This window comes from Stegodyphus dumicola, chromosome 1 (assembly GCF_044657685.1).
Source record: "Stegodyphus dumicola isolate Sdum_Otavi_A_Nest chromosome 1, ASM4465768v1".
Classification (NCBI taxonomy): Eukaryota; Metazoa; Arthropoda; class Arachnida; order Araneae; family Eresidae; genus Stegodyphus; species Stegodyphus dumicola.
In genome coordinates, this window is record NC_140768.1 from 242,484,577 (window position 1) to 242,556,665 (window position 72,089).

Genomic DNA, 72,089 nt, shown 5'->3' on the forward strand with positions numbered 1-72,089 from the left:
TTTTTCCTAAAGCTGGAATGCAACTTTTAAATTATTTTATAAATTATTAAGTATTAAAAAATTGTTTTGTATTGTTTTTGCCCAATCAAAATTAACTTTTTGCAAATATTCATTTAAAAATTAGAAGGAACGTAACTGTTTGAATCAGTCCATAAACTCAGGTTTCCTTAAATAAGGCCAAGAAAGAGAATGAGTATTCTTTAATCATTAAATTCAAAATTTCGAAAAAGATAAATAAATTAACAAAACACCTTTCTGAAGTAAAAGCAAACGACTGTTAATTAATTGCACTGCTTGCACAACAGATGGCATTGGAAAAAAAGAAAAAAAAACGAAACTAGTCTCCATGTTTCTGTATTGTGTGTGATATTTCGGAGACCTTGATTTGCTCGGCTCATCGAAATACCGAGCGAAACTACTTCCCCCCTCCCTTACCATTTTGAAAACCTGTTTGTCTCCGCATGTGAAAGAGAAGTCTTCATTTTATTCTCTCATACTAGTTTAAAGAAAATAGCATCTGAGATTTCTCAAAATGGATTCCGAAATTTTCGACTTTATACGAAACTAGTACCTCTTTTGTTCCATGTATTTGGGATGTCTCTTTTCATTTGTTTATTTTTTTAATTCTTGCTCCTTGTCTAACAGTCACTCCTTCTCCCTTCTCCCCCTCCCTACCCATATGGTTTATTCCATTTCAGCAAGCGTCGATCCGGGAGCTAGTTCTGACGTCACTAGCTGATCTTTAGGGAGGTGTTAATCGAGGCGTTTACTCAAATTTTCGATTGAAAAATTTATTTTTGTGCCTTATTTTTTGTTTTTAACTTGTATATTCATCTTCAAATCTGCAACTTCAGCCTGCTAAGTTTACATGATAAAAGCATCAAATCATCGATTGTCTGCGCCATTACTTAAAGCAGAATTAAAGAGAAGTTGAGCTAAGAAATGAAATCAGCTGACAGATATCACTCTTGATAGTACGTATGATTTTGAAATGTATTTCTATTTAAGTACTAAAATCTTTGTAAGATCTTGATTAACAATTCTCTTAAAAGTAGAGATATTACTTCTGATCATATTGTTTCATAGCTAGAATTGACCCCTCCCCCTGCATAGTTACGGAGGGTATCCTAATCATGTTGTTGTCTCTTCGTGCAAGTTCCTAATTTTAATTTCCAGTTGTGGGGTTTGCTTTGATAAATCTTTTTTCAAAGTTATTTTAATTTGACAAGTAGTAAATATTTAAATACCGTACAAGATTGTCATTAACAGCGCCATCTTGCGAGTCTGGTTATTTCTTTAATCTTTGTCTGAGTAGTTTAATAATCCGTCAAAAATCCAGAAATGATAAAGCACTTAACAACTCTCTCCTATTTTTTAAAAAAAAATTCCATGGAATGAGATTTTCGTTGCTTTTCTGACTATTCAATGTGACATAATTATCGAAATAGAAAATGCGTAACATTTATTATTTATTTTTTTTCTGTATTGATTATTTCTTTTAATTTTCCTCTATTTGATTTGTATTTAGTTGTTTATTGTGTAGCCTCCTTATGAAAATTTTTGTGTCTGTTAGTGAAGATTGGTATCTTCTAATCTTCTCACTAAATAATCGGTCTTTTGCAATCTCTTGTGAGGGAGATTGCGTAAAAATATTACTATCGATCTTTGAAGGCTGAAGCAGATGTGGTGATAAATTATAGATCGGGACATCATTGCCACGTTTAAAACACTTGTCCTTCCTTTTCATATTAAAATGTTCTTAAGCTAAATTTCTAAATATGGTTTTCAAGTTTGGGGTTTTATACACATTACTGTTATATATCATATTTTCGTGTATTCACAAGTTTTGGACTTGGACATCAATTTGTGTAAAGAATGTTTCCACAACTAAAAAGTTTTACTATCATTTTTAATAAATAAAAACTGGAATTTTCGGTAATAATTAATTTTTTCATGCACACTTATTATTTCTGGTAGTAAACGAAGTAAATATCTTAATATAAATTGTACCTATATGAATAATCTTTGGTAACAGTGGTTAAGTAATGAAACATTTGTATATGCTTTTGTGTAAACAAATTTTCAGCGAGCCTCTAAAATAACCATTTTATAAGAAAGGGCCTACAGAAAGATAAAATAGCAGTTGAAGCAAAATAATAATCATAATCTGGTTTTTATTAAAAAATAGTTAAAATTGTTACTGTAACTTAAAAAATATGTTATATGCCATCTTTATAATACAGATTTGCCTGTGAAATTGATTTCTTGCCTCATTTTTTAATTTTCCTGTTAAGGGAAATTATACACTGAATGTTTGGTATTTTAATCAGTATGTAATTCACCCAAAAGAGGTTAAATGCTGGGCTCTATTTTAATGATTCCTCCCCCCCCCCTCTTAAGGAAAAGCAGAATCCACCTCAGCATTAAGAGTACAGTTTTTATTTATAACCTTTTCACAGACTAGCAAGTTAAATAGCAATTAATTAATATTTGTGTTGCTAAAATGAATATTAACAGTTTTTCAAAATAATGCTTACTTTTTATCAAAAACACCATATTAATTAGCCCCATTAAAAAAATATTCATAAATGCTGATCTAATGAAGATTGTTTAGAAATTTATGGCAGCTGTTGGAATAGGAAATCAAAAGGCTGGCTGATTGATATGGTGGTTTTGCTAAAGAATATTTAGTGAAAGCATGCACTGACAACCTGTACTAAACTTACACTGCACATGAATATAAAAATTATTTAATGATAGATGAGGCAACTTTTATCCATTGTATTTTTTACAGTATTCCATATTCTTATGCAGCTTTGTCAATTTTTAGCATATTTGCATATTCCGTTTTTAAAGAATAACAAATAATAATTATCTTCTTTTTAATTAGTTACTTTTTTATAATATTTATATTTATATTTTAATAGCAGAGATGTGTAACAGTTTAAAATGTGTGCATGTTTTCCTTCAGTTAAATTAAGCCAAAAAAAATGCAATATTTCAGTGCTGTAATCTTGCTTATTGCATGGAAAGAATTTTCAACCTTTGTCTCCTATTATTATTTTAGAAGTTTTCATTTGCTTGCAGCTTTTGCTATAATTTTGCAATGATGTTCAGGTAATGCAGCAGTTTATCAACAGATTAATAAATGACTGAGAATGCAGTATGACAATTGCTCTATGCTATATATTGCAGAAAGTCAAAAAAGTAGTAGTAAACCAACCAGAGGCTTAGTGCCAGATTGATTCAGGAAAGACTAAATTGCCAATTTTGCACCATACAGTGGCGGATAAAATGTTCGCATAGTTCTAAATTTGCTACCAAAAAAAAAAAAAAAAATTACCAAATTTGAGCCTGATGAGGCTTAATTTAAAAATAATGTCTCCTCTTGAAATAAAATGAGAATGTCACTTTTTCACAGACACTGAGTTAAAACAAAGGTTTGCTATTCAGTAGTGTTGGGAAAAAATATAAAGATTACCCCAGAATTAAAGCAAAAACGATTTCAGATTGTTTTGTTTTTATAATCTGTCATTTAGCTTCGTATGTATTTAAAATGTATGTTTAGCATAAATCACTAAACTGATAGTCCCTTGAACAATTTTTCATGGTCTGCAAATATGTTTCCTGTAAATTAATTAGCAGTATTATAATGTTAATTACTGTGGCAAGGCAATAAAAAGAAAGTTCAAGATTTTAATAAAGATTTATGCTTTAGTTATGCATTATTTTCATCAGCATTTGTAACACCCAAGAAAATCTACAAATGGAGTTAATTAATTTTTATGGTAATATAAATCTTATTCAAAGATTTGAAAGATACAAGATAATTTTTTTATTTTATTTTTATTTAAATCTTTTTAATCAATTTTGATGTATGTATTTTATTAAGCAATCAACATCATAAATTTCACATATCTCTTTGTGAGCCTCAGCAGCATTCTTGACTTTATGAAAATAAAAAAGTTAGATATGTCAAATGTTTATTTTTTCACCCCATGTTAAAACTGACTGAATTAACATTTGAAAACAAAAATGCATGGAATTAATTTGTATAGCAACCTGAAAGTGTCAGCTGCCAAATCTCAAAAGGAAAAAAATATATGAGATTGACCTAAGAATAACAAAATGAACAATGCTATCCATTTGTGTAACCAAACAGTTTTTTTGCAGTAGGAATGATTGCTTCATGTGAGAGTATATTTACATATGACAGTCTTTTCCGCAGTTAAAAATAGAAGGAAAAAAAGTTTGACCAGTGAGTATTTGCAATTATTGATGAAAATGGTTTTTAGTAATTTTTCTCCAAGGTTAAAAATTTTATCCAAATAGACAAACAATAAAATATAATTGTAAGAAGTTTATAATTATTTACACATGTATTTTTGTCTGTATACATCAAAGAAAAATTTAATAAAATAAATTACCATCTGACTATTTCATATTTAGCTGTCAATTTAGTTGTCTGAATTATAAAGTGTAATTAACACAATCTCTTGCAGACACTAACCTCTAGATTTCGAACAGAATTTTTTTTTTCCATCCTTATTATTGCTGTTTGTGTATGCTTTAGTAAATAAAACTAAAAATTTTGTTAAAAAAAAAACCTTTTGTTTTGTTGTTTTAAAAAAATCTGTATTTGGCCCACCTGCAGTTTGAATTGGAAACCACTGGTGTAAATAATTTTTTTTTAAATTTATATATAAATAATTTCGTTTAGGTAGACTAGTAAAAAGAAATAAGTTAACTATAATTGAAAAATTGGTACTTCATTTCTAGAGTGTCGACTGCATAAGCCTTTTTTTAAAAAAGTTTGACCAGTGAGTATTTGCAATTATTGATGAAAATGGTTTTTAGTAATTTTTCTCCAAGGTTAAAAATTTTATCCAAATAGACAAACAATAAAATATAATTGTAAGAAGTTTATAATTATTTACACATGTATTTTTGTCTGTATACATCAAAGAAAAATTTAATAAAATAAATTACCATCTGACTATTTCATATTTAGCTGTCAATTTAGTTGTCTGAATTATAAAGTGTAATTAACACAATCTCTTGCAGACACTAACCTCTAGATTTCGAACAGAATTTTTTTTTCCATCCTTATTATTGCTGTTTGTGTATGCTTTAGTAAATAAAACTAAAAATTTTGTTAAAAAAAAAACCTTTTGTTTTGTTGTTTTAAAAAAATCTGTATTTGGCCCACCTGCAGTTTGAATTGGAAACCACTGGTGTAAATAATTTTTTTTTAAATTTATATATAAATAATTTCGTTTAGGTAGACTAGTAAAAAGAAATAAGTTAACTATAATTGAAAAATTGGTACTTCATTTCTAGAGTGTCGACTGCATAAGCCTTTTTTTAAAAAAGTTTGACCAGTGAGTATTTGCAATTATTGATGAAAATGGTTTTTAGTAATTTTTCTCCAAGGTTAAAAATTTTATCCAAATAGACAAACAATAAAATATAATTGTAAGAAGTTTATAATTATTTACACATGTATTTTTGTCTGTATACATCAAAGAAAAATTTAATAAAATAAATTACCATCTGACTATTTCATATTTAGCTGTCAATTTAGTTGTCTGAATTATAAAGTGTAATTAACACAATCTCTTGCAGACACTAACCTCTAGATTTCGAACAGAATTTTTTTTTCCATCCTTATTATTGCTGTTTGTGTATGCTTTAGTAAATAAAACTAAAAATTTTGTTAAAAAAAAAACTTTTTGTTTTGTTGTTTTAAAAAAATCTGTATTTGGCCCGCCTGCAGTTTGAATTGGAAACCACTGGTGTAAATAATTTTTTTTTAAATTTATATATAAATAATTTCGTTTAGGTAGACTAGTAAAAAGAAATAAGTTAACTATAATTGAAAAATTGGTACTTCATTTCTAGAGTGTCGACTGCATAAGCCTTTTTTTAAAAAAGTTTGACCAGTGAGTATTTGCAATTATTGATGAAAATGGTTTTTAGTAATTTTTCTCCAAGGTTAAAAATTTTATCCAAATAGACAAACAATAAAATATAATTGTAAGAAGTTTATAATTATTTACACATGTATTTTTGTCTGTATACATCAAAGAAAAATTTAATAAAATAAATTACCATCTGACTATTTCATATTTAGCTGTCAATTTAGTTGTCTGAATTATAAAGTGTAATTAACACAATCTCTTGCAGACACTAACCTCTAGATTTCGAACAGAATTTTTTTTTCCATCCTTATTATTGCTGTTTGTGTATGCTTTAGTAAATAAAACTAAAAATTTTGTTAAAAAAAAAACCTTTTGTTTTGTTGTTTTAAAAAAATCTGTATTTGGCCCACCTGCAGTTTGAATTGGAAACCACTGGTGTAAATAATTTTTTTTTAAATTTATATATAAATAATTTCGTTTAGGTAGACTAGTAAAAAGAAATAAGTTAACTATAATTGAAAAATTGGTACTTCATTTCTAGAGTGTCGACTGCATAAGCCTTTTTTTAAAAAAGTTTGACCAGTGAGTATTTGCAATTATTGATGAAAATGGTTTTTAGTAATTTTTCTCCAAGGTTAAAAATTTTATCCAAATAGACAAACAATAAAATATAATTGTAAGAAGTTTATAATTATTTACACATGTATTTTTGTCTGTATACATCAAAGAAAAATTTAATAAAATAAATTACCATCTGACTATTTCATATTTAGCTGTCAATTTAGTTGTCTGAATTATAAAGTGTAATTAACACAATCTCTTGCAGACACTAACCTCTAGATTTCGAACAGAATTTTTTTTTCCATCCTTATTATTGCTGTTTGTGTATGCTTTAGTAAATAAAACTAAAAATTTTGTTAAAAAAAAAACCTTTTGTTTTGTTGTTTTAAAAAAATCTGTATTTGGCCCACCTGCAGTTTGAATTGGAAACCACTGGTGTAAATAATTTTTTTTTAAATTTATATATAAATAATTTCGTTTAGGTAGACTAGTAAAAAGAAATAAGTTAACTATAATTGAAAAATTGGTACTTCATTTCTAGAGTGTCGACTGCATAAGCCTTTTTTTAAAAAAGTTTGACCAGTGAGTATTTGCAATTATTGATGAAAATGGTTTTTAGTAATTTTTCTCCAAGGTTAAAAATTTTATCCAAATAGACAAACAATAAAATATAATTGTAAGAAGTTTATAATTATTTACACATGTATTTTTGTCTGTATACATCAAAGAAAAATTTAATAAAATAAATTACCATCGGACTATTTCATATTTAGCTGTCAATTTAGTTGTCTGAATTATAAAGTGTAATTAACACAATCTCTTGCAGACACTAACCTCTAGATTTCGAACAGAATTTTTTTTTCCATCCTTATTATTGCTGTTTGTGTATGCTTTAGTAAATAAAACTAAAAATTTTGTTAAAAAAAAAACCTTTTGTTTTGTTGTTTTAAAAAAATCTGTATTTGGCCCACCTGCAGTTTGAATTGGAAACCACTGGTGTAAATAATTTTTTTTTAAATTTATATATAAATAATTTCGTTTAGGTAGACTAGTAAAAAGAAATAAGTTAACTATAATTGAAAAATTGGTACTTCATTTCTAGAGTGTCGACTGCATAAGCCTTTTTTTAAAAAAGTTTGACCAGTGAGTATTTGCAATTATTGATGAAAATGGTTTTTAGTAATTTTTCTCCAAGGTTAAAAATTTTATCCAAATAGACAAACAATAAAATATAATTGTAAGAAGTTTATAATTATTTACACATGTATTTTTGTCTGTATACATCAAAGAAAAATTTAATAAAATAAATTACCATCTGACTATTTCATATTTAGCTGTCAATTTAGTTGTCTGAATTATAAAGTGTAATTAACACAATCTCTTGCAGACACTAACCTCTAGATTTCGAACAGAATTTTTTTTCCATCCTTATTATTGCTGTTTGTGTATGCTTTAGTAAATAAAACTAAAAATTTTGTTAAAAAAAAAAACCTTTTTTTTTGTTGTTTTAAAAAAATCTGTATTTGGCCCACCTGCAGTTTGAATTGGAAACCACTGGTGTAAATAATTTTTTTTTAAATTTATATATAAATAATTTCGTTTAGGTAGACTAGTAAAAAGAAATAAGTTAACTATAATTGAAAAATTGGTACTTCATTTCTAGAGTGTCGACTGCATAAGCCTTTGGCAACTAAGCACAATAGCTGCTTCGAGGGATTTTGGGAAAAATCAGATTTTTTAAATTCCTCGTCAATCACTTGTGTGTTTCTGATTGTACAAATTTCTTCATTTCAATTATGTTCTCTTTCCTTTGTTAAGTAATGAAGAATTCTGAAATTTGTTTTAAGTATCACTAGTAATTCTTAAGTATTGGTGTAGGCTCTGTGTAGAACACAAAGGCTGCATAATCATTGATTAATTATTAAATGATGACGATGCAAAATTTCAAATTCAAATATTGTTTTATTTATAATACTATTCCAAACTGCTACAGTTTACAAATAAAATAAAATACTTAACAGTGTTTAAATACTGCATGTATTTTTGGTACTTTTTTTTATAGCAGTCCCCAAGATGGAATCGCTAATGAACTAGAATATCTCATGTGTTCTTATATCTCAGTTGATTAGCGATTAAATTTTAGGGGGCCACTGTAGTAAGGAAATAACTTTTTTTTTTATTTGACAGTACAATGCTATACTTAAAACAGTATTTGTTTTAGCCTTTTATCTTAAGGACAGTGACAAAATAATTGTAATTTTATTTCATTTATTTATTTATTTGTGCAATATGGCCTATTATCTATTTGGGGGGGGGAGTAGCTTTTTCCTGTCCATTGAACTTTTTGTAGTAAACAACAGGCAACAGAAAATTACTATTAAAATTTCGGGGAATCGAAGGTCCGCTCTTCATTTAAGTATTCGCTCTACATAAAGTTTTTATTTTTTAATATCCCTTTAAATTCATTTTACTAATTATTTGCTCCTACAGATTGCTAAGTTTTTAAAAAAATACTGTTTGCTAAGTTTTTAAAAAAATACTGTGATGCAGTAGTTGAGCTAGAAGTACACTGCACACAAAAAAGGGGGGACAGTTCTATATCCCCCGTTCTACTGGGCCGATTGACGAAATTCAAATTGAGTTTTTCATGTCTCAAAAACACGACTTGGGATACATATTAGATTTATATATATCATTGTTCTAATATAGGTATTTTTACACAAAATCAGACTTTTTCTGAAATGACATGCCAATTTATTCTATATTTCAATTCTGTGGCTCAAATTATGCCAAACTGCCAAGTTTTGCAAAAGTCGCATGAGTAGTTTTTAAAAAATTAGCTCTTCAGTGTTAATTAAATTTGATATGTATTTATTAAACTTATTTGAATCTTCCTTTCATATTTCGAAATTTAGGTTCATTCCAAAAAACATTTGTATGATTTATTTTCATAGATTTTTCGAAAAAAGTGTGAATTAAAACCTATAAAATTTTTGCCATCATCTTAAAGTAGATGTATTTCTAAGCATACCTGCAAAAAAAAAAAAATTAGGTTTTTTTTTTATTCCAAATTTCCTAAGATATACCTAATTTACATTTTGGCACGTTTCGAAATTTGGCGTATTTATTATAAGCGATGATGATGAAAATGTGGTGTACACGCTTAGTTAAAATTATTTGAAGGTATGAATGATGACTTTTTTCTGCCTGTTGACAATAAAAAAAGAAAATAGGTTGCTATAAACTAAGAAGTTCGCCAAGTGAATTATTCTTGTCTCAAACTGAAAAAAAATGTGCCAAGATAATTTTTTTAATTTCTCACCAAAAATTACAAAATTTAATATATAAGCATAATTTGAATCATAGAATCGAAATATGAGAAGAAAAATTGGTATGCTATTTCAGAAAAAGTCTGATTTTGTGTAAAAAGACCTGTGTTATAACTATGCTATATATAAATCGAATATATATCTTAAGTCACGCTTTAGAGACATGCAAATACAAATTTGAACTTTGTCAATCAGCCCAGTAGAATGAGAGATATAAAACCGCCCCTCCCCTTCTGGGGGGGCAGAGTATTCATTTTATAATTTTTAAGAGAAAATAATTTAATCATAAATAAATCATTACAAAAGTAACAGAAATTTTATCTGGCATCTTTAAATTTAAATATCAATATTTTCAATTAAAATGCTAATTACATCTTGCATGATATATTGATAATCAGAGTGGCACTGATCATTTGCATATTTTATATTTTCAGTTACATCATTTTTTTATTTTACAGATGGCAGATTTTGCTAATTTTATCTTAACCTTGAAATATTTGTAATGACTGTGAAGCACAGAGTAGTTCAAAATAGATCATACATTTTCATTGGAATATTTGGTATGTGTTGATTTCCCCGGTAACTAGCACTTAATTGATAAGTTTGGTGCTGTCTATTGCCAAACAGTATAGTCAACTTAAAACCAAGTAGTAATCAGAATTTTAAAATTGTCCCCACTTCCCCTAGTATTTATTTTATGGCATTTCAGCAATAAAAGGTGAAACTTATTTAATGCCAAATCTGCCAATTTATGGCCACCTGAAAAATAAATTTTTAAGGAGAAATTTGCATTTTTCGTAATAAAGTAAGGGCTGTTGCCTACACTTAGATCTTTAATTGCCTGTAAAACTGTATAATTAGGTGATGTATTTGTCTAATTATACAGTCATGGAGTAAGTTTTGGTAGTCTTTTTATCCTAGTAACTGAGGGAGAGAAGATGGTATTAGCATAATTCAGGCTTTATAAAATACTCTTTGTTGCTGTATGTTGTTTTTCTCTTAGATTATAATTAGAAATCGTAGTTTATAATATATATTCTAGTGCTTTTTTATATGTGTGTGTATAATCAATTTATCATCATATCTCTTGTAAATTTTAATAGTTATTTAAATGTTGAATGACTAGCCTGTGTCTTGATTTTATAAAAGATATTATTTAATGAATCACTATGTTAATTTTACAAAGTTTCATTTTAAAGGACTAAATTCAAAAAATATACCAGAGTAGCAAATTTACTAAGATCTTTATATTCTAACTTTAGAAATTGGTAGTAACTCCAATACTGTTAGAGGGCAGTAACATAGTTGGATTGGTGGATATTAATGTATGAGATTGGTTAGTTGTTTGATAAAAGGAATTTTAATAATACTGACTGTAATTAAAACTACTCTAATAATTATGTTTGTTCTCTGAATACCTTATATTCATTCTACTGCGGGTGAGTGAAATTTTATTGGTTAGTTGTTTGATAAAAGGAATTTTAATAATACTGACTGTAATTAAAACTACTCTAATAATTAGTTTGTTCTCTGAATACCTTATATTAATTCTACTGCGGGTGAGTGAAATTTTCAGAAGTAACACAAATTTATTTTTGAAATTAAAACTTGCAATGAAGAATAAAGCAATGAATGATTTTACAATCAAAAGTCGTTAATTCGGACACCCATAATCCGGAATAATCTATAATCCGGACTTCAAAGCTACAAAATTTCTGCGCATGCGTCACGTTGATGCATGCGCATAAGACCTTTACGGCTGCGAATATGCATGTGTGCGTGCGCAAAATATGTTTACAAATGCGCGTTTAATGTGTAACGGACGGTATAAGCAAAGCTAAAATTATCTAATTCAGTTAATGTTGCAAATTGCGTTGTTCCTTAATCTTCGAATTAGATTCGGCTTATTATTTTTTGCAGACTGTTAGAGCAATTTTATAAAAATAAGCTTGAACTTTTGATTATGTCAAATAGAATTTCTGATATATATTTACTAATATGTAAAGGATCTACAAAGCGAAAGTATATTTTGCAGTGCATTAAACAAAAAGTGGAATTGCTGCAAAAAATGGATAAAGGCATATCCTTTGTTTATCTAAACTTTAACATTTGTTTATCTTTAACGCTGGGGCGCCCAATGAATTAGAAGTTGATCTGTCAGCACTATCCTTATCTTCAGGGCAGATCTATAATCTGGAATCGCCGAAGTCCCAACGAGTCCGGATTAACGACTTTTGACTGTATTTTATTAGGAGAGGAATAGTAGGATAAAAATCAGTATTTTATAATACTATTACATATGAATACTATTTATTTTATTGAAATAATTGATGTTTTTTCCTTCTTCATTTAAACCACTTTTTTATCGCCAAAAATTTTAAATGAAAAAAAAAAAAAAAAAAGAACAGTATTGAGCAAAGTAAAAAAAGGCATCAGCGAGTTTCTCACTTCCAAAGTGCATATGATGCTAAGTTAATGAATTTTCTCTAAAAGTGGCTCTTTATTTTATATTCAGATTTGAAATGCCATTAAGTCTTACTTACATTTTGCATGCAAGTGTCTTGGTTAGTAATTATCTTTTTTCTTTCTCTTAATAGGTGGTTGCCGCTATCAAGTACTTTGCAGCATTTGTTCGTATTGTGAGGTGCTGTTACTGCAATTACTGTGACAAAATAAATATAGGCTTTTATGTTATTCTCTCATAACTAAAGTTTGCTTCTTAATCTGGATTAGAGGTTAGTTTTGAAATCGCAACACCATGTTCATATTGAAATTTTCGTACTATGTTTTTAATCCATTGAATCATTTATTTAAATATGTATATGGATGTTTTTTGATCAAATAAGAACACTTCAAAGTTATGTTCTTCAGGTAGCTTCAAGTATATGTATATTAAGTTTTTCAAAATTGCATATTTTATGAGATGCATTCCTGTTTTTGTAAATAACATATGCAATTGCATATGATTTGTGGTAATTTATGCATATGTTAGAAAACTGAAAATTTATTCTGTATTTTGTTAGCGTATTTTGTAATCAAAATTTTCAATTTAAGAATATTGAATTGAAGTATGATTTTTAATGCATTTTATTTAGGGAAAATTTAAGAGGGGAAAGAAAAAAAAACGACTTTTAATTTTCATTTTATTATATGATTTTTTAAAGCATTGCTTAAATTTTAGCAAATACATTATGGCTTCAACTGCAAATTTAAATAATGTTCCTGGTGCAAAACCATGCAATATTTGTGAACACTGCCGGAAATATTACCTTGGACTAAAGCCGCATGAATTATATGCACAGTGTGTGGAACGTCCATTTATGTGCACGTACTGTGACAAGACATTTACTCGCAAGGACAAACTCAGTGACCATATAAAAATGCACACAGGCGAGCGTCCTCATGTATGCACTCATTGTGGGAAAAGTTTCACTCGTAAGGATAAGCTTACTGTTCATATCCGCATCCACACTGGCGAGAGACCTTATATATGCCCACACTGTAGCAAAGGTTTTGCACGGAAAGAGAAATTAGGTGCCCACATGTGTATACATACTGGCCAACATCCTTATCATTGTCCTCATTGTGGGAAAGGCTTTGCATGGAGAGATAAATTGGTGAATCACATACGTATTCACACTGGCGAACGACCATTTGTTTGTAAACAATGTGGAAAAGCTTTTGCACAAAATGATAAGTTGACAACACATATACGTATACATACTGGTGAACGCCCATTCGTTTGTAAGCACTGTGGTAAAGCTTTTGCTAGAAATGACAAATTAACTGTTCATGTGAGGATTCACACTGGCGAGCGTCCATTTGTGTGTAAGCATTGTGGTAAGGCCTTTGCTAGAAAAGATAAATTAACAGCCCATATACGAATGCATACTGGTGAACGTCCTTTTGTGTGCAATCATTGTGGTAAGGCATTTGATTTAAAAGGAAAGTTGAATGCTCACGTGAATATCCATACGGGTAAACATCCATTTGTGTGCAATCATTGTGGTATAGGCTTTGACCGCAAAGAAAAGTTAAATTCTCATCTATTATTGCACTTAGGAAGTAATCCCTGTGAAACACTTATTGTTAATCCTCTCATTGCGAAACCATTGTAAAGAAATGATTTTTAGTTTGTCAGTATATAAATTTATTGTATTTCCCCCTTCCTTGTGGTTGAGAACTCTTGTTATTCAAATGCAGTGTGCATTTTGCCATGTTCTTTTAGCTGTGATCAAAATAGATTCGCTTTGGTTGGTAGTTACGTTTGTGTGAGCTTCTTTGGAGTTTATCTGTAAACAAAATGTAAATAATTATTAAGATCAAAAGCTGATTCTTGCATTTTTATGTAGATAAATGCAATAAAGTTCAGTAAAATTTTGAAATTTGTCTAATTTATTTTGTAATTTATAACACAGACATGAGTAATCATTTACACTCATATGTACACATTAATTTAAAACATTAACAGTTGCATTTAAATTATTTAATGCTGCAGTTTTTAAAAAACTTAGTTTTATTACCGTTGAGAGCAATAGTTAGTGACAATATAAGAAAGCTCCAACCAAATCGTTTCTATGATTGGAACTTGTCAAGAAAAATTTATTAGAATTTTAAAAGGTAAACTATATTGTCTAATTTGACATGGGTACTCAACCACAAACAGCAAATAACCTAATATTTCTTGTCAACCTATCTAGGAAAATTTTGAGTTTTTTTTTTTTTTTTTTTTTTTTTTTTTATATTAGCTCAATTGCATTATTTTTTTCCAGGATTTATGAAATTGGGGTTCCAGAAAAAAAAATGAAGTAAGAATCTTCTCTTTTTTTAAATATGTAATTGGGTTGTTTTATAATGGATGGGAGTTTTATTTGCATTACATTCAACACTTCTAAGAAATCTATTTACAAAGGCAAAAGAACATCTAAATGTGCCTTAAAACATAAATACATCAGTTATTACCTTTTTTAATTAAATTCTGATCAAATTTACTGAAATTACTATTTTCATGTTATATAAGCTAGATTCTTCTTCTTCTTTTTTTTTTTTTTTTTTTTTTTTTTTTTTTTTTTTAAATCTTAAATTGACTTGATGAAATGTTCTTAAGAGTCTGATTTTTCATTTCTGTTTTAAAATATTTCATTACTGCTGCTGCTGCTAAGTTAATTGTTACAAATAAATACTTAACAATGAATTATTTAGGTGGTATCATTAGGATTCATAAGCGCATAAATTGCGGTAGTATAAACTTGAACCAGAAATATAATTAATTTTGTTTAAAAACTTTGCAAATAATAATAATCAGCAGGCAATTTAAAGACTTGATCTTAAAAAAGGTTATGCAATTTGTACGGTAATTCAAAATATTTTATGACTTAATGAATATATATTTTATTATGCATCATAGTTATATTAAATATTAATGAAATAGTTTTTAAATCAACGGCTAATTCTCTAGTTAACTTTGTAGATTTTTATTGTTTTTGGAAATGTAATGAAATTTCACATTCAAATCATCTTTCAAAATGATTAGTGTACTGTATTTAATATTAGCATCAGAATTTAAATAAACATTGAAATTTCACAAAAAACTAAAATTAATCTACTAAACTCTGAGTGTTCATTTTCTAAAGCTATCTTAAATTATATCTGTGAAATAAACAGAGTCTAGTAAATACAGGAATTCCTCTATGATAATTAATTCAGATCAAGTGATTAATAATATAACCTTCAGGTTTAAGCCGTCAGTAAGCATTTAAAAATTATCTTGCAACAAGTTGTTGCTTCACTATTTATTTGATGAATTCAGTTAGCTGTCTTGAGAGTTCTTATAAGTGTCATTCTAACTTCCCACCTCAATTAAAAAGGCAAAATAAGGTATTTTAAATTAGGCTTAAGCTGAATATAATATGCTATGTTTGAAAGAACATGCAGTTTGTTGTATAATTAAACAAAATAAATATTTGTTTTTCAAAAACATGTTATTTATGGAGGGGGAGGGTAGTCAAAGCCTCAATCCTGTAATATTAGTATCGTAATGTTAAATAATCAATAATATAATGTGCAGTAATAAAACTCTGGAGAAGCATTTGTAGATGCATTCAACCTAACATCTAGCCCTGGTGCTGTGCCTCTACTTTGTCCTGCCTTACCGTTGTTAACTCAATATTTAGCTCTTCTAGAACATGCAGCCATATTCACTATCACATATTAAGTGTTTTGTGACCAAACAGCAACTATCTTCAATCCTCATCATTATTTGTATTATGCATGCTAGGTTTTGTAAACATAGCTGCTAGTTTTTTTTTTTTTTTTTTTTTTTAAGAGCTTGCAGTTTAGCAACTTGTCTAAAAACAGTTCATTTATAAAATGAGTTGGCTCCTTCTTATATTTAATTATATCTTTGGGTGTACGGGGAGAGAGAGAGAAGATTACAAGGCCTGTTTTTTCTGTCAGAAATTCAAACGAAAAAACTACTAGTAGTGAGGGCTTTTAATTCAATTACTACCATTCAATTACTGTTAGCACTTTTATTAAAGTGAATTTTAACAAAGGATCATTTGTATATATTTTTTCAATAGCTACTCAAGTTAAGCATTTTTTTATTTAGTTTTTACATTTACAATGCTGAAAATGTTGCTTTTAAATCCTGCCCCTTGGTAAATATTTGTTAGTCAAATTTACAGATAAAAATTTAAATATCAGAAAAAGAATATCCAAATCAAAGACCACCTGGAGCATTTTTAAGTAAATTTGAACATCAGTGTAAAAATCCCTCCAAATAATTTTAAAGGGCTATACAATAAAAGTAAATATATATTATTGTTAGTTATACTTCCATATTCTTGACTTATTTCTTGATTTTGTAAATATTTTAAATAGCAAATATCCATTGTGCATTTAACGTTGCATTTTAATATAGTGTGTATTTCCTGTAAATATTACTAACATCTTTTAAGTGGATGCTGTTTAAATCTTGTTTCGAGTAAAAATAAAAATGCTTAAAAATATTGAGAATTGCTGATAAAAGAAATTTAGGAATTTTTTTTCTAAATAAGTAGATTGAAAAAATGAGTTATAAGTTGTTTTTTTACAAATAAATTAGCACAGATGCTATCTCATTGTTATTTCAAACATGAGAGGGGTCACTGAATGATAGAAAGTGAATAAAATTTTGAAATTGTGTACTTTTGATATCAAAAAAACTCAATTACATATAATTGATATATTACAACATTATAATTTTTTAGTTAGAATAAATGTGCGCAGAATTATTTTGTATCAGGAATATCTAAAACATTATTGACTCAATTTCTTTAACCTCGTAGTCAAGTTATAAAGAAATTATATTAAATTTTTGAATTCTTGTTGAGTATATTTTTAACACATGAACTCGGAACTTTTTTCATAAAATGATCTCCAAGAATCAGACTTTTTATTCTATTTATACTGAAAAATAAGCCTAGTGATGAGATTTAGAAGCTGAGAAACACAATTTCCCTTATAACATATATATTATGGACTGTTTAGAAAATTCTTGATACTACAAACTGATGAAACACATGTAAACAGAATTTAGTCACTGTTTAAAAGAGTACGCTAGATCAGGAATTAGGATAAATCTTAAATTTTTTCAAATTTGAATCATAAAAGATCTTTCATATTGTCATATAAAAATGAGAAATAGGCCTAATTTTTTTAAGTTAAGAAATGAATAAAAGTATATTTTTTCTAAAGATTCAATGAAATTTAGTAGATGAAACTGTTAATGTTAGGTTTATTTACTGAAAAAATATATGAGTTACAGTTAAATTTTTTAAATTATTCTGGAATCTTCTAAATCAAAGTAAGTGAAGCGAGGGGGCTTATTTTAAGAGTTAATGTCGATAAACACTAAATATGGTATACTAAATTTTTTCTGGAAGATTAAGTAAAATCTAATATTTATTTTAGAAACTGCAACAGCTTTTTAAATGAATACATTGCTATGCATGAATAAAAACTAATGTTTTCAGGTTCTGAGTGAAAATTTGTACAGTTTTTAACATAAAATTTGAAAGATTCAAATAATGGAAAGATTATAAATGATTCAAGCTTTCAAATGTCAGTTTGCAAAATTTGAATGTCCTGTTTATTTTAAAAAGAAATTTCAATGAATTCTTTCATTTTGGAAAGATTTTTAAATCATTTAGTGGAACTTATCATAAATGTAATATAGAACTGTAATTTTTTTAATTTAATCTTTATAATGAGATTGAATTTCATCTATTGGATTATGGCTTAACATTTTAGGACTATCCGACTAAGGAGAGAAATGGTCTTAATGGAAAACTTTCTAATGTTTACTATGTTACAGAATACGATTACTTTGGAATTAACGCTGATCATTGATTATAATTTGTAGGTTTCAAAACATATTTTGTATTAATTTAAGACATTGTCTTGTCTTATTATCAGGATAAGTAATTTTGTCCATTAATATTCATATAAATTCTATTTTTTAATTTTAGGCTTTTATATGGCTTGCATACAAGTTTTAGTGTTGACAGTAGAATTTGTATTAACCAGATTACTGATACTGCAACCCATCTGAATAAATGAGTTGCTTCTTTTCTTTATACCTAATATGTAACACTTGGTTGCAAAATTAAGAGAATTTGCACATTATGTTGAATTTCTGGAGAACTCGTGGACAGATTTTAATGAAATCTGGTATGAATATACATTTATAACAAAAAAAAGAGAGATACCATTCACAAGTCATTTTATGTGCCCATGATTATCAGTAAAGCTCATTGTGCAGGAATTCCAAAATCTGCATTATGATATCAAACTGAAAATGAGTCTAATATGAGATATGGTCGCGTCTTGCAGCCAGGCATGTTGCGCAGCGGGACGAACAGAAGGTAGTGGATTTCGCTTCTGCAGCAAGACAGTTTTTAACTCTGGGATAGTTGAACGAGTGTTGTTGTTGTTAATTAACAGGGACCCAGGCCAAACTGCGTTTCTGATTAGTCAAACAAAACAATTTGAAAATATTAGGGTTCTAAGATATGTCCTAGCAGTCAGGAAACCTTTGTCGAATACTTGCAGGGGTGTGTAGCCGTCCAACATAATGCCTGCCCAAACCATTACATTTCTATTATCGTAATGATCTTTTACCCTGATTGGGGGTTGTCCAATCTGAATCTCAATTCATCTGTAAAAAGCAAGGTGCTGCAATGAAGTTTGGTTGAAGGCTATGTTGTCTGCACCTTGCTAAATATCCTGTCTTATATGCTGCAGTGAGCAGGATACGAACAGCAGGTCTTTTGGCATAAAGCCCTATCTCATATCAAGGCTGAGGGCAACTGTAGACTGTGAAATTCGAGTTCGAGTGGCAGCATACAACTTGCATGAAAGCTGTGAAGCTGTAGCAGACCTCTATCTCCGTGCTAAACATGCCAAATAACGATATTCATTTGTCATTGTGGACCTTGGTTGACCTTATACAAGTCTTCTCAGTATGGATATAGAGTACTGAAACTGTTACTACAAATTGCAGACACTTGCATTGATCTCTGTAACCAACTGTGCTTGTGATTGGCCTACCTCCAATCTCCTGACAGTTCTCCATCTCATTCCATCATCAAGTTCGTGACTATTCATTTTACTTGATACCTTCTATAATATATAAACTTGCAAGAATTTCATGAAGGAGGAGTACAAGCACATTAAATCACCAAAAACCCCTCGTGCGCTTATCCCCTGCACATTTGCAGCTTCCTCAACACGCACTTGCAAAAGTACATATTGGACTCATAATATTTGCACAATTTTTCGTTAGCATATTGGTTCAATACTTTTCATAAAAATAGACAGTTTGCAAATTCTCTTAATTTTGCCTGTGGTAGTATATTTATCATAGTGCAAGATAGATATGTATGTGTACTAAACTCAACAAGGTTACTCAGTTAAATGAAATATTCTGTTTTCCATCAAAGAGAATATAAAATATCTAAAAAAAATAAATGGTTTTGGCTGGGTGACATGTTTTAAAAATTAATGGAAAATAAACTGTATGCACAAGCATTATTACAAACATAAATTTCTTGCTTGATATGTATCTTTTTTAAGCAAAAAAGTATCTGTTGTGGTTAAGTAACAATTTAGAGAGTTTTGCTTTTCAATGAATATTGTAAGTGACATAATTACTAAATGATATAGCATGGCATACTGTTATTATATATGACTTATTTATTCATAATTCACTATTTTTTTACTGTTGGTAAATATATCATTAGCATTACCATAAATCTGGGATATTTCTGGATTCATAATTACTTCCAGGGATGTATCCTGAATTGGGAAAAGGTGGTCGAATTTTTCTGTAGGTAGTTTTAAAAGTTGAAAAATATATTACAATACAAAGTCCATAATCCGGACTCGTCAGGACTTCGGCGATTCCGAATTAGGGGTTTTTCCAGATTATAGATCGTCAATTTAAATCTGGTAAGATGGCATGCAGAAATTATACAATTAAAAATATGAAACCGTAATTTATGAAATAAAGAGCAATTATGATCTAAAGGGTATCAAAATTTACAAAAAAAAAATAGCTTAATATTTATTTGTTTACTTTATTAAACATTTCTTTCAATGTAAATTGTTTAAGTTGCTCCGTTTTTTATGCTAATACTTTCTCTTTAATTCTGTAAAAAGACATAATCTCTTGTTCAGTTACAAAGTTCCAGTGTTCAAGTCCTGTAATTGCTGTGTTGAGAATTCTGACTAACTTGTCAATCGAAATTTTTTCTTTTTTCAGTAACCTCTGTGTCACTTTCTTCACTATCGGAAGCACGCATGGGTAAACGCTTTATGCGCAAGCGTAAATGCATTACGCACATACGTAAGTTTATGGCTTCGAAGTCCGGATTATAGATCATTCTGGATGTCCAGATTGCGGACTTTGTACTGTATTAATTTACTGAAAGGAGGAATCCTTAAAACTAATGCTTTTACCAGCAAATTTTTGGGATTTTTATGAAAATTTTCATACCGATTTGCTGTGAAATGTGTATTATCCAAATCAAACTTCTTGCATTTTCATTTCTTTGTACCATTCTTGCATCTTCATTTCTCCTGCATGTTTCCCATGCAGGGATCAAGTTGTGAGTATTTTTAATATTGAAATTATTTTTCATAAAATGTCCTGAATTGTCTTTCCTGTAATACTCTCTTGTAGTAATCCTAAACATATGATTGGCTAAGGTAAGCTTCTTAACTGGTTTGAATATCAGAACTGTGGAGAAAATGAATAATACGATTGGCTGGTAATTGTTCTATATGATATGCTGCAACATAGCAAGAAGGGAATTGCGACATGGAATGTGCTAGGAATCGAGTTACATTATGACTGTGGGCAGGGCTGGTTATAACTAATTCCGTGACTCTTGTACATATTTGCACCAGTAACGATTGTATCAAAAACTCTCACAGTTGCATCTCCTTTTTTACAAAATGAAATTTTTTGAATATTTTGCTTTTTATTACCTTTTATTGTAAAACTTATTTTCTGCATTCAACAATTTTTTTATGAACTCAAGCCTTCTCAGTTGAGTACCCCTAGGAATATCCTTTTATTATAAAATTGGGAATTACAGCTTTAAAGCGTGGCCTTTTTTTTTTTTTTTTTTTTTTTTAATTATTTAAAAAATTGCAAGAATTGAGCACGAATATTTTAATCTTTCTAAAAGAAAAGGGGGGAAACCAGCCTCTAAAGTAGCAGCATTAGCTACAGTAACATTTCCCTTGTTCTTTAGATAGGACCTGAATCTAAATGCAGTTACATTTGTAATGTAAATACTGTATATTCCGGCGTATAACATGTACTTTTATTAAAAAAAAATAGAACTGAAATTTACGAGTGTGCGTTATATGCTGGATATGAAAATAATAACTTAAAAATAAGGGGGGAAAGTAGATTTTTTACATGCATCAAAATGTTGCTGATTTAAAAGAAATGACATACTTTATGAAATTAAACATTTTTATTATTGGATAACATGAAGAGTTCATCTTTTGATATATCTTCTGGCATATCATTGAATTTTGTTTTCATCTTCATCATCATTGGTATTTTGATCCATAAATAAATAATCATTATCCATTCCATCTTTTTGGCAACACCAAAACTCTTGCTGCAGCATGATTTCCATTTTCTTTCGCAAAATGAATGGCTTTGCGTTTAAAACCAGCACTGTGTTTTTTTTCTTTTTGTGGGAGCCATATTTACTACTAAAAAGAGCACTAAAACAACTCTATTTCAACTAAAGCAAATGCGATTTACTGAAGCCTTCGATTTTCACTTCAAAATCTTGGCTTTAAATGACTACAGGAAGAGAAAACATCTAACTCCTAAATCCACGAATTCATTCAGGTGGGAAGTGCTCTACAGTAGCATTCTTTTGGACAACTGCATTGAATACAATCCACCCTCTTTGCCAGAATATTTACTCCCTCAAGCATTTAACCCGCACACATATTGTTCTCCATATTGCTTGTCAGTGTGGTTTACCATTGTTCGAAAGGCTAAGACAAATGTTTGAATAAGTGACCTCAGAAGATAAGAGCCATTGCACATGTATCTTTTAGGTTTCTTCGTGAAGAAATGGGTGCGCATTATATGATCAATATACCTAAAAAGTGTAGCTTGAAATTTATGTGCTAGAAAATATGGTACTTGTATGAAAAGCTCAAATTTTGAATTGAATTTAAGTTGATTCAGATGTTTCTCTTTCAAATTCCTGATATCATTTACATAGTTTTAAACATGTTGCACATAAATAATACAGGGTGATTTTAATTAAAAGTAGGGAATGCTAATTGTTAGATATAATTGGAAATAAGACAGATAAATATATTGTGGAAACAAGATTTCTGAGCATTAATATTTTGATCATATAACTGCAAGTCTGTCTTTAAATAGATATATATTTTCCTTGATGCTTCCCCCCCCCTCGAATGTTGTGAAAGTCATTCTCATCATTTCTGTTACTGCAGAATTATCTTAGTGGGAATGTTTTAATTTTTTAAAACACTAAAAATGACAAATATGGTCACTTTCCAAATTGTTGTTTCCCCCTGTATTATATTTAAAGAAATTAAATAGTGAAAAATCTGCATGAATGTATATTTGTTTCTCTTGAAATAAAAAACAACGGTACCTAGAGGCATCAAAGTTTGAATAACTTAGTCCTCCACTTTAATATGAGCACCTAGAAGCCCGAATTTTGGATTTCAGTTTTGTTTTATTATTATCTATTTCATGTTTTGTAAAACTTCAATGAATTTTTTTTTTATTAACCCTCTCGCTGCGTATTTTTTTTTATCAAAATAGGTTCAAAAATTGCGTATTTTTTTTATTACATATTTCAAATCTACATATATTTTAGACTTAAAATATACAAAAATCTTTTGTAAAAGAGTTTTTTTCAATATAGAATTAGATCATAGAAAAAAGTTGTCAGAATATTGAAATTGAAGAATAATGTTAAAAAAGCAAAATTTTGAAAATCAATTTTGGTTAAATTATGATTTATTTTATAAAATACAAAGGTAAAAAGTATATACTAATGAAAATATGCAAAATACTTACAAAACATTTATTAGAAATGAAGTTTTGTATGATAAATTTCAAAACAAGGCTCGAGGCAAAGTCCGACCTCGCAATCTTTGCACCAAATTCGTGTTTCTTTTCGAATTTTTTTCCCGCTTTCAGTTTTTTTTTTTTTTTTTTTTTTTTTTTTTTGTGGAACAACAGACAGCACACTGTCTACGAGGCTCTTTCTTGATGGGATTTGGGGGTATATGGCTAGCAAAATGTCGAGCAGTTAGCCTCATGGGATTGAGAGTTGAACTACATCTGCTAGAGTGAACACTGGAATTTCTATCTGAATACTTCTGAATGCTTAGTTCAATAATTTGCAAACGGAAATCTAGAAGCGTTATATTTTGTAATGGGTTATCCTTTTTATAAAGGATATAAGCATTCCACAGTGATTGGTCCATGAATTGTCGGAAAATTTTTATATAATATTTCCCTTGTTGTTTTCTGAGGGTGGGGTAATATGACATTTCTTGGTCACATAAATCAACCCCACCCATCGTGTTGTTGTAATCACAAACAACAATTGGTTTGAGTACAGTTTTCTTTGATTTGCATTTCACCAAACGGGAACTTGCATTATGAACTGTACTTATAAGAAAAAAACTTTTTTTATCTTGCCACTTCAGAGCCATAACTTTACCCCTTTGGTAAGCAAGGACGTCACCTTTAGGGATTTTTTCTTTTGCAAAATTTGGAGGAAGGTCTTTCCTCATCTTATTTACAGTTCCATATAAGTCTGTTCTTTCTGAAATTAAAATGTCTGCTAACTTTGGAGACATGTAGTAATTGTCCATGGTTACACAGTAACCTTGGCCCAGGAATCTGTCCATCAGTTGCAGAACAATTTTAGTGGAAACTGGATAATTTGCAAATTTCGGGTTATACACAGTTCCATTACCTGTGTATATGAGAAAGTCTGCAATATATCCAGTTCCCACTTCGCAGACCACAAAAAACTTAAGGCCAAATCTTGCTCTTTTTTTCGCGATGAACATTTTCCAGCTCAGTCTGCCTTTGAAGCGCATCAAACTCTCGTCTATGCTGAGATTTTTATCTGGTATATAAAGATTTCGAAATTTGTTTCGAAGATGCTCCATGATGTCATAAATTTTATTTAATTTTGGCCATGGATGATTATCCTTATCAAACTCTTCGTTATTTGTAAAATGAAGGAACTTCATCAGCAAAATAAATCTATCTTTCTGAATTACTTGTTGAAAAATAGGTGTTTGCAATATGTGACGTTTGGACCAATAATATTCTTGTTTAGGCTTTTTTACAATTCCTTGGAGAAACAAAACGGAAAAGAATAATCTAAGTTCTTTCTCATCCGTATCTGTCCAATTTTTCCACCTTGATCTTTCTTTAGGAACTGCCTTATTCATATACTGCTGAGCGTACCTGTTGGTCTCTTTTACTATTATTTGCAACATAACATCGTCAAAAAAAAGTTCAAAATAATCCAAAACAGTTGCATCATCTGCCATAGTGAAATTTGGTCCGGGATTGCCAATAAAAGGAAATGAAGCAGGAGCTGGTTTGCACCACTGTCGGGCGTTTTGAATAGAAAATGAATTTTCAGATTCATCACTATCCACAGAGGAATCCGAGAAATTTTCATCAGTTCCGCTATAAATATCATCAATATACTCGGAATCAGAGTCAGAACTACTGTCAGTGTCGGAAATATCGTCAGGAACATAGGTCATATCACTCGCGAAACGCTTCCTGCCAGACATCTTTGAGCTCTGAAAAGCACGCGCAAAATGCTAAAAAAAAATTCTTTTTATATTTCGCAGAAACGTGGACAACTAACGCCATCTGTTAGTCGGCATCTAAATAAACAATTAAACATTACAGAAAAGCCGAAATGAAACCATAAACGGGGAAAGAGCGGGTTGCACACTTAAATAGGCGGCAAAAACGCATCCCCACAATAATCGCGAGTTGCGCAAATTTTGCTACTTCTACGTTGCCCGTGGAAATCGCGGGATGCGCAGCGAGAGGGTTAAAACATTTTAATGATTTCATAGTGAGCAGTGGCAATACATACAGAATAAAACATTTTTACATCTAGAATGTGAGACTATCTATTTTTTGATTGCCCAAATGCTCTCAAAATGTATATGTTTGTGTAAATGGGAGGGGACCCTTGGACATAATTATAAAATATGATTTTTTTTTTTTTTTTTTAGTTTTTAAATTATAATGAGTAAAAACCAGCCAGTTTTTGCACTTTGGTGTTGAAGTTAGAATAAATGTAATAAGATGCAAACAAATTAGAAAAAATTTTCTTTTTATGCAACTGTTTTGTATTTGCTCAATTTTTAGCTAGATGAACAGAAGATTTAACCATTTGGAACACGTTTATCTGTTAAATACAAAAATTGCATAATATTGGCTCCTGATTTATTGTTTTCTTTTGCTTATTTTTTTTAATTGGAAAAATGTGTGATTTTTTAATATTTCTGAAAATTGGCATATTACTCTTAATAACATTTATCTTCTGAATTTTCAGCTCTTGTAAAATCTTGTATGTAATATCTGTGTCTTGAATTTATTTGGAGGCTAAGTAGCAGTGTTTTACTTTGTTCTTCTAGATGAAGAGAACTTAATTTTGTAAGGTATCTTTTAAATATTTTTTTAATTTGGATATTTTTTTCAGCAAGTAGTAGGTTATGTATTACCATGCCTCAAATTGTTTCTTTTTTCTACAGCAATACTTGATCATAGGTTTTTAGTCTCTTCCAACCTCTGAATGTAGTAATATATGTGTAGAAAAAGTCTGCATGTAAATTGGTATAAACAATATAAATATACATGAGTACCTATTAATTTAAAACTGAAGGCAGTAAAGCATATCAGTACTTTCTTCCACCCCTAAATTATAGTATTTGTTTCTAATTTTTCTGTTTATATGTACAGCTTCGCAGTAGTGATTCTTACTTTATATAACTGTTAAGATTGTAAATGATTAATTTCCTATTTTCAGAACTGGCTGCTTTAACAACTCAAAAGGAAATTTGAGATGAAATAGTGAATGACCTATAAATCATTTGTATTTAAAGGTAATAGCGCCATAATTGTTGTCCTGTTAAAGGAAAATATTGTACAAACAAGCATTTTAGAGATCAGAATTAATGTGCTACGATCTTCAAGTGTAATTTTTCTCTTTTTATCATTTTTGTTATTCCATTTAATGAAAGTAATTGTAAATTGATCACTTATCCAATTTAAGGACTAATTAATAAGTAGTTTCCTAGTGTTGAGATCTTATTTTGAAATTATAATTTGTATCTATATAAATATTCTGTGATTTTTCTTTTAGATATATAATTATGAACATGTACTATATTATATTAGAAAAAATGTTGCAGTGTTTGAACATTGAAAAGCTGTATTCATAAATTGTTGTTTTATGTTTTAGCATTTTATTACAGTGAAAGATATATCTTATACTACATAATGGCTGTAGTACCTACTATCAGCATTCCTAATCAGCCTGCCCATATACCTGATCATTGCCATATATATTTCATGGGTATGAAACCACATCACTTATATCCTCAGAGTGGAGAAGTCTTATTTCCTTGTAATTATTGTAGCAAATCTTTCACTCATCAGGATAAACTGAATGATCATGTTAAATTGCATACTGGAGATTCTCCCTATGTTTGTCATCACTGTAACAAAGGTTTTACTCGTAAAGATAAATTAAATGCACATTTACTCATACATACTGGAGAACGTCCACATACCTGCACACAGTGCCCCAAAACATTTGCACGTAAAGATAAATTAATTGCACATATGTGTACTCACACTGGAGAGCATCCTTTTACCTGTCAGCATTGTGGTAAAGGATTTGCTTGGAAGGATAAACTTATTAAACATGTAAGAGTTCATACTGGTGAGAAACCTTATGCTTGCAATTACTGTGGCAAAGCCTTTGCTCAAAACGATAAGCTTGTTACTCATTTGAGAATTCATACAGGTGAGCGGCCATTTGTTTGTAAGCATTGTGGCAAAGGTTTTGCTCGAAATGACAAATTGACCACACATGTTCGATTGCATACTGGTGAGAGACCTTTTGTTTGTTCACAGTGTGGTAAAGGCTTTATTCAGAAAGATAAATTAACCACTCATATGTTTACCCACACTGGTAATTATCCTTATACTTGTGTTCATTGTAATAAAGGATTTGTGTGGAAGGATAAGCTAATCAATCATGTTCGTACTCATACTGGAGAACGGCCGTATGTTTGTAAAGAATGTGGCAAAGGATTTGCTCAGAATGATAAGTTAGTAACTCATACTCGAATTCACACTGGTGAGCGACCTTTTAAATGTAAACACTGTGGCAAAGGATTTGCCCAGAAAGATAAGTTAACTGTCCATACCCGGATTCATACCGGAGAACGACCCTATGTATGTAAAATGTGTGGAAAAGGTTTTACTCAGAAAGATAAACTCACCACACATTTCAGAATACATACTGGGGAATGTCCATTTGTATGTCAGCATTGTGGAAAAGCTTTTTCTAAAAAAGATAAGCTAACAGTTCATACTCGATCACATACAGGTGAGCGGCCATACGTGTGCAAGCATTGCAGTAAATCTTTTGCCAGAAATGATAAGCTGACTGCTCATATTCGAACTCATACTGGTGAGAGACCATTTGCATGTGGGCAGTGTGGGAAAGCCTTTGCTACCAAAGGTAAACTCAATTTACATTCAAAAACTCATGCAGGAAAGCCTTCTTTCAAATGCATACATTGTGGCCTTCTGTTAGATTCAAAAGATAAGCTCAATTCACACCTTCTTATTCATGATGTTAAATATCCTTTTGTGTGTAATCATTGTGGTGCTGGATTCAATTGCAAAGATAAATTGAGCACTCATATATTGATTCATATAACTGAGAGCACTCATGCTGCTCTTATTGTACACTCTTTGCTTGGAAAATCTGTATGAGGCATTTTTATTGCTTGATTTTATCTTATAATTTAAATATAAATAATGTGGGTTGCAGATTATAGTGTATCAGCAGTGTTTAAAAAAATGTCAGAAATGTCTGTTCTTAACAGCTTATGTGTCAAAATTTATGTGTATTATTTGGTGATATCATTCATAATTTCATCCTAATGTAGAGATACCTTCAATAAAGGCTTGTTTAACACTAATTTGTTGTTTTTGATTCTGATTTTCATTTACATATACTTACATAATCACACTGAGTTTCTAATCAAAAGAAAATTTGAACACTTTAAAAAAAAAAAAACTCTCAAGTGTTTTTATGAGCCATACTACTAGTTGTGTATCAAACAAATATTCTCTATTATATAAAGCTAATTTAAATTTTAAATTATGAAAATGCAATTGTATACAAATGAAAGATTAATTGTTACTGCGAATTAATTTGCAATATCATTTAAATTCAGAATTCCCTGCAGCAATGGCGCTAGAGAATTTTTTATAATTTATTTAACTTTACTTTTAGTTTCTTATGAAATATTTATATATATATATCTTAAAAAGTTAGTATTTTGAGCTCAAGTGAAACAAAAGTGCACCAAAATTAAGTTTCTAATGTTTTTAAGCCAGAGCGAAACATTACCTGAAATGAATAATTAGTTTAGAACTGCAAAATAAAGTTACAATACAAACTTAACGCCCCTAATAATAAAAACTGGATGTGAAAATTCTGTTCTTTTTTGTTTACAACATATCTTGCTTACATTGTCATAGTAATCTTTATACATGAATTACTAGGATTTTAGGCATGAAATGGTTATCTATTCTTTTACAAGTATTAAAAGACTGTTTACAATTTGTTGGGAAAAAAAAAATTGCCACTTCATGCATTGGGAACACCAAAATTGTAAAAAAGTGTAGTTTTAACTCTTCTGGTTTTTGTCATCCATAGTCACTTGAGATGAGAATAGGGAGGTATAAAATATATTAAAGGTCCTAATGCTTGTTATTAAGATAGTAAAAAAATTATGAATGGGGCACCACAGAATTAGCTAAGAGTTAAAAGTAATGCTGTAATGTCATATGTTACAAGTTATGTAAGGTTAAAAAAGTTAACTTGTAATATTTTTTGTTATTAATGTAAGTTATTTCTAGCATATGGTGTTCATAATTTTTATTGTTGGGGTGTAAGAAAGGAATTGTTATCAGTGGTGCACTAGTATACTACATGATTGATTAAAACTTAACAGATCTTTAATAACATATGTTACAAGTTATAATTGTACATTATGCATTATTTGTAACATATAACACTGACCAAAAAATTTAGAAATTGTTAAGGTAATTAAAAATTGCACTTAAATTGAGTAATCCATACATTTAATAAAAATATGATACCTAATATAAATTAACAAAATTTTAAAATTTGTTATTTTATATATATTCTAAAACTTAGTATTTAAGAATATTTTTTCCATATATTTCCAGCAAAATAATTAAGAATTGGAATTAAAATTTTAAAATTGCGCTCATACATAAACCAGAGTTTAAAGTGCTTGTGAGAAGAAATGACAAGGTAAAAGTTGATTGGGAATATTTTAGTAATACTTATGCTTCTGCCTAATAGGTATACTAAAATGGTTTGTGAAATATTGGTTTAAAATGTGTATCTTGTTGACACACAGTCCATTAAAAATTTGAAAATAGTATGTCTACATATGTCTATCATAACATTCATTTTCATTGATTTATATATTAGTACTGTTAACTCTTTCTGCATTTGAAGTATGTAGGTGTCCAAGCATAGTTATGGATGTATTTATGTGGTATAAAATCTAAATTTTAATTTGAAAATCAGTTTAATGGTTTAAAAGTTAGTACAATAATTAATGTGTAAGTTTTTTTTTTTTTTTTTTTTTTTTTTTTTTTTTTAATTTATCTTAGCATTTATTTGTCTCTTTTATTTCCTTGTATAACTGAATACTATGTTAGTTATGCCAGACCAGTGTATGTGTGATGTTTAATGTTTTGATTATCAATGTCCTCTCATCTAAATATTTGTGATTAAAAATGTTCCTGCTTTTCATGAAATTTTTCATTTCTTTTCCAGTTTGGAAATGAACTGTTCAACAGTGACTGATCAAAGTCATTGGGAAAAATTTAGAATTTGAAAATAGATGAGTGAAAAATACTTTTTCCTGTGAAAAGGTAAAAAATGCTCTCTTACTGACTGAAAAAAAAAAAAAGTGTAGAACTGAAATGTAACTCATGTTGTAAATGCAGCTAATATGGAAGTGCTTTGAAATGTACCACAGTGGTAATATCTGTGACGGCAATTCTTTGAAATAGTGTGACATTGCTATCATTTTACTTTGTCTAGAAATATTAACACTTGTAAATATTTTGTTGCATTATTTTAATTAAGTAATTATCTCTAAAATTATGTGCCATTTACCTCTTTGATTCATTTATTATTTGTTTACTTTCTAAATCAGTTCTGTGAATATTCATTACTAAGTGCAACTTTTATGAATTTCCACTGCTTAGTGGATAGAATTTCCTTTATGTTAAGTTTATGTATCTAAAGTAAATAATTTAGTGTTTTTTTTTTTTTTATTATTTTTTTTTTATTGTTATTGTTATTGTGGTAATTTTTGTATTGTAACCAATGTTGAAAAATCCCTCCATAGGTGTTGAAATGGCTGTAAATATGGCAGATATAACGAGCCTCCACATTCCAACTACACAACCCCACACCGACTGTGAACATTGTCGTGTGTATTTTGTGGACATAAAAACACACCAGTTATATACGCAGACTGCACAAGAACAAAGGCCTTTTGCATGTAACCAATGTGATAAAAGCTTTACACGTAAAGATAAACTTGGCAATCACTTACGAATGCATTCTGGTGAATGTCCCCATGTCTGTAGCCATTGTAATAAAGCTTTTGCACGCAAAGATCAGCTCAATGCCCATATTCGGATACACACTGGTGAGAGGCCTTATGTTTGTAATTTGTGCAGTAAGGGTTATACAAGGAAGGACAAACTTGGGGCCCATATGTATGTTCATACAGGATTGCATCCGTATCATTGTCAGCATTGTGGTAAAGGATTTGCTTGGAAAGATAAACTTACAAACCACATAAGGATACATACAGGGGAACGCCCTTTCGTGTGTAAATACTGTGGGAAAACCTTTGCCCAAAATGATAAGCTTACAACTCACATTCGAATTCACACTGGTGAACGTCCTTATGTTTGTAAACATTGTGGTAAAGCATTTGCTCGTAAAGATAAACTAGGTGCTCATATGTGTATACATACTGGTGAACATCCTTATAATTGCCAACACTGTGGAAAAGGATTTGCCTGGAAAGACAAGCTAACAAATCATATACGCATACATACGGGTGAGCGTCCATTCGTCTGCAAACATTGTGCTAAAGCGTTTGCACAGAAAGACAAACTGACTGTCCACGTGCGCATTCACACGGGAGAGAGGCCTTTTGTTTGCAAACACTGTGGCAAAGCTTTTGCGCGAAATGATAAGCTGACAGCCCATGTACGTATGCACACAGGAGAAAGACCTTATGTGTGTGTTCATTGTGGAAAGGCTTTTGCCATGAAAGGAAAACTTAATACACACATGCGAATTCATACTGGGAAGCATCCTTATACTTGTAACCAATGTGGAAAAGGCTTCAATCGAAAAGACAAACTTAATGCTCACTTGTTGATTCATCTTGGTGGGGGTTCCTGTGCAGCTCTTGTAACAAAACCACTTCTTACTAAAATTCCAGAATTAACATTACCTGGACCACCCATGTTGCCAGCACCAGACACAAAACCTATGGTTGCTGCGCCTCCTCCACAATAATTCTACAGAATACTTTATCTATGTATAGATATTTTACATAATTAAAATGCGCTGCATTCGGTTTGTGAGGGGTTTCATGAGATATTTTCAATCCCATGTAGTAGATCTCTACACTTGATGATGACTATCCAAACTTATTCAAATTAATTTGAAGCTCTCTTGGAAGATGTAGCTTTAAAGGTGTATGTGGAGATAGGATGGCGGCTTTGAATTAAAATCATTATATGCTTTTGAGAATCCCCTTTCATCATACATGGGTCCAGAGGTAACTGTGCCTCATAGCAGCTAGGCCAATATTCTCTGATCTTATGTAAATTGCCAAGCGCCTTTTTTGTTATGCTGTTACCATTAAGATTAATAAATTGGTTTAATGAAATTAAGTGGTTCCAGAATTTATTTTATTCTACTCTATCTAGAATTAAAAATTTACCTGTGATGCACAACTTTATTTAACATTCCCTACCTCCCATATATCCACGCTGATTAATATATGAATCAAAAAGATTGCTTATTATGCATTTAGTTTTTTTGCATTGATATTTTTGTAAATATAATTTGTGACTGAAGGTTCGTTAGTATAAAAAAAGTCTGCATTCATTTTTGGGAGGAGGGGGGGACTAATGAGGCTCTTGTAGGTTTTGTAACCTCTCCTGTCCCTTTTTCCTCTTGTAAAAGAAAGAAAAGCTCTTACTCTTGAATGAAATTAAATGTGTGAATGTTAAGAAAGTTAGAAGGGGAGGTTTAAGGATAATTGGATTGCAAAGCTTTAAGAAGAAAAATTTACAAATGCTTCTAGCTTCAAAACATTTACTGATTAAAAAAAAGAAAGAAAAAGAAGAGACCATTTATTCATTAGCTTTTAAAAATTTGTTATGAATTTATCTTTTTAATATTGATAATATCCTGTTACTTATAGTTACAGTTAAACTTTGTTTGCTTGTACACCTTTGAACTGTGTTGCAAGCTGTATGTGTATGTAAAAAAATAAATGAATCAATCATAAAATGCCTCTTTTTCTTTTGTTCAAAACATAGTTTGCACAGAATCAGTATATATAAATAGATTGGAAAACAAACTTATTTTATTATTATTTTGTAAATAATTTCAAATCAGTGTGCTAAAACATAATAGTTACAAGTATTTTGAATTAGAATGATCCACAAAATGTAATTCATAATAAAAATGATGAAAATTGGCATAATATATTGGTAAAAATATAAATGAACAAATTTATTTTTGATGTTATAAAATATTTGTTTAAAAATTTAGCAATAGTGTATAATCTGAATGGCTGAAACCGTAATTCATGTCTCTGACACATTTTGTTGCAATTGTTAATGTAAAAATGGTGTGTGCTGTTTAATCTTTCATAGGCAGTCTGTGCGTTCCATCATGAATACATATAGTAGATAAAAATAGGTAGTTAAAACTGTTTGTTTGCAATTAGCAACTCTTAGCTTTAAGTCCTTGACTAATTGTATAGCATTGTTTATATTCAAAATTCAGTGTAGGATATTGTTAAATCATTGAAAAAATTTATATAAATTGCAAAGAAAAAATATGTTCTGTCCAAAATAATAATATGCAGATATGTTATGGGAAAAAATTCTTATTTTGACATTAATTTGCTTAAAAGTACGTTTTGAATATAAAATTCTAAAGAGGCTATGTAGTGTCATGAAAAGACATAAAAATCAATCGAACAGTATCATTTATTTCTCTAACAAAAGTATCTTAACTCTTCTTCATTTCTGTCCACTTTTTCATAATTCTTCTGAACTAAGTTTCATTAATCTCTAATTTGCATGGGAAATTGACATGTTCAAACAAGCTTTCTAATTTTTCTTATCAAAACGCGTTCTTTCAATTTTGACAAAATTCTGTGAGACAGTGATTTCTTATCAGTACTTTTTTAGGGCTCTACGTGAATAAATTCTAGTTATATTCAGTAAATTTTGTTAATACTACTTTAACTTCTGACATTTTTCATCCCTTCTATTTTCAGAAAAATGTCTCATTTCTCCATTTCTGATTGAATGTGAAACTTGGAGCAACAGGTTCCTAAAAGAAAATAGATTCTTCTTGGAGGCAATGATCTAAAGGTGGGGGAAAAGTACATTAGGTTCTTATAGAGGAAATATTTATTTTAAATACCTCTTAAGGTATTTTACCAAAATATTGTTATAAAGGGTCATCAAGAATGATCATTATCTCTTCCTTTGGCAGGGTCAGTTACAAATATTCTTATGTTATTTAATACACTAAACTAAGAAACAATGGCCAATGTTGTGAATTTAAATATACCATCTTGTCAACCACATAATATCTGTCAGCATTGTCACATATATTTTGTAGATGTCAAAGCTGAACATTATAATGTCAGCAATAATAATCAAGATCTAAAAAATTTATTTACTTGCACATATTGTGAGAAAAGCTTCACTCGAAAAGACAAGTTGAATGATCATATTAAACTGCATACAGGTGAAAGTCCTCATATTTGTACCTACTGTGGGAAAAACTTTACAAGAAAAGATAAATTGACAGCTCATGTACGAATACATACAGGAGAGTGTCCTTATGTGTGTACTCAATGTGGAAAGGGATTCACTAGAAAAGACAAGTTAGTTGCACATACATATATTCATACAGGTTTACATCCCTTCACGTGTCCACATTGTAATAAAGGATTTGCTTGGAAGGATAAATTAACGAATCATATTAGAACACACACAGGAGAAAGGCCGTTTGTGTGTAAACATTGTGGGAAAGCTTTTGCACAAAATGATAAATTGACTGTTCACATAAGAATTCATACAGGTGAGAGGCCATATGTGTGCAAACATTGTGGCAAGGCATTTGCCCGCAATGATAAATTAACTGCTCATGTGAGAATTCATACTGGTGAGTGCCCATTTGTATGCAAAACATGTGGTAAAGCATTTGCTCGAAATGATAAGTTAACATCCCATTCCTATACGCATTCAGGGAAATATCCATATAATTGCCCACATTGTGGTAAAGGATTTGTTTGGAAAGATAAACTCACTAACCATGTACGTGTGCATACTGGAGAACGTCCATTTGTATGTAAGCACTGTGGGAAAGCATATGCTCAGAAGGACAAGCTCACTGTTCACATTCGTAGTCATACTGGAGAAAGGCCTTTTGTTTGCAAACACTGTGGAAAAGCTTTTGCCCGTAATGACAAGCTTACTGCACATATTCGCATTCATACAGGAGAGCGACCTTACGTCTGTGGTCAGTGTTCAAAAGCTTTTACCACAAAAGGTAAATTAAATATTCATATGAGAACTCATGATGGAAAATTACCTTATACATGTACACAGTGTGGGAAGAATTTTAACAGCAAAGAGAAGTTGAGTGCCCATCTGTTAATTCATCTTGGCGGTGGTTCCTGTGCTTCTTTAATTGTGCAACCTCTAATTGGGAAAAATATGCCAGTATGATCTAATAATTCTCAGCGATATGTTTAGAGCTGGCATAATGTAATATTTCTCAGTGTGTAGATACTTTTGAATCATGTGATTTGATCACATAATGTCTTATTGGCTTCTTTGTAGCTCAACTAATGTTTTATACACTGAATGTTTGCTTTTTCATAATTTAAATCATATATGTTGCTGGTGCTGTAAATAATTCTGCACAGTGTTCCTTTAAAACTTTATATCATTTCCATTAATCAATGCCAAGTATAATTATGAGAATGCATGCTTTATTTGGATTACAATACAGATAATTCAATATCCTGGATAAACTTTGTAATAAGATTATATTATAAAATGTGCTTAGATGTGTGCAACATGTTTCTTGTCGCTTAAAAGCAAAGCATTATAAATAATTTGGAATAGAAGATATATTTATCTTTTCTTTATTTCTTGATTATACACATTCATTTCCTTTGCCCCCCCCCACCATAGTGAGCCAGTTTTCTTCTCATTATTAATTTATTCAAGTTATTTTATGGCATGTCAGCATGCTGTTATGTTAGAATTTAAAGGTTTTCATGAAAAAGTATAAATGGTAATTCTGATAATTTTTATACAAAAAAGTAAACACTTTTACAAAAACCATTGCACATTATGTTTTCTCCCAAATTTGGTATATTGAATGAATTAGTTATCTAGTTACTAAAACACTGTCCCGTGTGTAATTTTCAATAAATTTTAAATTTTCACAATAACACATATTCATAGCTTGTTTGGCAACATTTTTCATACATTAATAACAACTGTGTAAGTCTGTTTCAGTAGAAGAATATTTGTGAACATTTACCGTGAATGACAGGTAAGTATACTTCTGTGTATGGTTTGTTAAAATGCATTTGTTTAATGTTATGTGTGACTGAACATGTTGTAAGGTCTGGCAATGTGTAAGATAATCTTTATTATGTAATTGTTCAAATAAGTAAATCTGTATTATGGTAGATAAAGATTTTGAATATATGTAAATTTATTGAATTTCTGGTAGAATTGATGAATTAGTATATTATAGTTAGTTATCTGTCAGAACATACTGCATATTTCATGCATCTTTCTTTTTACTGTCCTTTAAATACTAGCTTTTAAAACAGTAAGTAAATTGTAATCTTTAAAAACCTTTAAGTTTTTATTCTTGTGTTTACAAATTCCTGAGCCACATGCTGTATTAAAATCAAAAGACAAAAAAATAACTTTTATTTTTTGTTACACGCTATATCTTAATGAATTGACGGAAAATATTTATAAAATTAGGTATGTTATATTTTTGTTGCTTTTTTGTAGCTGAAAAAAATTTAAAGTTTGTTTGATGTTTGTAAAGTTTGTCTCTCTTTTTGTGTATTACATGACACTGATCTTAAAGATAATTTAATTATTATGGGAGAATTCACAAAATAGCTACAGACTTAGTGAATAAAAAAATAAATCTATAAGTCTAGCTTGGTTAATATCAAGATTTAAAATCTGAAGCTATCAATTGCATATGCTTTTTAATGAAACTTTTATTAATAAGTTTTATTTATTACTCATAAATTTGCATTTTTATCTCTTTTTTAAAAAAATTTTATATTACTAAATAAATATCTTGGAATTCTAAAATTAAGGTACAAATTTAGTAGGTTATAAAATGCTCTGCGTATTCCAAAGTTTCTTCGAGAAGTATTACATAAATATAAGCCAGTTTACGAATTGTATGCTTCCTGTGTGTTAAAAATTATGGGTCTGGAATGAGTATACTCAATAATTACCATTGAAAATGTACAATGATTTGAGAATTTTGAATATATTCCCATGAAAAACTGTTCGAGTTAGCTTTATATAAGTTTAATTCCACACAGCTTATTTATTTATTTGATTCAGAAAATCGTAAAATATAAAATTAATCAATGTGCTTATTTAGCAGGCTAGAAAACAGTACCTGAGTAGTGTAGGTGGGAAATGAAAATTATCGAAATAAGAATTCAGTTCTTTATTTTTAAATCATTATGTTGTATTTAATAAGCTATGTATGTGAATAAATGAAGACTGCTTATGGCACTCTCTGTTGAAGATTCAGGGCTGTTTAAAGCCGTGAATCTCTCAATTAGAGAAAAACCCAGAAACTGCCATTTGCTGCACACACATTGCATAAACTTTTAGACCAGACGTATGGGTCTGAGAACAAGTTGGAAATATGTTTTTTGTCATTTTGTAGTGTGCAAGTTGAGCATACAATCACTGAATGATATATATACTAGTTGAAGGTGCAGGGAAGAGACAGACTTGCAAAAAAAAAAAAAAAATTATATCATCATGAAAGTTAAATATTGCAATTTATTTATAACATATGACATGGACTAATGCAAACATTTTAAAGTTAGCGAATATTATAAAATAGGTCAAGAGAATGAGTGTGTGTTGAATTTATTCTGTGTATGAAAAAAAGTCAGTTATGAGGAACTTGATGGCTGCAATAAAGTATCAAAAGTAAATTATGCTGAAGAATATCATGAGTGGAATAAAAAAGATGATCACTGAATAATAGTCCAAATTTGTATTCCAATATTTATATTAAAAAAGATTGTGTTGAATTTCCATAGTTTTCCCTATACAGTGTAAATGTTAATTTACAGTGTAAGAGAGTGTCAAGAGAAGACACCATCTAATGTTTCACCATCACTAAGACACTCTTTCCCTTCTTTAAAAATTGATGGCTTGCATTTAGGAGAAAATTTAATAATATGTTTGAAATATTGCTTTTAATTGAAGTATTAAATTTGAAATTTTTAAGTTGAATATTCTAGCAGAAAATGTCAATAGTTGCTAGATTAAAAATTTTAACGCTTTTATTGTCATGAATAATTTTTATTGAGATATTTCAGATTCATTAAAAGTATTGTAAAATCTCTTACAAACAGTAGTAGTCACAGCAAACACTACTCGGTATCTCAGAATTTTGCTTTATGATTTAAAAAGGTACAAAAGAAATCTTGTAGATTAGGAACAGTCGGGTATGTGTAGTATTAAATTACTTAGTACTTCAGAAATGTGTTCTGTCAAAACATTGCCCCCCCCCTTTTTTTTTTACATTAAATTTTACTATGAAATGTTAATTCTGTGGTGCATTGAACAGAAAAGACTACAAAATATTGAGAAAAATTAGGAAGCACATTCATCAGGATTCAGTAGTCATTTTATTTAACCATAAAAAACTTGGATTGTATTTGAGAATTACTTATTAAAATAATCATACATGCAAAAAAAAAAGGATAGTTGAGTATGTATAAGATTGGCATGTATGTCTTGCCTCTTCCGTCCTGGATATCTGTGGATCCTGTTTGATCCTTTAGTATATATACTGAATGCTAAGAATATTCAAAAAGTGTATGCTGTCTGAATGAAATTTAATGTTCTACTTTCAAGTTAATCGTCATATTTTGATATATTTTATTGAGTTGGCAAGAAAGTAATTTTGATTTTTTTGCATTCTGTTCAATGACCTTTTGTCATCTTTATGTTAACTTCATGATTCCATGCTCATAGAACTTCAGGTCATTATCAGCAAAAAACTCAACCTTGCATGATTTGAGGTCATCTTTATTACTGAATTTTTTACCATTTAAAATGTGTTTTAAACTTTAAAATGAATGATAATCTGGTGGTGCAAGGTCAGGGCTGTATGGGAGATGTGGCATCACTTTCAAATCAAGTTCCAGTAATTTTGTATGTGTTGCTAAAAATATGCAAGTTCCCGCATTGTGGTGGTGAAATATGATTCCTCTACATTTTTCTCTTTTTAATTGCTTCCACCAGTTTCAAGTTCTTGGTAAAAAACCTCCAATCTTTTTTTTTTTTTTTTTCTTCTTGAAAACAGCTCAAACTACACGCCTTTGTAATCCCACCAAATTAACAGCATAAACATTTTCTGATGCAATTTAGGTTTTGTTATGATTTGTACTAATTCACCATGCTTGGACCGCAATCTTTTACGATTACTGTTATTGTAGATAATCAGTTTTTCATCACTATTTATAATTTACTTTAAAAAGGGGTTGATTTGCATTACGTTTGAAATGCTTATCACAAATATTGATGTGATAAGTTAATTTTTTTTTAATTCATGGAGAAACCAAATATCAAGCTTCTTAATGAGTCCAGAACATTTTATGTGATTTTCAATTCTTGTGTATGATACATTTAACCTTTTTTCAGTCTCTTGAACAATTATATGATTATCCGATTCAATTATGGCTTTAATTTTTTTCATCATCAACTTCGGTCAACTTCAAGTAAAAAATCTCCAGAACAAAATCTTTTAAACCAATTCTGATGCGTGCATTTTATTAAGCAACAAACACATAATAAATTTCAAATATCTCTTTGTCAGTCTCAGCTATTTCTTGCCCTTTTTATGAAAATAAAAAAGTTAAATATGTCAGAAATGTTTATTTTTGCACTCCATGTTAAAATTGACTGTAAACTAACAATTGTAAACAAAAATATCCAAAATTTATTTCTATAGCAACCTAAAAGTGTCAGCTGTCAAATCTCAAAAGAAAATAATAATAATAAGATTGACAGAATAATACCATTATATATATTATACCTATTTGTGGAAATCAAAATTACTTACTTACCAACTCAATACTTGTGCTAGTAGCTAATTTTTTAATCAGAATATAGCAGTTATATGCAACTTTTGTAGCATTTTTTTAAATTGATGTTTAATAGATATTTTATGAATTCCTTTAATTCACATTAAATTTGTAATAACTTTAGTATGGAAGAAAGAGCTTGATTAAAGCTGTGGAAAATTTCTGTACTGGAAAAAAAAAAAAAAAAAAAAGTGTAGAGATTAGATTATATCATTCTAATTATGACATATATCTGAAGTAACTTTATAGGCATCAAGAATCAAACCTAGAATGAACTATCAGTTCAGTAGCTTTAACCTTTCAGCCACTGATAGATGTATAAATTAAAAAAAAAAAAAAAATATTACATACGAAGAATCACTTAACACTCAAAATACTTTTTGACCATTTTTATGTTGAAATTAATGGCAGTTCACATTTGATTTTTCATATTTATTATCAAAAATCATTATTTATTGTTGATCAAAGTTGCTGATAAGGACAATTTCACTCATTTAAATTTAAACCTAAAGTTTGGATTTAGTTTGTTAGAAGTAAATTTTAATTATTTGTTGACTTTTTAATAGCAATAATTCACTCTAACAAGCCAAAATACTAATATTTTCAAGGAAATTGTAAACATTTTATCCAACAGATACACTCACTCATCCATTCCTAATAAACAGTATCAACTTTTCATAAAAAGATAGGTGTTATTGATAGATTCATTTGAATTACAGGTGACATTTCACCTCTGAATTAAAGAAAACTGTTACTTTTGATGTCAATAAATTATTAAAACAGTCGTCCGTTTTCAATACTTTAAACAATACATCAGAGCAAAATATAATTTCAAGTGGATTGAAATAGGTGACAGATCAGTTAAATTTGGAAATATATCTATAAAATCTATTAAAAATAATCATATGCACTATCACATTCATTCCTCCCTTTTAATTAGCCATTTCAACATTTATAGAAATCCTTTTTGTTTTCAATAAATTATTACACAGTGCTTACTGTATAAATCTTTAAAATTGAAAAAAGGGTATTTCAGTTAGCAATTTAGCTTCATATTGTTATAATAATTGGAAAATTTTAACTATGAAGTAGAAAATTTTATATTAAAAAGTTTCCTTCCTCTGTAATGAGAAGGAAAAGGTAGAATCTCTAAGAATCAGCTATTATAATTCTGTGTATATATATATAAAGAAGTGTGATTGCACATGTGTTTGAATATGTAGGTATAAATAAGTACAGATGCAACATATAAAAGAAATACACTGCAGCACATTAACAACTCATAAGGCAAAATGAAAAGGAAAACATGATCGCATATCCGCTTCAATTTGTATGTACATATGCAGCATACTAAAAAATATACTACAGGCCAAATGAAAAAATCTGATGTGTACACCACATAACTTCCTTGTACGGAATATTAAATTATACGCATTTTTTCTTGCATTTTATTTAAACTTATTAGATTGAATTAAACCTACTTCGCCGACAGCGCATAAACCACAATAGAATAAATGCATTCTTTAAAATTCACTTTGTTTACCATAGCGACACTCTGGCGCTAGGTTTACTTAACAGTATTATATTTCTTTCATATTATAACTCAGAATGCACAAAATGTATATCATTTAAAGAATAATCTAATCGTTGCCACATGTTCTATTCAAAAGCTATAATAAAGCTAGAACTATGTGTAAAAGAAATTAAGCAAACAAAACAAAAAAGAAACAGTTTTTCCCAGACGATTGAGTATTTCTCATTTAATTAATTGAGTTCTCACTTCGCGAGAAGGCAATGTTGAAATTATTTCTTTCCCTCCGATGGAGCTAATTTTTCTTTATTATTTATCGTCTGTCGCCGACTAGGTCACGTGACTGGCGGCAAAGAAAGAATGTAATAACTTTTAGTTAAGCTTGAGTGCGACGCTTGAAATGATCTGTTTCTTGGCCGCATAGCGGTAATCAACAATTATAATAATTGTTCTTGATAACCTAATCTTGGCCGTATGATGGGGAAATTTATATTATATGCAAATTTTGTGTTTTTAATAATGTAAATAATGTACGTAAGCTCTTCATTAAATATTTCTGTGTTTCAACTGGAAGTTCTTATTTTCAAGTTGAGTCTTTACCTGGAAATGGTATATTGACTCTTGATTATACTAGTATATTCTTGATTAATTTGATGCTCTTCCAACTCGTGAAAAATAGAATCGTGAATTCGTGAGCATAATCGTGACAAGTTTTTATACAGGCAAAAATACATAAAAACTCAAAATATCTATATTAAAAATTACGAAGTAAATTTCAAACGCATATTTCCTCGAAAAAATTCCAGAAAGAATTAAGCATGATTTAATTGGCAACAATAAATGAATGAGTTATCTTTGTTGTTGGGAAGCTAAGTTTCTCTAGATTGGCAACAAATCCACTAGTCTCCTGTTTCAAATGTAAACATCAATGGCCGCCATTAAAAACAGGCTTAGCGGCAATTAAACAAGTTTAAAATTGCTGATAATTCTAAAAATATTGCTTACAGATTTACTAAAGGCATAAAATCCTTAACCGGAAGATAAAAACAATATAATTCAATCATTTTTTTCTGAATCTGAAACTGAGATTACTGAGCCGGGTAATAGAGTGGATATATATATAAATATATTTATATACGTTTGGTGCGGCCGATTGCAACCAAAATACGAGGTGCACATCTACATGTTATAGCAGTCCTATATACAAAATTTCAACGTTCTGAGGCTACTCGTTTTTGAGTTATGCGAAATACGTACGAACAGACGAAACGAAAAATTCTCTTCAGAATTAATTTTAAAGCAGTTTTATAATTTTTTTGAAGGAAAAGAGTATTTTATTCTGTCCTTACGTAATGTTACGCAAAAACATCGTTAAATTGCATTCGATAGCGGTCAAAATGGATATTTTCGTTGAAATATGCTGCCTGAAACTTTTCGCGATTACAATACTTCCTTTTTACTTCGTACAAGGAAGTAAAAAGAAAACTTTAATATTTATTGAAATTAAAAGTGGTTAAAATTCTTAAAGATGAAGAGAAGTAATTGACACAAATCACAGATGTTGCTTTATTCTGCATAAAATGATGAAAACGAATAATCGTAAAAGAAATCATTATTCAAACAAATCAAAAATACCTGATTTGTTAGCTGGATTCGAGTCCTTTGATAAACTCGGACCTTTTTTACTCTTGATCAATGGGTTTACAGAGAGGACTTCATAGGAAAACTGATCCAGGCTGCCAAGTGTTATATATGTAACTGTATCTATTATTATCTTTAATCATAACTGTAATATAGAATAGTAGATGAGCAATGTAGAATAAACTGTTTGTGAACATCTGGTAATCATCACTGAGCACATACCCAACGTATATAAAATACAACACATGGCGCAGCCCGTCCTTGATTAAAAAAGAAAATCTTTTTTGAAGAACCATGCAGCCTCGGTAAAGATATTCTACACAAAAACATGATGGGAAGTTGTATACAGTGAAATCGAAACTTACATCGCTGGTAAGTGCGTTGTTTATTTTTATTGGAAGTGGCTAAAAATACGTATATATAAACTATTTAAAGTCCGAAATTAAATATGGATGGATTAAAGCCACCAAGTGATCTAAGTTTTGAAGGTAATTTAAGCGAAAATTGGAAGAAATGGAAACAAAAATTCCAAATTTATATGTTAGCGTCTGGTGGTATTACTAAATCACCTGAAATTAAAGTAGCTATTTTATTGCATATTATTGGTGAAGAAGCACTTGAAAAATGTAATACTTTTAATTAAAGTGAAGAAGATAAGAAGGATGTTGACAAAGTAAGTGAAGCTTTCGAAAATTTTTGCATACCGAAAGCAAACGAAAGTGTTGATAGACATATATTTTTCCGTCGAACACAACATGTAGGTGAATCGTTTGATGATTTCTTGGAAGCACTTCCGCAGAGAACCCGGTAAATGTAAACATCGCCAACGTTGGCGATAATAGCTCAAACCTGGTAACCCATAGTATTTATCCCATTCGCTTGTTCGAAGTTTGCAACTATTCCTCTTGCGTTCAAATTTTGTTGAAATATCACTGTCGTTGTTTGCATTTGCAAATTTATATTATTCTTCTCTTCTTTATTATTTTTCTGCATTTTTTAACAACGAATAGAAATATTTTCGTAGATAGATGCCGGTTCTCGGTTCGGGATGAAAGGAAGAAAATACGGCGGGAAGGGTGAATGCTAATTTGTAACACGGCTGTTCACGTTGTGTTCTTAATTATTAACATTAATTAATTAATTTTAGTAAGAGATAGTAAGTGGAATTCTAAATAAAAATCTCAAAGATAGATTATTAAGGGAAGATCAGTTAACATTGGAGAAATGTATTAAAATGTGTAAAGCTTCTGAATTAGCAGAACTTCAGTTGAAAACTTTTAACTGAAGCAAATAAAATAGAAGCGATCAAAAGTAATAAATTTCCACCTTCAGTGGAAAAACGTCAGCCTTGTAAGAAAGACTATCATGTAAAACAAAAGCAACAAAGTACTATATCTTCTTTAAACTATCAAGGAAATAAGTACAATAATCCAAAACCATGTAGAAAATGTGGAACTTTTCATAAGTTATACAACTGTCCTGCTTATAATAAGATTTGCTTGTACTGTAAAAAGAAAAATCACTTTTCTAAAATGTGCACTTATAAAAATGTTAATGCTGTACAGAATAATTTAGAGCATGAGTTACATAATAATGGTAATGAATATATTTTAGGGTCAATAGAAGATACAAATCCATTTTCTAAAAATAAAACCGAATGGTTTGAAAAACTAAAAGTAAACATATCTAAATATTTATTTGTTAAGTTGGATACTGGAGCTCAGTGTAATGTGCTACCATTGCCTAAATTTAAACAATTAAATTCAAGAGATAGATGTTTGACTAAATCAAAAGTCACTTTAAGTAATTACAATGGTACTACAATTGATGTAGTTGGAAAATGTAAATTATTATGTGAAACATCAAAAGGGGACAAGGATGAAGTAGAATTTCAAGTCGTAGCATGTGATAAAACTGTTCCAGCTATGTTAGGTTTACTTACATTGCAAAAATTAAACCTAATTCAAAGGATTTGTACAGTAAATCCTGATTCCAATGAAAAGTTTCCAGAATCTTTAAAAGGATATCAAGATTTGTTTAAAGGAACTGGGAATTTAACTGGATATACATATCATATTAAATTAAAACCAGGAGCTGTTGGTAAAATAGAGACCTGTAGGAAAATTCCACTTAGCTTATTAAATCCATTAAAAAAGGAATTAGCAAGAATGGAAAAAGATGGTATTATAAAGAAAGTTAACCAACCAACAGAATTCGTGAATTCATTAGTGGTAGTAATGAAAAAGGGATGGTAATTTAAGAGTGTGTTTAGATCCTCAGAACCTTAAATATGCTGAGAGAACATTATCACATACCAACCTTTGAAGAAATTTCATCTCCAATGACAAATGCAAAGGTCTTTAGTATTTTAGATGCAAACAAAGCATTTTGGCAAATTAAACTGTCAGATTCAAGTTGTGAATTTACTACATTTAACACTCCGTTTGGTAGATATTGTTTTTTGAGGTTGCCATATGGACTAAGTTCATCACCAGAAGTTTTTCTGAAATTTTTAGTGATTTAGAAGTAGTTCAAATATATATATATGACTTATTAGTTTAGGATAAAGATTAAAAAGAACATGATTTAAGATTAAAGAAGTTGTTGGACAGTGCCAGAGAAAAGAATGTTAAATTTAATTTAAATAAATGTAAATTTGGTCTGAATGAAGTGAAATATATGGGACATATATTTTATAAAGATGGTTTAAAACCAGATGAAGACAAAATTAAGGCTATTCTAGATATAAAACCACCAAAAAATGTGAAAGAAACTTTCCTATAAATGATTACATATGTTTCTAGATTTATACCTAATGTATCAGAATTGACATCATGTTTAAGAGATTTGTTGAAAAAACAAGTTTTCTGGAACTGGAATGCAACGCATGAAAAGCATTTAGAAGACTAAATGATGTCTTAGTAAATAAACCAGTTTTACAGTATTATGATATAAAGATGCCAGTAATATTATCTGTAGATGCATCTCAAAAAGGACTAGGAGCAGTCTTACTTCAGAATAATTTACCAGTAGCATATGCATCTAAGGCATTAACAGATATACAGAAGAATTATGCTCAAATTGAAAAGGAAACTTTAGCTGTTGTATTTGCGTCTGAGAAATTTCACCAGTATATATTTGGAAAATATATTACTGGGGAAAGTGACCATAAACCACTAGAGTCAATTTTCAAAAAGCCATTAAATAAGATTACAAAGAATGAGTATAAGATTACAGCCATATCAGTTTGAGATAAAATATAAACCAGGAAAAGAACTTTTTATAGCGGATGCATTATCAAGATCATTCACTGATAAAGGATCTGATTTCTTTGAAGGAGACATAGAAGCTCAGGTTGGATTAGTTGTGGAATGTATACCAGTGTCTAATGGTAAAATGCAAGTTTTTCAAACTGAAAACAGAAAAAGATGAAGAACTACAAGTTTTAAGAAACTTAATTAAAACTGGATGGCCAGATGAAAAATGTATGGTTCCAGAACTGGCAAAACCATATTTTAACTTCAGAGAACTATCAGAAGCAAATGGATTAATATTTAAAAATTCCTGTGTTGTTGTACCAAGAAGTTTACGAAAAGATATGTTAAGCAGAATTCATTATGGTTATTTAGTAGTAAAATGCAAGATCAAAGCAAGAGAAATATTATATTGGCCAGGAATGTCGAAGAAATTGAAGATTTGGTACTGAATTGACAAACATGTTTAGGTTTACAAAAAGCTAATACTAAAGAACCAATGATATCTAAAGAAATACCTAATGGTCCATGGGAAATATTGGGAACAGATCTCTTTTACTTTCAAGGAAGGGATTATCTAATAGTAATAGATTTTTTTAGCAAATATATTGAAATTGGACATTTGGAAGATTTGTCAAGTGTAGCAGTGATAAAGCAATTGAAATCAATTTTTGCAAGACATGGTATTCCGAAAATAGTATATTCAGATAATGGTCCACAATATAATTGCAGAAAATTTAAAGATTTTGCAAGAAGATGGAATTTTGAAACCAGAACTTCAAGTCCAAATTACCCACAGTCTAATGGAATAGTTGAAAGACATATTCAAACTGTCAAGCGAATATTAGAAAAAGCTGTAGTTGACAACAAGGATCCATATTTAGTATTACTGGAATATCGTAACTCTCCTATTTCAGATGAAATTAAGTCACCTTCAAAATTGATGTTTGGAAGAAAAGTAAATGGATTGATGCCTATAAAAGAGAATTTTGTCCAAGCTAAACGATATGAAGACCATAAACAACATTTACTGAAGAGACAAACCTTACAAAACAGTTATTATGATAGGAATGCAAGACCGTTAAAACCACTGAAAACAGGAGATCATGTTTACATAAAAGAGAAAGGGGAAAAACTAAATGAAAGAGGGAAAATTATAGAAGAAGTAGAAAGACCACGTTCATATAGGATTATAAGAACAGATGGAAGAATTGTAGAAAGGAGTAGAAGAGACCTTCTTAAAGGAACTAATCAGCAAGAGTTTGCAATACAAAACAACTATGAGAATGAAGTTATAGATGAACCCGAGATACATGAAAATAGTAGGAGCACTACAAATTTAGATGTGCCTGTAATCCTTCAAAACCTAACAAGTGTTATGTCACCAAATAGCGAAAGAGGTATAGTATCATCGGATTTTTTAAATGGACATAACTACATTACTCAATCTGGTAGGACTGTTAAGAAACCTTATTATTTAAAAGAATAAGTTTAATTTTACTACTATTATTATTTTTTTATAAAAAAAAGGAGATGTTATATATGTAACTGTAACTGTATCTATTATTATCTTTAATCATAACTGTAATATAGAATAGTAGATGAGCAATGTAGAATAAACTATGTTTGTGAACATCTGGTAATAATCACTGAGCACATACCCAACATATATAAAATACAACACACCAAGAATGTATTTTCTAGAATTCAAACTGCAATTCCTTACCACCAACAACAAAAAATGCCATTAGTATTGGTAGATTAACAGCTTCTACCTCTGCTGCTACTTGATTATTTATACAGAATTAAAAATATTGCAAAATAATAAAATAAAACATAAAATTCTCACAAATTACAAATTATGAAAAGCTGTAATAAGATTAGAAATGTGAAACATAATCAGCAGAGACCCTCCATGCAGATATTTACATTTAACTAAGAATTAAATCATTGTCCGCTCTGAGTTTACGTCTTAGCAAGGCTATTTTCAGGAAAAAGATTGTTTTAGTTCAGTACATACGTGTAATAGAATTTTATATATATCATAGCAATGGTATTGTATTAAATGACAGGAATTCTTACTCCCAGCTTGAGCCAGATCTTTCAGTGATACCTGGTCTCTTTTGTTAAATTCCCTGTTAAGGTAGTGTTCAAGCTAAAAAGACCCATGATAGCATCTGAAGAACAGCCACATCTAAAGATACGTGATGGTGTAAATTTGGTACTCATGAACTGTACCACTATATTGTAACAAGAACAAAGGCTGTTTTTTCTACTAGTTCTCTTGGCTCTAAGTTAAGGAAAATAAGATGTGATCAAAAATCCTACAATTAAACCTCTCTGTGATGCTGTTCAGTCTTGAATGCAGAAGAGATAAATCCTTTAAACTTTAAGAATTTTATGTATTCTGTTAAATGCAGCATGGGAATAATAAGAGTTTTGCTCCATGTGGTTAAAGAACTGAGCGAGAAATTTGTCAGTGGAAACATTATAGTTGGGAGTGATAAAAGCTCCAAGTACTGAAATAACCTATGGCCATTAGGATGTATTTTGGGGGTATAAGTTGAACAAAATGCTAACTTGAGAATGTCCGAAGAAATCCTTAAATAACGTTCCAATATTTTCACATTGTAGTCGATCCAAATCTTAGAGAAGGTTCCTTAAGTCCTGTAAATTGCTTTGTTCCTTGATATGCAAGACAGCGATGTATGAGCATTTTGGTTTCATATAACTTGTTGCCCCAATTTCCTCCTAATTTATACTTGTGTTGTGATGTCAGAAAACAGCACAGCTTTAGGTCTTGGAGCTGAGGAGAAGCAGCATCAGAAGAGTGAATGACATTTCCAGACCACTTGATTTGTTTTCACAATCGACAACTCAATTAAGACTTGCTTTGAATTATTAATATGTTTAATTTATTTGTGATGCCAACTATGCAGATATCTTATGGTGTCAAAAAGTGCTGGGCATTTTAAATACCATTCTTATGCGTGAAGGGCATATACAAACTTTGTTGAATAGAAATCGGATGTTGTTTCAACGTAGCGATTTAATGGAAATGAGTAAGACTTACATCCATTGTCACCAAAGTGGTAACAATAAACATGAACTCTATTCCCGCCCAACAAATCAAATTACATCGGAATAATTTTTGTTATCAACTCAAGAGGTTTGACACTGTAGTGGCTTAGTTATTGCATGAGAAATAATTATTTTTTATTTCATATATTTGTTCATGTGTTTAATTATTTTATAAAATTAATTTTAATATTTTGTTAATATTCATATTTCTTTTATGCTGAATGGCAACAAGTAGTTCATATTTATATTTAAATTTCTTTATGTTGAATGGCAACTAGTTCTAATTCATGATTGCTAGGTTTTGGTTTCGAAACGTTGCTCGTAGCGTCGCATTTCGATAGCTGGAAAATAAAATGCAATAAACTTAGCTATTTATTTATAATTCATGCTGTTCCTAATCATAAATTAATTTTAAACATTAGTAGCCAAGGCCACATCGTGGTGAGATTGATTAATTTTCGAAATGTCAACAAATGACTCTTCTGAAACTGCTACGAAAGATACGATGCTATCACCAGAGCTTCGTAATGTGAGTGTAAAAATACCTCCTTTTTGGACTGATAAACCGGAAATATTTTTTTTTTAAGTTGAAGCTCAGTTCAGAATTAGTAGTATCGTTTCAGAAGAAAGGAAATTTAATTATTTACTTTCACAGCTTGAACTTAAGTTCGTCGAAAATATTTGGGACATTGTAACGAACGATAGTGCCACAAAATATTCGGATGCTAAAATTAGGTTATTACATTTATTCAAAGAAAGTGAAAAGGTACGAATTAAACGTTTGATTAGTGGTATCGAGCTTGGAGACATGAAACCAAGCCAACTTTTGCACTTGAGATAAGTTGCTACTACAGATGTGGTTAGTGATGAAGATGTAACCAAGTTAGCGTCTATGGCAGATAAAATTAGTCATATGAATCGGAAAGCAGTAGTATTTAGTGCTAATGCTTATTCCTTTTCCGCAAATGATTAGTTGCAAAGAATTACCTCTCTTGAACAAAAAATTTATCAAATAACCATTCGCTCAAGACACAGGGACTCGGATTTACGTAATTAACGTTCACGATCTCGTAAACGATATGACCCTGCTGGCAAATTTTTTTATTATTATTTTCGATTTGGAGCAAAATGTATTCCAGAAAAATTTCGGCGTCCGTGTGCTTAGGTAAACAGCGATTCCAAAAACCAGGAAAACTCGAATCTGCAGTAGGTTCAACGGCAAACGCTTCTGCAGAAAATATGAAGGATTGTCGCAAATTTCATTTATTAGTTCGTGACCGAAATCAAATTTGCATTTTTTTATTGATAGCGGAGCTGACTTGAACATAATTCCTGCTACTTCACAGAATAAATGTAAAACTGAATACAAACTGTATGCAGCTAATATCACAGATAGTTCCACTTATGGCATAAAGACGCTAACTCTTGATTTTCAGTTTCCATTCATAATTGCTGACGTCACAAAAGGTATTTTAGGAGCTAATTCTTCACAAATATAAATTGCTTGTGGATGTAAATAAGAAAAAATTAATTGATGGCGTAACACAGCTTTGTGCCCAGTGTGATGTCGCTGCTTTTTCCAGTGTTTACTCAGTAACCACATTAAATAAATCCATAAAAATTTTCGATTTACTGTCGAAATATCCCAAAATTTCTAAACCTAACCTTTTTCCTACACACAATAAATATGGTGTGACACATTTTATTACGACTGATGGTCAACCCGTTTATTCCAAGGCACGACAGCTCAATCCAAAACGCTTAGCTATAGCTAAAGAGGAATTTAAATTTATGCTTGACAATGGAATAATTCGTCCATCAAACTCCCAGTGGTCAAGCCCCTTGCACCTTGTTACGGAAAAAAGGATAGTTCATATCGTCCTTGCAGGGACTACCGACGATTGAATGCACAGACAATACCCTAATCCCTCGCATTGAAAATTTCCATCATATTTTAAGAGGTACAACTATTTTTTCTAAAATGGATTTATTCAAAGCTTACTTTCAAATTCCCATTGCAGAAGAAGACAAATGTAAAACGGCTATAATCACTCCTTTCGGTTTATACGAATTTAATGCAATGAGTTTCGGTTTAAAAAATGCTCCTGCTACGTTCCAATGATTTATTCACGAAGTCTTTAGAGGATTAGAATTCGCTTTTCCCTATTTAGACGATATACTCATTGCATCCAGTACCCATGAAGAACACGAAAATCACCTTAAATTAGTTTTTGAAAGATTACATACATTTGGGTTAAGAATTAATGTTTCAAAATCTGTATTTGCTGTTCCACAAATCGAGTTTTTAGGCTACCTAATTACACCTAAGGGTTCCCGTCCTTTGCCAGAAAGAGTTCAAGCTATTACTAACTACAAACGACCAGAAACAATTCATGAACTTAGAACTTTTCTTGGAATACTTAACTTTTATCGTCGTTACATAAAAGATGCAGCGAAGAATCAAGCATTGTTACATGCGTATCTTAAGGGAGCTAAAAAGAGGGACAAACGTAAAATCGAATGGACTGAAGAAGCTGAAAAACAGTTTGAAAAGTGCAAGAATGACCTGGTGAAAACGGCACTGTTGTCTTTTCCCATTTTTGAACTACCTCTGGCGTTATTTACAGATGCTTCAGATACGACAATTGGGTCAGTGTTGCAACAATACGAAAACTCCTTGTGGAAGCCAATAGCATTTTTTTCTAAAAAATTAAATGACACTCAGCAAAAATATAGCATCTATGATAGAGAACTGTTAAGCATATATCTTTCAGTTAGACACTTTAAACATTATCTAGAAGGAAGAGTATTTACAATTTATACAGATCACAAGCCCTTAATGTTCGCCTTTCGTCAAAAACTTGACAAAGCAGCACCTAGACAGGCTCGCCAACTGCAATACATCTCCCAGTTTTCGACTGATATCAAATATGTAAAAGGTGACAATAATATTGTGGTGGATACACTATCTAGAGTTAATGAAATTTCATCGATAGATTATGATAAAGTAGGTGATGAACAAACTGAAGAGTTTGCAAAGCACTACTTCTTTGAATTTATAGAAATGTTCTCTACCTTCGGGGAAATATTTGTGGTGTGATACATCAACTATTCGGCCGTATATTCCTCAAGCTTTCAGAAAACACGTCTTTCAGCGAATTCAATGTTTATCACATCCAGGAATAAAATCGACTATGAAATTAATGACATCAAAATTCATTTGGCCTAACATAAAAAAAAAAAAAAAAAAAAAAAAAATTCTGGATAATAACCTGCATTCCTTGCCAAAAAGCTAAAATCAGTCCGCATACCAAAACAAAATTAGATGAGTTTGAAGTACCACCAGGAAGATTTTCTATTATCCATATTGATCTCATTGGACCACTTCCCTCATCTAAAGGAAATATTTATTGTCTTACTTGCATAGATAGATTTTCGAATTTGATGGAAGCAATTCCTTTAGAAAATATTTCCGCTGAGAACGTCGCAAGAGCCTTTTATAGCAACTGGATTGCGCGTTTCAGAACGCCAAGTAAGCCCATTAGTGATTGATCGTGGATCCCAATTTAAAAGTGATACATTACGAGCTTTGTCCAAAATCTGTGGCATCAGTTTACAACACACTACTGTCTACCACCCCTCGTGTAATGGCAAAGTTGAGCGACTTCATCGAACATTAAAAACAGCATTAAAAGCCCACAACAACATATCTTGAACGGACACATTACCAACAGTACTTTTGGGTTTGCGTACTGCTATTCAAGAAGATACAAATCATTCTCTTGCGCAAATAGTTTATGGCCAGAGTCTCAGACTTCCTGGAGAGTTTCTCAGCGAACCAAGTATCCAGACAGCATCAGAGACTTTTGTTAATAAACTCCAGAAACAAGTTGTTGGACCTAGTCTAATTCGTAAAAATTCATCTGACCGGATATTTGTCCATAAAGACTTAAAAAATTGTTCTGATGTGTTTCAGCGAATAGATCGGGTAAAAAACCTCTGGAACCTCCTTATGAAGGGCCCTTTCTTGTTATTGATCGCAAGGACAAATATTTTACTATTAGCATAAAAGGAAAGCATGTTAATGTATCCCTGGATCGTTTGAAACCAGATTATATTTTAGCTGAGGAAAATTCCAAGTTGACACAACCTGACAACAGTAACTTGCAGCGACAGGATTTAAATTTACATGTGAATCAAAAACATTCTCGCACAGGCAGAACTATAAGTTTACCTGTTAGATTCCAGGACTGACTCTAAATTCTTCTGATAGTGGTTAACACTGCAATGCTAGTTACTACCTATTTCTCCGTCTTTGTAACGTAACTTAGTTACTGGTGGGGAAGTAGTGTAGTCGCCTAGTTATTGCATGAGAAGTAATTTTTTTTATTTCATATATTTGTTCATGTGTTTATTTATTTTATAAAATTAATTTTATTATTTTGTTAATATTCATATTTCTTTTATACTGAATGGCAACAAGTAGTTCATATTTATATTTAAAATTCTTAATGCTGAATGGCAACTAGTTCTGATTCATGATTGCTAGGTTTTGGTTTCGAAACGTTGCTCGTAGCGTAGCATTTCGATAGCTGGAAAATAAAATGCAATAAACTTAGTTATTTGTTTATAATTCATACTATTCCTAATCATAAATTAATTTTAAACATTAGTAGCCAAGGCCACATCGTGGTGACCCTGATTAATTTTCGAAATGTCAACAAATGACTCTTCTGAAAATGACGAATGACTTCTTCTGAAACTGCTACGAAAGATACGATGCAATCACCAGAGCTTCGTAATGTGAGTGTAAAAATACCTCCTTTTTGGACTGATAAACCGGAAATATCTTTCTTTTTAAGTTGAAGCTCAGTTCAGAATTAGTAGTATCGTTTCAGAAGAAAGGAAATTTAATTATTTACTTTCACAGTTTGAACTTAAGTTCGTCGAAAATATTTGGGACATTGTAACGAACGATAGTGCCACAAAATATTCGGATGCTAAAATTAGGTTATTACATTTATTCAAAAAAAGTGAAAATGTACGAATTAAACGTTTGATTACTGGTATCGAGCTTGGAGACATGAAACCAAGCCAACTTTTGCACTTGAGATCAGTTGCTACTACAGATGTGGTTAGTGATGAAGATGTAACGAAGTTAGCGTCTATGGAAGATAAAATTAGTGATATGAATCGGAAACCAGAAGTATTTAGTGCTAATGCTCCTTCCTTTTCCGCAAATGATTAGTTGCAAAGAATTACCTCTCTTGAACAAAAAATTGATCAAATAACCATTCGCTCAAGACACAGGGACTCGGATTTACGTAATTAACGTTCACGATCTCGTAAACGATATGACCCTCCTGGCAAATTTTTTTATTATTATTTTCGATTTGGAGCAAAATGTATTCCAGAAAACTTTCGGCGTCCGTGTGCTTAGGTAAACAGCGATTCCAAAAACCAGGAAAACTCGAATCTGCAGTAGGTTCAATGGCAAACGCTTCTGCAGAAAATATGAAGGATTGTCGCAAATTTCGTTTATTAGTTCGTGACCGAAATCAAATTTGCATTTTTTTATTGATAGCAGAGCTGACTTAAGCATAATTCCTGCTACTTCACAGAATAAATGTAAAACTGAATACAAACTGTATGCAGCTAATATCACAGATAGTTCCACTTATGGCATAAAGACGCTAACTCTTGATTTTCAGTTTCCATTCATAATTGCTGACGTCACAAAAGGTATTTTAGGAGCTAATTCTTCACAAATATAAATTGCTTGTCGATGTAAATAAGAAAAAATTAATTGATGGCGTAACACAGCTTTGTGTCCAGTGTGATGTCGCTGCTTTTTCCAGTGTTTACTCAGTAACCACATTAAATAAATCCATAAAAATTTTCATTTACGGTCGAAATATCCCAAAATTTCTAAACCTAACCATTTTCCTACACACAATAAATATGGTGTGACACATTTTATTACGACTGATGGTCAACCCGTTTATTCCAAGGCACGACAGCTCAATCCAAAACGCTTAGCTATAGCTAAAGAGGAATTTAAATTTATGCTTGACAATGGAATAATTCGTCCATCAAACTCCCAGTGGTCAAGCCCCTTGCACCTTGTTACGGAAAAAAGGATAGTTCATATCGTCCTTGCAGGGACTACCGACGATTGAATGCACAGACAATACCCTAATCCCTCGCATTGAAAATTTCCATCATATTTTAAGAGGTACAACTATTTTTTCTAAAATGGATTTATTCAAAGCTTACTTTCAAATTCCCATTGCAAAAGAAGACAAATGTAAAACGGCTATCATCACTCCTTTCGGTTTATACGAATTTAATGCAATGAGTTTCGGTTTAAAAAATGCTCCTGCTACGTTCCAATGATTTATTCACGAAGTCTTTAGAGGATTAGAATTCGCTTTTCCCTATTTAGACGATATACTCATTGCATCCAGTACCCATGAAGAACACGAAAATCACCTTAAATTAGTTTTTGAAAGATTACATACATTTGGGTTAAGAATTAATGTTTCAAAATCTGTATTTGCTGTTCCACAAATCGAGTTTTTAGGCTACCTAATTACACCTAAGGGTTCCCGTCCTTTGCCAGAAAGAGTTCAAGCTATTACTAACTACAAACGACCAGAAACAATTCATGAACTTAGAACTTTTCTTGGAATACTTAACTTTTATCGTCGTTACATAAAAGATGCAGCGAAGAATCAAGCATTGTTACATGCGTATCTTAAGGGAGCTAAAAAGAGGGACAAACGTAAAATCGAATGGACTGAAGAAGCTGAAAAACAGTTTGAAACGTGCAAGAATGACCTGGTGAACACGGCACTGTTGTCTTTTCCCAATTCTGAATTACCTCTGGCGTTATTTACAGATGCTTCAGATACGGCGATTGGCTCAGTGTTGCAACAATACGAAAACTCCTTGTGGAAGCCAATAGCATTTTTTTCTAAAAAATTAAATGACACTCAGCAAAAATATAGCATCTATGATAGAGAACTGTTAAGCATATATCTTTCAGTTAGACACTTTAAGCATTATCTAGAAGGAAGAGTATTTACAATTTATACAGATCACAAGCCCTTAATGTTCGCCTTTCGTCAAAAACTTGACAAAGCAGCACCTAGACAGGCTCGCCAACTTCAATACATCTCCCAGTTTTCGACTAATATCAAATATGTAAAAGGTGAGAATAATATTGTGGTGGATACACTATCTAGAGTTAATGAAATTTCATCGATAGATTATGATAAAGTAGCTGATGAACAAACTGAAGATGAAGAACTGAAGAGTTTGCAAACCACTACTTCCTTGAATTTAAAGCAATGTTCTCTACCTTCGGGGAAATACAGGAGTTGGACAAAAATATGGAAACACCTTTAAAAAAACATGTTTCTTTGCTTAATATGGTGTAGGAAACCCGTTGGCATCCAAAACAGCTTGCAGTCTTCTCGGAATGGATAAATACAGTTCCTGTATGTTTGCCAAGAAAATATTATACCATTCTTCCTGCAAAACGGTGGCAAATCAGATAACGATGTTGGCGTTGGATAACGATAACGCACTTTCCGTTCCAATGTAGACCACAAAGGTTCGATAATATTCAGGTCTGGTGACTGTGGTGGCCAGGGGAGATGGGACAGCTCATCCTCGTGCTCAGAAAACCAGTCCTGGACAATGTGAGCTGTGTGAACAGGGGCTTTGTCGTCTTGGAAGACACCATCACCATCGGGGAACAAAGTTTGTACCATGGGATGAACTTGATCGGCCAAAATGTTCACATAAGTCTTGGCAGTCATGTGCCCTGACACAGTTATCATGGGGCTAGCAGAGAACCACGATATGGCTGCCCAAACCATAACAGAACCCCCGCCATGTTTCACTCTTGGCAACAAGCAGTCTGTATTATAGGCTTGAGATGGCGTTCTCCAAACGTAAACTCGGCCAGAAGTGGGAAACAATGCGAAAGACTCGTCAGACTATATTACTCGTTTCCACTGCTCTATAGTCCAGGCTTTATGATTTAAACACCACCTTTTCCTGTTACGGGCATTAGCATCACTGATGAGTGGCCTCTCAATTGCAGCACGGCCAGCAATTCCCTGTTTATGAAGCTCCCTTCTAATTGTTTTGGTACTCGCATTGTTCGGTAACACAACATTCATTTCAGCAGTAAGTTTTGCAGCTGTGGTCTTCTTATTTTTCGTCACAATTGCCCTTAATGATCGTCTGTCACGATCACTCAGGACACACTTTCGTCCGCGCTGTGATTTAGCAGATGATGTTTTTCCGATTTTCAAATATGCGGAATAAATCTTCGATACAGTACCTCTTGAAACACTAAACACCTCGGCTATCTTGCTTACGGAAGCACCTACCATACGTGCTCCAACAATTTACCCACGTTCGAAGTCTGTTAACTCTGACATAATGCAATGACAACCTCACATAACAGTACTCCGACAACAACTGAACTGTTTAGCACATTTACGAAGTTGTATAGGTGGCGTCAGTAGTCAAAAACGCTAGCGCCACCTACATATTTCATTAAAATCAATCTTTCTTTTCAAACATGCATTTCACAAGGTGTTTCCATATTTTTGTCCGTCCACTGTATTTGTGGTGTGATACATCAACTAAACATATTCGGCCGTATATTCCTCAAGCTTTCAGAAAACACGTCTTTCAGCGAATTCATGGTTTATCACATCCAGGAATAAAATCGACTATGAAATTAATGACATCAAAATTCATTTCGACTAACATAACAAAAAAGATATACAGTTGTGGATAATAACCTGCTTTCCTGGCCAAAAAGCTAAAATCAGTCGGCATACCAGAACAAAATTAGATGAGTTTGAAGTACCACCAGGAAGATTTTCTGTTATCCATATTGATCTCATTGGACCACTTCCCTCATCTAAAGGGAATATTTATTGTCTTACTTGCATAGATAGATTTTCGAATTTGATGAAAGCAATTCCTTTAGAAAATATTTCCGCTGAGAACGTCGAAGAGCCTTTTATAGCAACTGGATTGCGCGTTTCAGAACGCCAAGTAAACCCATTAGTGATCGTGGATCCCAATTTAAAAGTGATACATTACGAGCTTTGTCCAAAATCTGTGGCATCAGTTTACAACACACTACTGTCTACCACCCCTCGTGTAATGGCAAAGTTGAGCGCTTTCATCGAACATTAAAAACAGAATTAAAAGCCCACAACAACATATCTTGAACGGACACATTACCAACAGTACTTTTGGGTTTGCGTACTGCTATTCAAGAAGATACAAATCATTCTCTTGCGCAAATAGTTTATGGTCAGAGTCTCAGACCTCCTGGAGAGTTTTTCAGTGAACCAAGTATCCAGATAGCATCGGAGACTTTTGCTAAGAAACTCCAGAAACAGATGGAAGTTGTTGGACCTAGACTAATTCGTAAAATTTCATCTGACCGGATATTTGTACATAAAGACTTAAAAAATTGTTCTGATGTGTTTCAGCGAATAGATCGGGTAAAAAACCTCTGGAACCTCATAATGAAGGACCATTTCTTGTTATTGATCACAAGGACAAATATTTTACTATTAGCATAAAAGGAAAACATGTTAATGTATCCCTGGATCGTTTGAAACCAGATTATATTTTAGCTGAGGAAAATTCCAAGTTGACACAACCTGACAACAGTAACTTGCAGCGACAGGATTTAAATTTACATGTGAATCAAAAACATACTCGCACAGGCAGAACTATACCTTTGCCTGTTAGATTCCAGGACTGACTCTAAATTCTTCTGATAGTGGTTAACACTGCAATGCTAGTTACTACCTATTTCTCCGTCTTTGTAACGTAACTTAGTTACTGGTGGGGGAGTAGTGTAGTGGTCTAGTTATTGCATGAGAAATAATTATTTTTTATTTCAAATATTTGTTCATGTGTTTATTTATTTTATAAAGTTAATTTTAATATTTTGTTAACATTCATAATTATATTTCTTTTTCGCTGAATGGCAACAAGTAGTTCATATTTGTATTTAAATTTCTTTATGCTGAATGGCAACTAGTTCTGATTCATGATTGCTAGGTTTTGTTTTAAAACGTTTCTCATAAACGTAGCTATTTGTTTATAATTCATGCTGTTCCTAATCATAAATTAATTTTAAACATTAGTAGCCAAGGGCACAAGACCACACTTTAGTACACATGTTTCAATAATATTATTTCGAGTTATTCTCACATCTCGGATATAATTTTCCATTCCCTACCATCTTATCGAATAAATTGATAACCCTTTCAACACCAAAGAAATTTTGAGGTATGGCAATTTCTCAATGGGAGGAAAATTCTAACACTGCAGTAGAGGTTTGAGGTTTTGTACACGCATAAAACTATTAAAAATGAGTGACACATTTTCAGCAAGAAACAGTTTTAGATTTTCATGAAGATGGATCACAAGCACTAAAACACGAAAAGTCAGTTTATGGCTGCAAACCAAGAGCAATATGTCTCGTTCATTTAGAGGGTCTTGCTGTAAAATTACAGCGATCTTGAATGCTCAAATACCCAAAGAGTAACGAAATACCCCTTTGTGAGAGAAAAACAACCCAAATTGAACCTTTTGATTAAAAAAAAATCTTGTATAAAAATCAACCTCCGTTATGGTCAGATGAGATAGTGTTTGGGATATAAAGATCCGGATGAATTTTACCTAAGAAATCATATGAGTAAATTCTTTATCCAATTCGAAAGATCATCTACAGCTTCTTTATTTTTCATCAACTTCATTAGAAAACGAAAGTTGCATTTTTTTTCCCGTGTAGAAATACTGCGGTAGTTAAAACTGGTAAAAAGTGCAACTCAGTGCTACCTCATCATAATGAATGTGCTTTTAATACTGTTACGAAATGTACAGGCGCGGTGAGATAGCCTTCCCGCAAAGCAGGTTTAGGGTTGCCATAAAATAGCGAGGGAAGGCCGAGTTGCCGCGTTTGGCGACGAAACTGGCGATGTACAATGGACGGTTGGAGAACCTTCTGGAACGAATTCTTACCGGTTTAGCCCAGAATGTTCTCGAACACAAGCCGAAAGCTATATAAACCCTGCTGGCCCGCAGTCACTCAGTGTGTGTGCCTCGTCTAGCGAGCGTCTCGTCTAGCGCCGAATTGGTCGTCGAGTGCATCGAAGAGTCTCTTAGTGCATCGTCGAGAAAGTGTGTTAGACTCCGAGAACGACTGAACCGAAGAGTCGGGAGCTCTGTTCTGTGTGTCGTCGAGTGCATCGCGAGTTGTAGCGTGGAGTTCCGAGAACGACCGAGCAGAGTCGGGAGCTGTACTCTGGTGCTTTGCAGTAAAGCTGTCTCCACCGCGATTGCCTGACAGTGTGAAGGCTGTGCTGCTGATTGTTCCGGCGTGTTTATTTTTGACGACTATAAAAATGTTTTGGAGCTATTCTGATTAATATTGGTAAATAAAGTGTGTATCGATATTCCATCAAGTGCTGTCGTCGTTATTCACTCCAAATCCACACGAACTCCGAACGTGAAGGAGGATAATAACGTAACAACTGGTGTGAGAAGTGGGATTTGCGAGTGAATGCCAGTGACCCGCCTGCAGAGGAAAGCTATGGCGGAGGAAACGAAGACTTTGATGGACTTCTTAGTCGAGATCAAAGCCGGACAGGCTGAAATGAAAGCTGGATATGAAGAGATGACAGCTGATATGAAAGCCAGCCGAGAAAAAAATGCGGGAGCAAATGTAACCATCGTGAGAACAGATATAGCTCGAGAATTGAGCGAAACGTTGCGCTGGACTCCGCCCTGTGTGACTTTACAACCAGTGACTGGTAATAAGATTCCCATTGAAGGTAAAATTAACATCACCATTACCTTCGGAAATGAGACCTACCAGCACTTAGCTTTCGTCGCTAACATCGCGGACGAATTAATCCTCGGACTGGACTTTTTGCGGAAAGACTTTACGTTGAACTTTAAACGCAACGAAATGCGCTCTGCAAAAGAAGATATAACTGTGTTTGAAATGAAGAGCAGCATTCTCTCAGCTTACCAAGTAACAACAAAAACAAATGTCACCATCCCTCAGATGACAGAATTATTAATAGCCGGCTCAATAGAAAAGAATAGCTTCAGATTTTGACTAATTGAATAGCTTGAAAAATAGCCCAAGAGAGGTATTAGTGGCCTCCTCATTAGTAGACCTTTCGAAAGATCTCATCCCTGTAAGAGTGGCGAATGTTAGCCACAGACTGAGAAACATCCAAAAAGGTGAAGTGCTAGCAGCATGCACTCCAATTACTTGCGTTTACAAAGCTCCACTTGAAATTCCGACTGAGGCAACTAGTAAATTAATGGAAGAACTTCTGCAGAGTGCAAATTTAACCCACGAACAAAAACGTGCGGCAGAGAAAAGAAATTTGAAGATATATTTTCTAGGACATCCAGAGATGTTGACCGCATAATACTGATGCAACATCGAATAGATACGGGGGGTCACTCTCCGATAAAGCAGCATCCCAGACGCCTACATTCGCAAAACAGGAAGAGGTTGGAAATCTGAAGGAGATGCAAAAGTCCTATAGTTCTCGTCCTGAAGAAAGATGTCTCGACACGATTTTGTGTCGACTACCGGAGACTAAATAATGCCACTAAGAAAGACAGTTATCCTCTTCCCAGGATTGACGATACTCTAGACATCACAAATCAGGACAGAAATGGTTTTCCACTCAAGAGTGGATACTGGTCCTCAAGAGTGGATACTGGCAAGTGGAAATTCATCCCGATGATAAAGAGAAAACTGCGTTCACTTACCGGTCAATGACTCTGGCAGTTTAAAGTTATGTCTTTTGGACTCTGTAACGCCCCTGCAACATTTGAACGCCTGATGGAGACAGTGCTTCGTGGTCTATCTTACGAATCCTGTCTTGTCTACCTAGACGATATCATTATAGGGGGCCGTATTTTCGAGGAACATCTAGAAAATATCAGGAAGGTGTTCCAGAAATTGAGAGATGCTAACCTTAAACTGAGTCCTTTGAAATGCAAGTTGTTCCGCAGTGAAGTTACCTATCCAGGGCACGTCATCTCTGCCGAAGGTGTCCGCACAGATCCAGAAAAGGTGTCGGCAGTTAAGGACTGGGAACGTCCTGTAGATATTTATGAACTACGGAGCTTCCTGGGACTCTGTACTTAGTACAAAAGATTCGTGAAGGGATTCTCCAACATCGCAAGGCCTTTGCATAAATTACAGAAAGTAAACAAAAATTCGTGTGGACTGAGGAGTGCAAGAAGTCCTTTAATCAGTTGGGAAGACGGCATTAACATTTACGCCCGTGTTCGTGTATCCCCAGACTGACAAACAATTTATATTAGACACATGCAAGCAACGAAAGTGTGGGAGCTGTCCTTTCTCAAATGATTAATGGTCAAGAGCGAGTAATAGCGTATTGAAGTAAGTGCTTGTCCAAAGCGGAAAGGAATTATTGCGTTACCCGTAAAGAATTGCTTTCTATCGTAAAAGCCATAGAACATTTCCATCATTATCTCTATGGCGGAAAATTCTTACTGCGGACCGACCATGCTTCTCTAACCTGGCTACTGAATTTCAAAAATTCCGAAGGACAAATAGCCAGATGGATTCAAAGACTCCAGGAATAGGACTTTAAGATAAAACATCGTAAAGGCTCCTCCCACGGAAATGCGGATGCTTTATCCAAGAAGCATTGTTCTGCACACTGCAGGCATTGTTCAAGAGCCGAGGCTAAGTACGGGTTGGCGAATCCGAGTATCCGGCAAGTAACATCTTCAACATCAACTGATTCAGATCCGTGGAGTGACGAAAAAGTTAGAAAAGACCAGTTAGCGGATCCTGACATTAGGCCAATAATAGAAGTGAAGGAATCATCCAATATAAAATCCAAGTGGCAGGACATTTCCATTCTCAGTCCTACAACTAAAAGGTACTGGGCTCTCTAGGATTCAGTCCACTTCCGAAATGGAGTCTTATATCGACTTTGGGAAAGCGCCACCAGCGGCCGAGCGGTAAAGTCGCTGAACACTGGTAGTTCGGTTCGAGGTTCGAATCCCGCGAACGGGCTGGCTGCATGGGCGTTTTCGTGGTTTTCCCCATGTGTAACGTGTATACGAGCCAGTTTCCCTTAGAAAGTCCTCCACGAAGGCATCCCTCCTCTTAGGCAGATAGCCCTCGAGGCTTTGCCATAATCACACACACACACACACGACTTTGGGAAAACGACTATGGAACTAATAAGAGATGGCAGCTGCTGCTTCCTCGAAACCGAATACCTGATATTCTGAAGGAAATACACAGCAGCTCAACAGGAGGGCATTTCGGCTATATAAAGACACTAAACAAAGTCCGAGAGCGCTTCTTCTGGAGTTCGGCGAGAAACGATGTGGAGAAGTGCCGATCTTGTGATGCTTGCGCAGCCAGGAAAGGACAGAAGGGACGTAGCCAAGGAAGGCTGCAGCGATACAATGTAGAGAAGGCAAGGAAGGCTGCAGCGTCTTTTGAGAGAATTGCCTTTGACATACTTGGACCTTTTCCTCGGACTACGGATGACAACAAATACATGCTCATTGTCATGGATTACTTTACGAAGAGGCCCGAAGCTTACCCAGTTCCAGATCAAGAGGCTGTCACGACAGCTGAAGTTCTGTTAAGGCCCGTCCACACGAGTACGCTCGAAACGTATCTAACGTTACCAGCGTAAAAGCGTCCAAACGAGTACGCTTGCGAAGAGTGCGTTTAACTAATAGAATTATTTTGCGCAAAAATCACGTGACGCTGTAATATAGAGTCAACAGAGCTGTATCTTATTACTTCGCTGTGCTTCTGTATGTTTGCGGCAAGTTGTTCGAATCAGATTATTTTTTATAGCTTAAACTTTACTATTAAGTGCAATTATTAAGCAAAGGTAAAACCGCAAAAAATGGCAAGAAAGGGTCCGGAAGATTTATTTAGAGCGACTTGTTCAAACAAAGAGTTTTTTTTTTTTTTTCTTTACTGCCTTGTTTGCGAAATGAATATCCGGAATTATTAAATTCCTACTATTAGCTCACACTCTCCCTGTATCTTGTTCAAATTTTCATATTTTCAGTACATAAAATGCTTTTTATTTATCCACTCAAGTGCAAATACAATTTTTAAACTTGTAGTGAATGACACTTGATGTTCATACAGCTTTTTCACATATTAAAATTTTTTAAATTTTTAATTTAAAAAAAATTTGTTTGTATTTTTATTTATTTATTTATTTATTTTGTATTTTTTAAATTTTTCTTTGTGGGACCTAAGTAGGAATTTACTTAATTTTTTTTTATATTACTTGTTTTTTAATTACTTCAGGATGAGTATCGACCAGTTTGACAGACTTGCAGATTCTATATTGTATAGGATTTATACAATTGGTTTGGAATACATTATATAAAGAGAATTAAATTACTTAATTCTCTTTATGCACACCATCCACCATAAAAATAAAACGAACTTCATATTTTTTTAACTCCCCCTCCCTTGATCTTTTTTTTTTTTTTTCTTTTTATTTATTTTTGAATTTAGAATGGGGTTCAAACTTTGGACAGTTTATGAGAAATTATAGGCAGGATAAAATATGTAATAAAGTAAAAATAAAGAGAGAATTTATAGATGATATATGATAAAGAGATGCAGATATATTATTACATAAGGATTTCTATTTGCAATGCACATTTTTAAACTAAATTAAAAACAATAATAATAATGAATAAAATAAGAAATGAAAACAAAAATAATAGGTAAAATAAGAATATAATGATTCATGATTAAATATAAGAAACACGTTTCAAAATGAGAAAAGCTAACTGAATTATATACTGTCTACGGGAGAGGTTCGAACTCGCCACCTTTCCATTTGCAAAGCAGCGCGCTGACTGCTCAGCTATCTGTGATAGCAGCGTTTATGAAACAATAATGTAACAAGTAGAAGTCGTTGCAAAGGTAAGTGAATTAAACTTCAATAAATAATTCCTATATGACACAAGTTGTAACTTTCCACCAAGATTTCGTAATTGTATTTTATTGAATACTCTTTCACAGTCAACTGCTTTATTTTAGAAGTTGTTATATTGCTGAAGTTAGTTTTTGGTGTATTTAATATTGGGATATTTATAGAGCTTTTTATTACACATGATATAGCCAATATTTATAATAATTAAGGAGAATTTTGTAAGGCGGAAACTTTGATTTCGTAGAAACTGTAATTTATTTAGGTTCCTATTATTTACGGTGTTATAAATAGGTGAAGCATATGGATATACTGGTCGGATCATTGCTTTATAAATATACAGTTTTCTCCTTTAATGAGAATTTAAAATTTATACCAATATATAAGGTTTGAGAAATCTGAAAATAGTGTGAACAATGCTGATTATTTTATTGCTGTATACAGTTATGATATTTCTAAGCAAAAACTCATCTCTGTGTGGTTCTGACACCATATTGAAACGGGTAAGCAAGAAGGTTTTCTGATTATGACACGTGATAAGAACTCGGTAGGCTATTGGCTATACGCGCGCGTCGCGGGCGAAAAAGCTGAACAGGAGCGAACTCAGTTTTACGTCTTCTGCATCACGCGAATATACTCCGACGTCAAAAAAGTTGCGTCAACTACGTCGCGAGCGTACTCGTGTGGACGGGCCTTTACAGAATTGGGTGTCCAGATTTGGGACCCCCTCCAGATTCATTCCGACTAAGGCAGGAACTTCACTTCGGCTGTGTTCAAGGGACTCTGCGACTTGTTGAAAATCAAGAAAACACAAACGACCCCGTTACATCCTCAGTCTGATGGCATGGTGGAGAGGTTTAACCGTACAATCCTGAACAACCTCCCGCTCATGGTTTTCCAAAACTAAGAAGACTGGGATCGTAAGCTGTCCCTGTTCCTGCTGGCTTACCGTAGTGCCGTCCACGAAAGCACTGCCTATTCTCCATCACAGATGCTCTTCGGTCGCGATCTCCGTCTGCCAAGTGACATGCTCTTGGTCCGCCCTCCGGATGTACATTCCTCGCCTGAGGAGTACGTGCAAGACCTCCAGGCGCGTACACAGGTTTGCTCGAGAGCGGATCAACATCTCGACGGACAGGATAACGAAGAGATACGACGCAAGAGCCACCGAACATCAATTTCAGGAAAACGACAAAGTGTGGCTGTGGAATCCAAATCGTCGTAAGGGCGTCTCTCCCAAACTGCAGCCGCATTGGGAGGGTCCCTATACAGTCCTCAACAGATTGTACGACGTCGTGATACGGATCCGTAAATCCCCCCCAATTCCAAACCAAAGGTCGTTTTTTATGACAGATTAGCCCCATGCTATGGCCATAGTACTTAGTCCTTCTCATTCTTAGGGGTACCCATAATTGTGTGGCTGTCGGGACCGAGCAGAGTCGGGAGCTGTACTCTGGTGCATTGCAGTAAAGCTATTGCCTGACAGTGTGAAGGCTGTGTCGCTGATTGTTCTAGCGTGTTTATTGTAGATCTTCGACGGCTGTAAAAGTGTTTTGGAGATGTCCTGATTAATATTGGTAAATAAAGTGTGTTTCGATATTCCATCAAGTGCAGTCGTCGTTATTCACTCCAAATCCACACGAAATCCGTACGAACGTGAAGGAAGAAAATAACGTAAGAATTGGTGTCAGAAGAAAAACGCAACAATATTTTATTCCATACATTGAATGAGACATTTGGATGACCTCAGAGTTCACTTGACTTCTGCACAGCTAATGTAAACAAGCAAAATCATTCTTCCTCCTCTTCTCTTGCGGAATGTATCTCATTGTTGAAACAGATTTGTAACAAAGAATATAATATAATATAAACCGGGGGTTCCCATCCCTATGCCCGCGAGCACCATGGCGCCCGTCAATCGTTCAACGTGTGCCCGCCGCTGTGCGATCATAATAAAAATGGTCTAGTTTTCAATAAAATTCTATGTGAAAGTTTTCGCTTTTAAAGAAATAGAAATTGCGTGTTCCACAGGTACCAGCCAAAGAGAAAATTGCGGCCAATCTCTTTTTACCGTGCATGTACACTGCTGGCCATTAAAATTGCAACACCAAAAAGGAATGATTTGACGAATGTCAAAGTCACATGAAAGGAAGAAGAGGTTGGCATATGCAAATAATTAGTATTTCAGAGCATTTAGACGACACAGGAGGGAGGAACGCCATCTGTAGCACTGTATAAAAGAAAAATTGCGTAGTGAATTTCTTATTTGGAGAGTGCTCTGTAAGGTTGGAATTTGCTCATAATATCATGTTATGCCTCGAATAAGAAGAGGAAATGCTTACCAGGAAGTTCCGAAATTCAAAAAAAGCCGGATCGTTGCCAATCGAAAGTGTAGATTATCGTTCTTTGATATCGTCGGTCGCACTGGTCAACATCCAACCACTCTTATGCCAATATGGAATCAATGGATTGCTGAGGGTCATACTGAACGCCCTCCCATGACTAACGCCAGAGAGGACATACATATTGTGAAGTCAGCCCTGCAAAACCGTACGACCACATCACGGAGCATTAGTCAGGAAATGGGCATGCATGCAGCACGCCCAGTATCAGCTCACAAGGTGCGTCGGCGTTTGCAGCTGCGTGGATTGTCAGCAGGGTGGCCATTACTTCGGCTTCCCTTGACAATGCAGCATAGAGAGAGACGGCGACTCTGATGCGCCAGACGACAAAGTTGGGTACAGAGTGGTACAATGTCACCTTTTCAAACGAATCCCGGTTTCTACGTGCATATTTTGATGGCCGTATACGTGTGTGGAGTGTCCGAGGAGACCGCATGTCGCCTGCTTGCTTTCGATATCGGCATAGGGACCCTGCATCTGGTGTGATGGTTTGGACAGTCATTGGATACATGGCATGCACATCGACGGTTCGGATCGATGGTAATTTGAACGCAGATGGGTATATTTCTGACATGTTACGTCCAATGGTTGTGTCTTCAACGCTCCCAAACGTCATGTCCTAACAAAATAATACAACACCACATGTTGCACGTCGTGTTCTGACCTTCCTAGATACACAGGGTATTCGATCGCTGCCCTGTCCTGCAAGGTCTCCAGATCTGTCACCCATTGAAAACATCTGGTCATGGGTCGCGGAGAGACTAGCCGCCACCCCTCTCCAACTAACAGAGTTGATGAAGTGTGTCATAGACTTGAAGCAGCATGGAATGAGTTGCCCATTTCTGTCATCCAATCCCAGTTTGATGTTATGCCTAATTGGGGTAAGGGTCGTTTTAGCTTCTAGGGGTGGCAGCTGTTTCTACTAATTTCGCACCCCTGTAAACCTACAAAATGCCTACAAATTGAATCATTTTGTCTTCATGCCATATTGTTTACGTGCAATAAATATCTTTTTTGTATTTGCTTTACTTCATGGTGTTGCAATTTTAATGGCCAGCAGTTTATTATTAACTCTATCCAACTATAAATTCACCTTGAAAAGTAAATGTTGCCCGTCGTTCAACAAGCAACAGATATTCTAGAATGTGCTCTTATGGACAAGAAGATTGGGAGCCCCTGATATAAATGTGAGTGTATGTGTGTGTGTGATTATGGCAAAGCCTCGAGGGCTATCTGCCTAAGAGGAGGGATGCCTTCGTGGAGGACTTTCTAAGGGAAACTGGCTCGTATATACGTTACACATGGGGAAAACAACGAAAACGCCCATGCAGCCAGCCTGTTCGCGGGATTCGAACCTCGAACCGAACTACCAGTGTTCAGCGACTTTACCGCTCGGCCGCTGGTGGGCCGAGTTCACAGTAGGAGAGTTAGTTCTCAGTTTATGCCTCGTAGTAGTTATGTTTGTTTTAGCAACTTTAGAGTTGCATAGTTGATGGTAGTCATCTTATTTTTCTGTTCAAGTTACTTAGCCATAAGTGGTGGTTAAATTGTAAGCACCAAGCGAGTGCGTTTGTTCATTTTAGTTAAAATAAAAAGGTTATTATAACTGTCTTCTGCAGTTATCTGTGCTTTCAAGACCTAGCGAGAATTGGCAACTTAGTCTTTAAGCAGGGTTTTAACAGTTGGTGATCCCAAAACACACTAGAAGACTCTACAAGTTAACAATTTAAGTTAATAATTTAAAAATAATACGGCATAATATTGTTAAGAATTTTGTATGTATGTAAATAATTTAAGTGAAATTTAGGTGTGATGGATCAGCCTTTTTTCAACTGATAAACAAATTTATTAAATTTAAAGCAGCAATAAACTAAACCACAATTAGTTTTTTTCATCAATCCAGAAAGTTCATCAATCTAGAAAGTGAGAGAAACTAGTTACACATGGGGAAAACCACGAAAACGCCCATGCAGCAAACCCGTTCGCGGGATTCGAACCTCGGACCGAACTACCCGTGTTCAGCGACTTTACCGCTCGGCCGCTGATAGGCCCCCTGATATAAATGATACAAGATGTAGGCAAGGGGGGGAAGATCCGAAGTGTTTTCTACCCTACATTGCTGTGATGCCAAATAATGCTGAATGTATCTGCGCAAGATTTCAAAATATTAATTATTTCAACGTTATTCTCATTTTCGAAGATAACTGTATTTCCTTCGCAAATACAGCTATTTTAATGTACCTTTTTGTTTCTACTACATCTCAGAATATCTCTCTGGACTACCACAATGTATACGTCGCGAACGCAAACTCGCTTGTCTGCGCGTTTCCATGCAGAACGTTTTCTGTATGATGGCTAATCCCTGTCATAAAAATAAGCTTTATGTCTCGATAATAGTTAACGTTCCTAGTTCTCTGCACTAGATATGGCCCACCAGCGGCCGAACGGTTAAGTCGCTGAACATTGATAATTCCGACCTGAGTAGTAGGCAGGGGTAACCCTGCGACGGAAGGGGCGTGGCCAGTACACAGAGGGGCTTGGAACCGGAAGTGATGGCACCAGCGCCATCTTAGGATTTCTCCTGAAGTGATGCGTTGGAATGACATCATCATAGTTTTGTTTTTATTTTGTGTCAATGATATTATGTTTTGAAAGTTTTTTATTGTAGGGCAACGACGATTTTTTCCGGTTTTTTGGCAGCGACAATTTTTTCAGTTTTGTGGCAACGATTCCATGAACCACGTGCTTGAAATGATATCAGTTTTAATTTACCATTTAAATACCTGATTATTAATTGCTTTTAATTATTTATTATTTTTAATTATTTAACACGTTATTAATTATTTATTATTTTAATTATTTGACACGTGATTAATTATTTATTATTTTTAATTATTTGACACGTGATTAATCATTTTTAATTATTTAGTACGTCATTATTTTAATTAATACCTTTAATTAATTTTTATTGAATTTAATATTATTTTCCCTGAATTTTAACAATAACCCCCACGAACGGGATTCGAACGCGCCAAAAGAACGTTACCGGAAGGCTATGTTTTATCTCTTGAAATCTGTTATTTATTGTCACCTTTTCCTCCCTCTTTGTGCATTTCACACTGTGTACCATGATGTCACGAGGCTGAAAGTCTGCGCATGCGCCAACTTGCCTTGAAAACGGTGTCACGCATTCGTTTTTTCACTACGGTGAACTAATGCAATCTTGATGGCCAATCAGATTCTTGAGTAGTGTCTCCGTTCTGCTGGAATAACGCTTCACGCATGCGCAGAGATATGCTTCGGTAGCGTAATAGGCTGCATCTGTTATACACTATTGGCGATGTATCATAAGATTGGCGATTAATCTTGTTCCGTTGAATGTTGTCACTTGTCATGCTAGAATTAACCCTAACTTACCGGCTTACATGTGTGTTATAGTGTGATCATTATGGAAGAAAATTTTTTGTGTTTGGAATGTTCGAAGTCCTATTCATTCCGACGAAATCTACGAGCGCATATTATTAAGTGCCAGCCTTCGAAATTAGAGAAATTAGCTCCTACATTAAGAACTGCTCGACAAGACATCACAGACAAATATTTTAAAACAGGGCTAAAGTGCAGAATCGCCCACTTATTTGTTTGACGCTTTTTAGAAGAGTAAGAAGAATTGGATTTTTGTCAATTTTC

At 32.5% G+C, this 72,089-nt stretch overlaps 3 protein-coding genes across 3 annotated transcripts; all 3 read left to right on the plus strand.

Annotated features, from left to right (window-relative positions):
* Positions 1-12,554: 12,554 nt before the first annotated feature.
* On the plus strand, positions 12,555-14,196 carry LOC118188994 (uncharacterized). Its single transcript, XM_035359525.2, has one exon. The coding sequence runs from the start codon at positions 13,003-13,005 to the stop codon at positions 13,927-13,929; it is 927 nt and encodes a 308-aa protein (XP_035215416.1). The 5' UTR covers positions 12,555-13,002; the 3' UTR covers positions 13,930-14,196.
* A 387-nt stretch (positions 14,197-14,583) lies between these two features.
* Positions 14,584-37,136, plus strand: LOC118188992 (uncharacterized). Its single transcript, XM_085810208.1, has 5 exons — positions 14,584-14,619; positions 26,452-26,527; positions 30,544-32,314; positions 34,256-34,264; positions 34,588-37,136. The coding sequence occupies exons 3-5, from the start codon at positions 31,102-31,104 to the stop codon at positions 35,784-35,786; spliced, it is 2,421 nt and encodes an 806-aa protein (XP_085666334.1). The 5' UTR covers positions 14,584-14,619; positions 26,452-26,527; positions 30,544-31,101; the 3' UTR covers positions 35,787-37,136.
* Positions 26,515-28,642, plus strand: LOC118188991 (uncharacterized). Its single transcript, XM_035359521.2, has one exon. It carries the CDS (start codon positions 26,925-26,927, stop codon positions 28,431-28,433), a length of 1,509 nt encoding a protein of 502 aa, XP_035215412.2. The 5' UTR covers positions 26,515-26,924; the 3' UTR covers positions 28,434-28,642.
* Positions 37,137-72,089: the final 34,953 nt, after the last annotated feature.

Bases quoted from the DNA above. Each gene is read 5' to 3' on its own strand.
- LOC118188992 (XM_085810208.1), top strand. From the start codon at position 31,102: ATGTTGAAAAATCCCTCCATAGGTGTTGAAATGGCTGTAAATATGGCA.
- LOC118188991 (XM_035359521.2), top strand. From the start codon at position 26,925: ATGGCTGTAGTACCTACTATCAGCATTCCTAATCAGCCTGCCCATATA.
- LOC118188994 (XM_035359525.2), top strand. From the start codon at position 13,003: ATGGCTTCAACTGCAAATTTAAATAATGTTCCTGGTGCAAAACCATGC.